Source organism: Daucus carota, chromosome 6 (genome assembly GCF_001625215.2).
Source record: "Daucus carota subsp. sativus chromosome 6, DH1 v3.0, whole genome shotgun sequence".
Classification (NCBI taxonomy): Eukaryota; Viridiplantae; Streptophyta; class Magnoliopsida; order Apiales; family Apiaceae; genus Daucus; species Daucus carota.
The window spans coordinates 12,046,360-12,117,090 of NC_030386.2; the positions used below are offsets into that span (position 1 = coordinate 12,046,360).

Below are 70,731 nucleotides of genomic sequence, written 5' to 3' on the forward strand. Positions count from 1 at the left end.
GACGGCACCTCCTTTGCCGGCACATGTTTCGTTTCCAGCAGCCGCGTTGAACCGGTATGCGAAGGCGTGGAACGCCTTCATCTGTGCTAACATCATGCCATCTTCACATAGTCATGAGGTGACGGTGGATAGAGCTATTCTGCTCTTTGGGATTGTCTCGGGCAAGTATATTGATCTGGGACATGTTATTCATCAGGGGATTCTGAGGTTCTTACAGGGAGGAACCACTGGTGCCATTCCATACGGCACAATTGTTACGAAGCTCTGTCGATCAAGCGGTGTTCGTTGGCCAACCAATGAGCAATTACAGTTGCCAGCAGCACCTATTGATCATTCGGCGATCAGTCGGATGACGGAGTGGGATGGAGGAGTTCCCCACCCTCGAGGCCTCGGGTACATATATGATGAGATGCCAGGGGGACGTCCAGAATTTATTAGGAGGGAGCGTGCTAGAGCTTCTGGAGCTGGTACTTCACAGACGGAGAGGAGCTCCGAGCCTATGGGAGATGTTCATTATCGCCGACTAGCGAGACGGATGGACACTATGCATGACATCCACCAGAGGTTTGCACATGACTTGACACAAGCTCTTGGTACGGCTTTCCAGGCACAGGGGGTCACAGTTCAGTGGCCGGTATTCGGAGCAGGGATGCAGTATCCTCCACCTGATTCACCTCCAGCAGAGGAGGGGGAGGACTCGGACTCCGAGTAGGTATGTGGGTGCTCTAGCTTTTTTATCACTTTCAATGGGGACATTGAAAATTTTAAGTTTGGGGGTGGTAATCTAAGGAAGAGCATATTATTATAATGTAGTTTATTATTGCATGTGTTAGTTAGTTCATGTAGTTCACGTTTATTTTATTTTGCTTTGATTATTTCTCACGTTTTTTTTTATTTTTCTCACGTTTTCTTGCTATTTTTCTCAATTTTTTTATTTTACATGTTTAGTGGTAATTGTCGTAGTTAGTATCACGAGCATTTGCATGAATTATGAAGTTAAGCCAAGTTAATTGCCTATGATGAGTTATGTGCGTAGTTCTTGATTAGTAGTTTCAATTGCAATGCTAGGTTAGTACTTGGAAATTGCTTGTGTTGGAAATTGTAATTCACATATGTTCTTGAGATAGGATTTAGACGAAATTCCATGAATTCTAGGATTGAATTGAGCACCCTTCAGCTTAGGTCTGTAAATCTTAAGTTTGGGGGAACTGAGGAGTAGATATACCTCTCTAAAAAAAACAAAAAAAAAAAACAAAAAAAGAAATGGTAGTAAATAAATTCACTAAAAAAAATAAGTGGTAGAATTAACTAGGTTGAGCTCATTAGTACTCGAGTAATTAAGTCTGAGGGGACTTTGTGCCTAACAACCTAAAGCCCTTCGTGGTTTGGGATTGTTGACCCAACGCTCGCTACATGGGTACTAGTGCATAAATCTTTAGGGATCTCAACCATTGCACGGTTAAATAAACCACTAGAATAGAGTGAATAATTGGTGTGTGAAGTCTTGTGGTGTTCGTAACGCATTTACACTGCGAAGCGCTCTGACCTTAGACCGAGCAATTAATCACCAATGAAAAGAAAAAAAACAGTGAATAAAATAGAAGGGTGTGGACATTCTTTGGGACCTTGGCTTTTAGTAGGACTTGAGTGACGGGGTGTTAGTTTTAAACTTTTACGATTCTTGATGGGGATTCTGTGGGAGTAGTAGTTTTTGTCTTGTCTCAATGAAAGAGCATGCTTGCACACACGGGCACTCCACACCTGTAAATAGAAGAGTAATTGACTTAGTAGCGAGAGAGATGAAATTCGAGAACATTAGCACAATCTGAGGTATTATAATTGGCAAGGCAATTACTTCATAGTTTACTCATTCATCACGTAGTTGCATTCATGCATTGCATTGTATTATTGTTAGTGTCGTTGACGCTTGAGGACAAGCATCAGTTTAAGTTTGGGGGTGTGATAAGTGGTATTTATACACACTTATAGGCCTTCATTTCCACTTAAATTGGTTGGTTGTACTTAAGTGTTTAGTGTCTTTTGATGTGTTTTTATTGTTTTTCTGTGCAGGTCACGAGTTGAGATGATGAAGTGATTTTCTATCATTTTAGGTTGTTTTTGGTGCATTATTTGCAAGAATAGAGAATTGTGGATTCATCACGACTTGGGATTTTGTGGGTACATCTTCTACAAACCCTCACGAGAACACACTCGTCCACTAGAGCTATCTAGGGGTTTAAAGGGCTTGTTGCATGTGCTAAATGCAACCCTGATCACCTACGGAAGTGGTACTAGAGCGAGGAAGGGCATGCACGCGAGAACGAGCTGAAAAACGAAGAAACGGGCTGCCAGTGGCAGACAGTACCGCGTCCGCGCTAGTTGTTAGCGCGCCCGCGCTATCTACTGTGACCACTAGCGCGCCTGCGCTAGTTTAGCGCGGCCGCGCCCAGCAGAAGTGTCCCGGGCCGATTTTTGAAGCTTTTCTGATGGATTTTAGCAGCGGTCGAGGCCCGGTTGACTTGGTCAATGTACTTTATTTTTCTCATGTGTAAAACCCTAGCCTCGAAGTAGTTTTTGGTATCATAGAATATCGGATTATAGTTTATCAGTTTTCTCTCTTGTAATCAATCACATTATCAGTTTGTATTGGATCGTTCTTAGCGAGGAAGTGACAGTTTCGAGCGAGATCGTGAACATCAAATCTGTAACGTTGTGTTCTTTATTATTAATTCAAGTACTTTTATTCCGTTTAATTCTCGTAGTTTATTTATCATGTTTTCATTAGAACCCATGATGTCGATTAGTTCGATTATGAACTAACCGCCTTCATGGGATTCTAATGGATTTATCGATGTAGTCTAGTTAAGAATATTAATTACGTGATTTTGTGACGTACGTTGATTTCTTTGCATGAGCCGTGCTTATTCTTCTTAGGAGCGTAGCTAACTTCTAAGTTGTTTGTTAATTCTTTCTGAAGCGAGAGTGGATGATTGAATTTAGAACTATGCCATGTAAACATAGGATTATGTGAATGAAACATAATTTGTGGTAGACTTGAACTATTTTTATCACCCTGTGTAATCACGATAGACGACTTGCTATTAAACCTCTCTGCTTACACTACCGCTATAGAGATATAGGGTCTGAGCTTTGTTGGTGTCCATGAGATTTCTGTCTTAATTGCGGATTTTGATTGGTATGATATGTGTGCAACGAGAGTTGGCATGTATTACTTTCGTGTTGTCTGATTAGGATCAACAGTCGCATGTTAATCAGTAATTTCAATTCTAGATGAATTCGATAATGAAGTTAGAATCCCATGTGTTTTCCTATTCTGAATTTGATTAGTAAATTTAGTTATTAGTATAAAAGAACCCATCCTTGTTAATTGTCTTGGCAGTGAAAATTGATCATACATTGTTGCATAGGTGCGTATTCTTAATTCACCAGTCTCTGTGGGAACGAACAAATATATTACTTATGATCACGTGCGCTTGCGTGTAGATTTTTGCGAACACTAGACAACGAAGGATTTGTTTTAGGAATCGACTCCTCATTTTCATTAACGTTCTCACCAACTTTGTTATCCACTTGGTTTCCCGACCTTAGATAAATAATCGCATTAACATTCTTGGGAGGTCTTTGATTGAGAGGAAACTTAGGATTGACCTCGGGTTGACTTGGCAACTTGTTTTCTCTCACTCACACAACGCGCTAGCTAATTGACTCAATTGGGCCTCTAACTTGGACACGGCTTGCACATTATAATGTAAGGTTTGCCTATCTTGGGTTAGGGTTGTCATGAAAGTTTGTTGAGATTGGGTCAAATTAGTTTGCGATTTCACTAAGGCTTCCAAACTCTTTTCTAAGGAATTAAGACGTTTATCCGAATCATTAAAACCGGGAGGATTCAAAGGTGCTAGAATTGGGTTAGGAAATGAATTTGGAACTTGATTTTGGTAAGAGTTTGCACTACTACAAATAATGCATTAGACACCGGTCAAACGCCGATGTCTTTTAAAAATCCGACCGATGTCTTCGCGTGCGATGTTATATGTATGGTATATAGACATCAGTCCTAACCCGATGTAAATATCATGTTCAGACATCAGTTTTCTAAAAAAAATTGATGTCTTTTGCTGAAATATTACCAATATATTGCTTGATTACAACATGAATAATGATTTATTACAAGATTTGGCACCCTTTGAACACATACATCACAGGGCAATATAAACCATATGCATCGTTTTTTTAAAAAAATTGATGTAAAAACTAGATTAGACATCATAAGGAAAACAGGACCGATGTCAATGATGTTTTTAACATCGATTCTTGTTTAAGGAATGATGTAAATCCTCTATTCAACATCGCCCTTTGTATATTAGACGATGTTAACGACTGTTTTAACATCGATTCTTATTTAAGGACTGATGTAGATCAGGTATTCAACACCGCACTTTGTATACTATACGATGTTAATGGTGTTTTCAATTTCGCTTTTTGTATATTAACCGGTGTAAAAGTACTTTTTAACACCGTTTTTAGTATAAAAATGGATGTAAAATGGCATCTTTAGTACTAGAAAATAGAGTTTTAACACCGTCATTAAGTTAAGGAGCTGATGTAAAAGAATTTTCTAACATCGGTTTGTTACAACTCTTTGATATTAAAGGTTTATAAGACATCGTCTTAAAGATTAAAACTGATTTAATAAAGTTTTCAGACATCGATTTTTTTAATTTTTTTAATATTAAACATTTTTTTAACATCGGTTTGTAACATACACATAATGTCTTTAGTTTAAAAAACATCGGTTTAATTTGATATTGTAATGTAAGTGTTCGTTTCAACATCAGATACAAGGAAAAATGTGATGTCTATAAACTCATTTGACATCGGTTATATGTGAACTTGCTGATGTAATTGTCATATACATTTTTGAAACAAAAATTATACCATGCATATATGCAGCTTCTACACTCTTGCCAAAAACTAAAAGCACACTCTTGCCAAAAACTAAAAGCACACTCTTGCCAAAACTGAAAGCACAATCTTTTTGCCAATACCACAACAAACAAAACTAACCAGAAGAACAATAAATCTAAAATTGCAGACACAAAAAATATAACCAATGTACGTACTGAAATTCACTTTCATTGCCAATTACTAACTTCCCAACCAACAAGTAAAATTCAGCAGTACGTACGCATCCAAAATATATACCAACTCGATCCCCAACCAACAACGTTAAAGCAATTCCCGAACTACAAAGTGCTAGAGCTGACATGCAACATCCACATAACAGCTCCTATATATACCAGTTTAATTAATTACCATTCAACAAAAGAAATTCAAACTACATCTTGTCCTCAATAAATTCGAGAGCCTCCATACGGACCTCATCCAGCTCCTCCTCTGTGTAACAGTTTCGAGACCTGACTGCCCACTGAAAAGAAATAATATAATTTTAATTAGAAGTTTAATAATATATTTTCATTTTAAATAAATCAACCTGCATGCAAGGCTATTAAAATAAATATGCACCTTGGTCATGAAAGACATTTCTTTGTCCATAACAATGTCTCTCATATATCTAGGGACCGTATACCCACATTCAGTTCCCCCTGGTTGCTTAGGCGATCCCTTAATTTGAGCAATCGTAGTGATACAAATATATTAATAAGGTCATCCATAGAAATTAAAATAAAGAAAATGAAATATTATAATGCAGATGCATGACTTACCATAAGATAGACTACTTTGGGAGTTCTCTTTGCCCTTCCACTTTGAGCATGGTAACTTGCCAATGCACTACAAAAAGATATCATGCACTGTATGAGTATCCACTTTGAGCATGATAACTTGCCAATACATATTGAATTGCTCAACTAGCAAGCAGAAAAATCTAAAATTACTCTATTAGTCCTCGTTCCAAATCTGGAAAACGGGTGTTGTGTGGCAAAGGATTCAGAATATAGAGATCGCCATCCCAAATTACAACCAAAATCCAATGGGCCCTGTTTTTATTATAAAATACAAACTAAGTCAGAATTTAAATATTTAGACTAAAAATTAAAATATAACAACAACAAATATACGTACATTTGATTATGTGGCATGAGATATAGTCGATAATAATTATCCATCAACCGTTTGACCACAGCATTTTGAAATTCTTTATTGAGGGTATATGTGGATGCAAGATCCAAAAAGCCAAACAAGAGCGCGTCATCCTTCTTCCGGTCCTTATAACATAAATGATGCAAGTACCTACATCATATCGAAAATGAAAATAATTCAGATTGGACAATATGGTTGTCGAATATGCAAAGTGCAAAGAATAAACAAATATGAAAAAATTACTTACGCCATATACGCAGCAACCACAGATTGTCCGATCATGTCAAACTCCAACAACGAGATCAAATTCTCTTGCAAAACAAATATTGTTTTCACAGCTCCAAATACATCAGCGTCACATGGAATTTGTACAGAAGCCCCGGTCGCTTTCATAAATGTGGACGCATGTTTGTACAGAACTTTATATTTGCTCGGCACTTTTTTTCTTAACTTCACTTTATGAAATGATTGTTGTAGTTTCTTCAGCTCACTATCAAGTGTCTTTGGTTTTCCCTCTTCATTTTTCTTTTTCTACAAATAATTAAGTAATTAATATGCAAAAATCAGCAAGGACACATTTCATAGGACACAAAAATGAGTAATTAAGTAGCTATGCATACCTTCGGAGAGGCTCTTCCAAAGATAATCAACTCCTCAGGCCAAGCAAGTTGAGATCCAACCGCTTCACAAACTTTCTCTATTTCACCAGGAACTGGTATAGGAACCATTGCATTTGGCTCAATGATTCCGTCAACAGACACACGCATGCATCCAGGAGGCACAGGCACTCCATGCACTGTTGCATTCATTTCTGGATCATCAAAAACGATCCCAAACGCAACCCTTCGTTGTATAGTGTCCACTGCAAGGACACATTGCCCCTAAAGATATATATGTACAAAAATATATTAAAAACTGGCAATATTATCAGCACAAAATACTAATTACAAGTACATATATGTACTAATTAAACACGAGAAAATTATGTAACAATAATAATTTATACCAATTTTTTAGCTGGGGGAGGAGGATCGATTATAGCAACAAAGTCATCATCATCATTAAGCCCCAATTCTTTTGCAGCATCTGGCTTCTTTGTAGGTTCTGCAACCTGTTTTTCTTCTTCAACAACAGGTTGGCAACTTGATTTAGATGAAATTGGGGAACCAATATTGGATGCATGTATCATTGCTTTTAGTTCAGCAATCTCCTTCCTCTGTCTCTCTAACTCATCAGACAAGTCTGCCTTCGAGACCCTATTCCTTTTCTGTCTCGGCAAATTAAAGAACAATTTTGGAGTGACAAATCCCCCAACTCCTCTTACCCTACCTGAATGCTCAGGAGTTTCGAGTGCCAAAGTCAACACATCTTTACTCCCAGAGGGTTGAAATTCACCTATTTCCTTCTTCTTTATTAAATCATCCTATCATCGAGAACACAAACTAATAACTATGACCAACAATGATATATTAATAATATACTTATAATTAAAACTATTAACATTATAACTTACAATTTTGCCAACTACTTTGGCTAGGTCTTTGTCACTTATCTCAACATCCTCCTGCACTTTACGAGCCTTCTTCCACAACACCGCGCGATCAGGTATCTCTCCCCGCTCTAAATTTCCTTCCTTTATCTGTTTAAAATTTCAAAATATATTACATAGACTGACACTGTAATATGCAGACCTGATGTATAAATATAAAAAAGATCAAAAAGGTATACCTCTTCTTCCTGCAACCCAACGTATCCCTTCCTTGAAAGACGATGATGATATTTCCGCTTCTTCACCCTCTCGCTCTGATCCGTATGTTTTTTCTGCATAGAATAGAACTACTATATAGAATCTTGTGCTCTGAACAATGTGATTTTGAAATACAGTATTAAGAAGAAAAATTAGAGCGAAATATGTAATTTACCATCCAGCTCTTATCAATCCTAGGTTTCACAAATTTTCTCCAAGCTTCTTTGCCTACAAAAGCATACTTCCTTGGAGGCTTCATCAATTTATTCTTTTGACCAATATATGGAACAACATATTTGGTTGTTAAAGTGGTTTTGAACTGTCTCCACTTACAACCTGCAGATTTTAGCACCTTATCCTCAAGTTCTGGAACAACTTCGAAGGTATCCTACATGATAACAAAACACTAAACAGGGATAGTAATTATATCTTTTAAGACTGATAAACTGAGTTATTATTTTATCCTTTTTTATAGAATCAAGTTATTATTTTATACTTAATCAAAGTACTAAAAATGGATGAAGATAAACATATATTACAAGTTATATATTAAAGAGATTAAAACTCCAGGGTATTTTCTATAATTAAATCAAAGTACTAAAATGGAATTAAAGAGATGTTTAAATTTCACCTGTACATCGAGCCATAGTTTTTCTTTTAATTCCGTATCGACTTCTGGCCAGCTAGGAATGTCGATTGGAATCATATTCCTTGCCACCATCCCTATGTAGGACTGTAAAGTGGCTCTTGTATCTCCAACAGGCTCTCCAAGTTCATTATATCTAATTTTAATCTTCTTACCCTGTGCCTTCTTCACGAGTACTTTATGTAGAGCCGAAACACCTCTTGCTGCTCCAAGTCTTTTTTTTGCTGATTCGGTGCTTGTAACTGTTGCTTCATGCTCTCCAGGCTGATCATCATGCACTGCCTCCCCTGACTTAGCAGGCTCTTTATGCACTGCCTCCCCTGACTTAGCAGGCTCTTTATGCACTAGCTCCCCTGACCCTGCAGGCTCCATAGGCTGCTTTCCTTTTTTGTTGTTTGCTTTCTTCTTAGCCATTTAAATTTTATGAGCTGTAGAATATAGCATAAAACACATGAATGTATTAGTAAGAATTCATGAATGACATACAAAAGAATAGAAATTGTACCACTAGGAATTTAAATTCCACATTCAAGTAGATATAAAGCATGAATAAAAGTTGTACAACTAGCAATTTTGGATATAAATAAGCAGCAATTACATTTAAAATGCACTCCAGCTCCAAGTATTGTATAACCAAATTACAACCAAAATTCAAATTGTGCAACTACTAAAGTAATGAACAATGACAAAAAAAAGAGCAGCATATATGCTTCAGGGTTTAACCCAGATTCCATCAATATTAGGCCTAACACTATGGCCAATATCATCATTGACAATATCACATAAAGGAATGCTAGTGCAGAATGGGGAATGTTCCATCGCCGTGTCTCCCAAATCATCTTCGTTATAGATATCATGGTAGTCTCTGGTTGTGGAGGTCAATACAACAGACCAGGCAGCATTTTCCGGATCTTGGATATAAAAAACTTGTTTGACTTGGTGAACAGAAATATATTTATCTTTCTTATGGCCATGTCGAGAGAAGTCTACAAGCGTGAACCCAAGATCATCCACTTTAATACCCTTATCGTTCTCTGCCCATTTACATAAGAACAACGGAGCTTTGAACGCGTGATAATCCAATTCCCATATTTCTAAGATGATGCCATAGAATGTCATATCACATTCAACTGGATTTAAATCTTTTGCACTGGATACTTGCACAGTCTTGGAAGCTAAAGACACACCGCTGTTTTGAACAACACGTGCATCATCTCGATCTTTTGTAAAGTATCTGACACCATCAACCATGTACCCTTCATAAGTGAAGACGGAAAATGAAGGTTTGCCAGCTAGCCACCTTAATGTTTCTGAAATATTTTCACCATTATCTTTCATTTCACTACTGACCTACATATATATATATATATAGTTCATATAGATTAATTCCTTAATAATATAGGCATCAAAGTTGAATAAAAAAGTTCAAATGACTAAGAAAACAAACTTTTTTTTCAAACCAATCCGCAAAGAGTCGATTATGCTCTCCCATAAGCCAATGCACACTTTTCTTCTTTCCATGGTATATTTGTTCTAGATGCTCCTTGTGCATTCTGATAGAATGCAAATATATATATATATACACATTAAATAAATGACACTAAATAACACAAAATATTTCATAAAAAAGACCTTACATAATATATGGATACACTTCAGGATTGTTCAAAAGGACACATAAATGAGCCTCATCTCGCTCTTTTTCTTCCAGTTGCTTTAATACTGCCGCAGATAGAGGACCTGACAGCTTTTGGTTCTTTGGAAGACCAGCAGTGCCACTTTGCTTAAAAAACTCAGCACAGAATTCAACAGATTCCTCTCTAAGGTATCCTTCCGCTATACAGCCTTCCGGATAGTAACGATTTCTTACATAACTTTTTATCACTTTGTTAAAGCGTTCAAACGCATACATCCATCTATAAAAAACCGGGCCACATAAACGTAACTCACGAACTAAGTGGACTACAAGATGTATCATTACATCAAAAAACGACGCATGGAATATTTTTTCAAGCTCACACAAGGTCAGTATCACATCAGATTGTAATTTATCTAATTTTGATATATCTACAACTTTGCTACACAGAGAGTTAAAAAAGAAACACAATCTTATGATTGTGACCCGAACATTTTTGGGAAGAACCGCACGAATTGCAACCGGGAGTAATTGTTGGAGGAGAATATGGCAGTCATGGGACTTCAACCCATACATTTTTAAATCAGCCATGGATACACAGTTTTTGATGTTGGATGCATGTCCATACGGAAGTTTCATAAACAAGAAAGACGATAGCATTTTCTTCTTTTATGCCTTGGACAGGGTAAAAGCAGATGGGGGTAGGTAAGTTTTCTTTTCTCCAACTTGTGGAGCTAGATCAGTCCTAACACCCATGTCAATCATATCAAGACGGGACGCGACGCTGTCTTTTGACTTAAATCGCATATTTAGTAATGTCCCAATCAGATTGTCACATACATTTTTCTCAATGTGCATAACATCGAGACAGTGACGAACATGGTGAAATTTCCAATATTCCAACTCGAAAAAAATCGACTTCTTTTTCCATGGACAGTCCACCTTTTTAAACTTCTTCAATTCTTTTCCGAAAGAAAATGTAATTTGTTCTTGTCGAGCCAACACTTCTTCCCCAGAAAGCGGTTGACGTGCTGTCCCAAGCTCCTGTTCTCCATTGAAAGCAGCCTTTTGCCTTCGATAAGGATGATACAAACCCAAATACCTTCGATGACCTTGGTAGCACATTTTCCTACTATGAGGCAAATATTTAGCCACAGTATCATCAGCACATACAGGACAAGCCAAATAACCCTTGTTGACGCACCCAGACAAGTTCCCGTATGCAGGAAAGTCGTTTATCGTCCACATTAAAATTGCTTTTAAAGTAAAATAAGATTTGGTGGCAGCGTCATATACATTTGGTTCACCTTCTTCCCAAAGCTTCTTCAAATCTTCAATCATTGGTTGTAAATATACATCAAGGTTGTTACCAGGCTCATGCGAACCAGAAACCAAAGTTGTTAACATCAAAAATTTCCTCTTCATGCATAACCAAGGAGGTAAATTGTAAGTTACTAACACTACGGGCCAACAAGTATACCTATTGGTGAGGCCATTGTTATGAGGGTTTATACCATCAGCCGCCAAAGCCAAACGAATGTTTCTTGCTTCGGTACCGAATTCTGGCCACCTATAATCGATATTTGTCCATGAAGGAGAATCTGCCGGATGACGCATCTTGCCATCCTTTGTTCGTTGGTTCGCATGCCAAGTCATCTGCTCAGCAGTTGACTGAGATTTAAACATCCGTTTAAATCTAGGTATTATTGGGAAATACCACATAACTTTGGCCGGAATATTAACCCTACATTTACCATCTTTCCCCACCTTCCAACGAGATAGTTTACATTTTGGGCATCTAGAGGCATCTGCATTTATACCCCTGTATAGCACACAATCATTCGGACAAGAATGAATTTTGATGTACTCGAGCCCTAAATCAGATAAGGATTTTTTTGCTTCATATGTATTGACTGGCAATACATGATCTTGAGGAAGAAATGACCCTATTGAAGATAACAGATCAGTGAAGGCACTATCACTAATACCAAACCTAGATTTCCAATTTTGTAACTTCAAAATTGTTTCTAATTTGGTTGATTCGCTGCCCTCGAATAATGGTTTCTCAGCATCAGCCACAAACATCCTGAAATCCTCGGAATCATTATCATAATCCCCTGACTTATATGCGGCTTCACAAACACCTAAGGTTTCACATGTAGCTTTGAACTCGGGGTCAGTACTAGGGCATTTACTAGATGGCCTGCTAGTCCTAGAAGAATTCTCTCCATGCCAAATCCATTCAACATATCCATGACTAAAACCATTTTCATAGATATGACCCCTAACTATTTTCACAGAGAATTTTTTAAAATTCACGCAACGTGCACATGGGCAAGGTATACTCTTTGGGTTTTCACAATGTTCCTCTGCATACATTAAAAACTTTTCGACCCCGATTTCATAATCCAATGTATCCCTGTCTTTCAAAATCCAGTTTTTATCTATATGTTGTTCCATGTATTCAATGGACCAAGTACAACCTACCTAATTGTCATTTCAAGCATCAGCATATACATAAGTAACATAACAGCATAAATATACATAAGTAACATAACAGATAATTAGTATATATAGTAACATAGATTATTACACATATATTACTTAATTATAAGATTCACATATATTACATAATTAAAAGATAATTAAACATCAGTTCATTAATAAAATATAGCAATTATCAAATCTCAAAAACAATAACAGAGCACACTAAACAATAGCAGAGCACACTAAACATTATAAAATCCCCAAATTTCAAAAACAATAACAGAGCACAATATACTTTATAAACTCTGTATAAGCTTGCAAATAACAGAGCATATTATCACACTTGTAACACCAATGAGACTATATTATACAACAAATTCGAATTCAAATCAAAAATAAACAAAAAATGCATGTAATACGAATTGAAAAAAATTATAATAACCTACAATCCCAATTTGTACCACAATAAAAGTGAGAAAAGAGGATATATACCTTAGAGCAACTGAGAAATGAGGTTGTAGATGAAATCCCCAAATTTGATTCAAAACCCTAAACTCCAAAATGCAAACTGAGCTACGAACCAAGCTGCAAACCCTAATTTCTTCAGCAAGAGTCTTCAAGATGTGCTCCTCCAAGATGGTAACAACCAGGTCTTCAAGATGTGCTCAAAATTTGAATCTACAAGTTCGACAGCGAAGTGAATGGCGAGAGATGATGATGAGAGAGCTAGGTGAAATGTGAGAGTTGGTGAGATGGTGAGAGAGCTGAGGTCGTGAGGTTGTGAGAGTGAGAGATGGCGAGAGAGATGGTGACCGAGAGAGGGAGAGGCTGTCTGAAGAGAGGGAGAGCGGGGAGAGAGGGAATAAAAGAAATATGTATTATTTGGGTTTTTTTTGTTAAGTACAAAAGAAGTGTTTTGTTGTCTGATAAAAGGGGGGAACAAGGCGCGCGTATTTTTTTCGTTTTTAAACTGCATATAAGATATCGGTTATTTTAATTACCGATGTCTAAAGTACTCTTTTACATCGGTTTTTTCATAATTGATGTTAGAAAAGCTTTTAACATCGGTGGTTTTTACAACCGATGTTAAAGCCGCGATGTTATATCCACTTTTTCTAGTAGTGAATTGGGTTGGGCCTTTGTTGAAAATTTTGCTGAGGAGTTTGAAAGAAAGTTGGCCCTTGATTCATTTGAAAATTGGGTTGAGGAATTTGACAATTTTGACCTTAGGTCCATGAAAAAATTGGGTGATTTCTCCAACCCGGATTGTACGTGGATGCAAATGGGTCATTCCTAGGATTTTGAAACATCGCATTTACTTGTTCAAGTTCGTGCGAAGGTTGGGTTCCGGGATTTGGAAAATTGTAATTGGGGGACATGGACATTTGTGGGGGAGATTTACTAGTTTCTAAAGCTTCAAGTCTCCTAGTTAGGGTGGCCAGTTTGGCATCGGTTGCCACATTATTTCCTATCGAATGCCAGCCCCTAGCGCTAGATGACTGAATTGACTTTTTGGGCTCCCTAGTTGACTCCCACATCATAGTCTTTTCCGCTAAATCCTCGAAAAATTCCCACCCTTGGTCTTCATCTTTCTCCATGAATTTACCTTGGCACATAGACTCTAATAACGCAGTGGTTTGACTATCTAAGGCCTCGTAAACTATTTTGCAAAGTCTCCATTTTTCTATTCCGTGGTGGGGGCATTGTGATAAAAGATTTTTAAAACGATCGAAGAATTTCCAAAAAGACTCATTTTCCCTTTGATGAAATTGATTTATTTCATTTGTAATTCGAGTAGTCTTATGATTTGGAAAATACTTTTTAAGAAAAACCACAACGAACCCCTCCCACGTGGAAATAGAATTAACGGGAAGACTATATAACCATTTTTTCGCATTCTCTTTAAGTGCAAAATTAATGAGCCTAAGTCTAATCGAATCTTCCGTTAATTGGTGGAGCTTTTGGAGGGAACAAACTTCCTCGAATTCTTGGATGAAAAGATAAGGATCCTCACCCTCACTCCCGGTAAATTTAGGTAACATGCTAATATGATGAGCTTTGCTTTCAAAATTGTTCTCATTTACCGGAGGAAGGGTGATGCACGAAGGTTGACTTGAACGAGATGGGTAACAACGATCTTTGAGTGAAAGGGCCATGTTAACTATCGGTTCTTGAACTTCTAGGGTTTCGGAATCCGAAGAGGACGAGGGAATCTCGATTATAGGTCTTACTAATCTAGATGACTCGTTCCTAACCCAAGTAGTTCGCATAAACGAGATAGTAAACACGTAGCAAATAAGTGCGAAAAAAATAAATCAAACAAAAGAAAGGGTGTAAAAGCGAAAGAAAAACCTAATTCTGGGGTTCCCTAATAAAAAGAACTAGACCTTGCTCCTAACCGTAAGGACCACCAAAAAATCGATAAATCAATTATTATTCGGACCGGTTTGGCCAGTTTGGAGCAGGCATTGCCAAGAGGCCAATCTCCGCGCTTAGACACCAACCCTAATCGGCCAGGTAAGCTTTCGCTTGTCCTTAGACACCGAAGAGTTGGAATAATTAAAGATTATCTCGTTCCTTAGGTACCTTCCTAATTGAGCGCGAAATCCTAGGGGCTAACGTCTAATTCAATTTTATTAAAAGGCTAGGGAAATGCAAAATGTGGAAATTAGTTGTTGTGGGCCAAGGAAAGAGTGATGAAATCCCTCCCCTTATCTTATGAATGGGTTTTGCCCTTAAGATTTATTTAAATGATGCTCTACACAACGATATAATTAAAGCTATACACTACACTACGTGTTTTAATCTAAAGAAAAGAAAGAAATTAACGTACCTTGGGGTCCTCCAGCGATCACCACAAATATAGGTACGAAAATTTAAAAACAAAAATTAAAATCTAGATGATGTGCCCTAAGTGATTAAATGCATGATGCAACACATATGTATTTCTAACTAATATTTTTGGATTTTAAAATTTTTAATTTGTTTGTGATTTTCAATTTTCAAATTTGTTTGTGATTTTCTAAATAAAGACGAAAGATAAAAGTGGGGAGATACGGTTACCAAAGCAAGCTTCCAAATCCGAGCAAAATTTGTCCACTTTACTTCATGATTCCCGAATATTCCTCCTCGAAATAAAAACAAAAAGTGAGAAACAAACTAATCCGAAAGATTAAAAATAAAGGTGCAAAAAATTAATTATAATCCCCGGCAGCGGCGCCAAAAACTTGATGTGCTATAAATAATACATTTAAATCGCAAGCGCACGATCACCGTTTTAATATTTGAGATTCGTCCACAGAGATTATTAATAATTTATTTGCAATCCTTAAATTTAATCTAGGCGAATTAGAACAAAAGATTTTGAAAGGAGGGAACTTTTTAATATTAGAAATTCTGAGAATAGACTAATAATTACCTAATTCATTCAAATTAGTAACTTAATCTAATTACATACTTAAAAAAAAAAGAACAAATAACCTCTTGAAAATTGACACGGACTTAAACAAAAATAGGTGACACACTCGGGAAAAAAAACTCTTCGATAACAAACTTCCAAACTCAACGACTAACAAAATCCTAAACCCACAAATCGGCAACTCAAGATCACATAATTTTGTAAACAAACAAACCCATTACAGTAAACTAATCAGCGATTTGACTTAGAAAAAAGAAAACTAAACAAAACCAAATTCATACTCTAAAAAAAAGGAAACACAGCCGCAAAACTCAAATAACAACTGGACCAACAAAACTATGCTACTGCAGAGCTTGACTCGCTGACTCAGATGCAAAACAAATTGGCGACTCGAAAACTGACTCGGAAGGAAAATAACTCAGCAAAGGAACAAAGCGGACTCAGTTAAAACCCTGCTAGCAACTCAGCTCAAAAACACTAACTCGGTAAAATTCAAGCCATCAAAACAAACGAAAACCCAGAAAACGCAGCTGGAGGTGACTCATAAACACGAAACAACAAACTCGAAGCTGACTAAATGACTCTGAATTCGAAAAAAAAAAAGCACGAACTCAGCAAAAACGAACTGACACTCTACTTGATTCTCGACTCTGCGACTTAAGACAGAAACAGACTCGAAGACTCATCTTAAATTGCAAATACAAACTTGACAAAGCAGCAAAATTAAACCACAAACTGCGAAACTTCAAGCAAAACGAAGGTCAAAACTCGACTAAACGGAGCCAGACACACAAACCCAGCTACTGAAACTAGCACAACAGACTCGCACAAAACTCGGAACTAGCGACTAACTCGACACAGCAAAACGAAAAAGACTCGGACAGAACTCGATGACTCAACTCGCGAAAAGAAAGGAAACAGAACCATGGATGCGACTCGAACACAGAACTCAGAAATCAGAAGCAAATTAAAGCAACTCTGAATCAACATTAAATCGGCGAAAACAAACTCATCAGCGGACTACAAATGCAGCGCAACTTGACTCAGAGAAGTGACTCGGCGCGTAAATACAAAAGAACAGGGGAGGTGGGTCTTTAAAAACAAAGGACAAGGAACTGGGTTTTGGTTTTAAACTAAAAGCAGGGTTTGAAAAGAATGAAAACAGAGTAGGTGATAATTGTTTAATAAACTAATGGTACTACCGAATTAATACTATGTTGTAACACTTTGTAATCTGAAAATTTTAAAACCCTAACACAAATTTAATTTTGTGCTAGGACTTGAAAGAGCTTTAACGACTAATTTAAACAATTATAAGATCTACACTAATTATAATTATAAGATCTTCTTTTCCCAAAAGCCCTTAAGCATATGCGGCGGTACTAAGAATCATTTCACTTGTAGAAAGAGAGTAGAGACAATACAAGATTAAGCTAAAAGAAGATTTGCATTAAAATAAAAGTGTTTACAAATATGGTATGAAATTGAGAGAACAAAAGAAGATCTAGCACTATACTACCTACCAACTAGGAAAAGACTAGGTTAAAAAGATTGTCCTTACAAGTAAAAAGATGGGGGAATTTATAGCTAAAGATTTAGGGTTTAGGGGTAGGGTGGCTAAATCTTGTCCATCCATGGGCCTTGTGTGTTGGGTAGATCATAGCCCTCCATGTGCCCCCTTACTTGCCAACTCTCTTTGATTTTCTTCTTTTCTTTTCTTTTTCTTCCCCTTTTTTGCACTTTCTCTTCTTTCTTTATTTATCTACAATTTTCTGAAATAAAATAAATAAGCGATTAATACTACGAAAATAAACAAAAGATAGGCACTTAAATATGCAAAAATATGGACTAATCAATATATATATATTTTTTTTTTTGACAAAATGCAAATTCATTCCATTAAATTAAAACAAGTCTAGTCGGGACAACTCCCCAACTAACAATGCAATCAGGTTGATAAACAATAAAACGAGCTAAACAAATAGCCGCATTGTTTCCAGACTGCTTAACAAACTGAATCCAAGGATTCTTGAAATTGAAAATGAATACAAAGGCTTCTCGAGTAATCCAGCCTACATCAATCCCGAAAATGGTAGCTTCACAATTGACCTTCACAATAGTTCCATGGCTGTTGCGGTGTTCAGACGACTCAGTTGTAAAAACTAAGCAATGAGGAACAAAGGTCCTCGAATAATGAACAACTATAATTTGTGAAAGGTGAGCACATGCGATCGCCACCGTTCCAAGCATACCCCAGCTATCTACATGCCGAAAGCCAGCTATAGACATGCCAAAAGTATTAATGATGCGATAAGCCAGATCTCCCAAAACTCCATCACAGTCATTCTCATTGATAACACAGAACGACATATCAACGCAGAATCACCCAAGAATGGGGTACTAAATCAACACACGCCAAAAGGCGAGACGGGAAAAACACAATCGGATCTTTGATTTCAAAAAATCTGATTTATTCAGAAAACAATCAAGCCCAAACTCAAATCCGAAACAGATCCGAGAATAAAACTCGATTGGAATCTTCGAGGTTTAAGCAACACTCGATTTTATTAATAAATAAAAAACTAGTAAATAGTGGAGAAGATGGGAGAGCGAAAATGATTTGGTGGATGAAGAGGATGAAGGTGAAGAATGGAGAAGTGACGGCTATTTTTGGGAGTCGACTCTCAAAACCCTAATTTGAGAGAGAATAATCAAATATATATATTGAATATATTATTTGAAATTTATATTAGTGTATATATTAACCCGTGCTTTATTAGCATGGTATAATATGATATCATTTGTTTTGAAAATAATAGTGCCGCTGCAAGAGGTGCGACTTATTAACTAGTATATTTTTTTTGGTGTTGGTCGAAACATTAATATTTCAAATATCACGATCATAAAAAAAATGCCCCACAATATCACTTATTAACGAGATAGCGGGTTGCGTTAGATTACAAAAACAGAACACTATTTCGTATAACATTCTGCTGAGATTAAAAGAACAAAACACTACATGCGTTTTGTTGGGTTTAACATAACAGAACGCTAATTCATGTAGCGTTTTGCTGGGGTTAACTGAGCAAAACGCTACACGATTTTACATTTCCTTCCAAAATTAGAAACACTAAATTTTCTAGTAAGGTATATTTTTCCAACTCTGTTGTTTAGGACAATCCTTGTTTGTCTTGTGACACTAGCCTTTTTTTTCCTTTTTTTTGTAAATATTATTTTTAATACGTTTTGAAAACCAATTTTAATATCTTTTGCAAGGGAAATCATAAATATTAGATCACATATTTTTCATTCGTGCAACACCTGGAAACATCCTTCTTTGACAATCTGGATTCGGACCAGATGATTACGTATACAAGTGCTTCTCTGTTTGTCAGATATGAAAAAAAATAAGCAAGCGATCATATTTCATTTCTGTGGAAGACAATGCCTGAAGGGTTGTTATTCGTGAATCCAGAGGCCTTTCATCAAGGACACTCCACAGCAGTACTGTTAATTGCAAATTTTAGGCAAGAGCAAAGCATGTACTCCCTTTGTACCGGCAAGTCTACGTTAATTTTTGGCAAGTATTTTGAGACTCCTATAATATATAGTTTTATAATATTTTTTTTCCTAAATTGACTTTTAAATTTTTATTAAAAAATTATTATAAAACCATATTTTATAGAGAAAAAGCCTAAAATAACTAATATTGAAGTGGTGTGTGTTAAAAACATATACCGTGTTGTGTGCCTTTTTTAACCAACCGAACTCGTATTTCTTGAATGCGTGTCGATAAGAACTCCATTCATCGTCTTTTTCACCCTTTCTGCATGAATTCTCACATTTAAATACAGAACAGAAGGTACAAGCTCAAGTCTTGCACATATACTCCAGCTGGGTTGGGTCCGTCTTTTTTATTCATGAGGTACTCATCTTAGGAAGTGCGTTTTTTTAAAGACATACGCACATCTAAAATGCGTATCCGATTAGTGTGCATACTCAACACGCATTACTAGAATGCGTAGTCACAATCTTGCTACTATATAATGCAAATTCAAAATGCGTGTTCTTTGTTAAAAATATAAAACTTGACCACGCATGTTGGCATGCTTATTTGATTGGTTATTCTGGACAGTCCCTTCCGCCTATAGACATTTTGGACTTTTTTTTCTAAAATATGGATATTTTGGTCCTTCACCCTATTTTATAAGAGTGTCAAAATACGTGCAAACTAAACAACCGGCACAAAGAGCGACTATAAGAAGATCTTGAGTCAAACAATAAAATATGCTATATTCTGTCATCAATTGGATTGAGTTTGATGATCATTGTTTCGATATTCATAAGCTGATAGGCAGAGTCACTGTTAAGTTTGTAAAGATGAGTAAAGATGCATGTGACAGCAACCAGATTACAATTGTTTCGATGAAACTACTAGATATCTTGTCTTTAGAAATTCAGTCTGTATAGTACAATATAAGCTTGTCTTTATATAGAATTATCCCTGAAGTTTCTTCATGCCCTTAAAGATATAAACATATATGTTGCTTCCAAGATCAGAATGTGCACAAACAATGACGAGCTTAGCATATCGGTATAAGTTTCTTCAGAATCATCCGCAGTATTGTTCACAGGTATCACATATCTCACAACAGCAGCTGAGGCACTGAAAACAGGCGAGGGCAGTGCATAGTTGCGTAAATATAATGGTGCATCGCTCGTTTACTTGTGAACAAGCCTGAATGAAGCACTTGCAGCAGCAGCGATCCACTAGCCTCTCCTGAATATTTGATGCCACCTTCATCAGTTTCGACTCGTGTAACTTTATTTCTTCGCTTCCAGGAGGAAGGCTCTTGTATGTGGCAGTTAAATTGCCAAAACCAAAACCCGTGGTTTGGAGACAGATTACTTTCCTGCCATTTAATCCCATAATCTGTGACAGAATATTTTCAGCAACTAGCAATCGACAAGAAAAGCATGACAAACAATATTTATAAATGTAGATTCTTACATAAGCATCAGCTAAAAGAATGCAATTTCCTTTTAACTCCTCGAGGAAATAATTACTAGCCAGAAGCATACCTCTTTGACAAGAACTGGGCTAGAGGATTGCTTTTCTTGATCGGTCTGAACTAAAATCATGCTGGCATACTCTGATGGCATCCCTGTTTGAATACTAATCTTCGTGACCTAGAGAATGAATGACCCAAGATATGTGAAGTTGAACATACACATGAGAATTTTCCAGAAGGCAAATCGTTAAAAGTTTCACAGAGGAAAAAAAAAACTACTTTGAGGCAAAACTACATCCGCCTACATTACACTTCAGCAATCCTTCCCAGGCACGACGTAAAATCAAGACAGTTAATCAATTTCTTTAAGAAAGTAAAGACTGACCTTCTCTTCTAATTCTGTGCTTTCTGATAACCAAGCAAGACATGTGAGTGTATTAATTTGCCTTCTTGCTAGCACCTGCATCAAGTAACGCAAGCTATTTATCTGAAATGCAAAACAAGTATATAAATGACAAAGTTCTAATATTTGTTGTTGGCATTTGTCAACTGGGCTACTTCAGTCTGACAAACCTTTGCATATAATTAGGTTCAGAACTTGAGGAATTACCCTGTCCAGAGGAATGTCAATTGCTTTGTGTGCTTTCACATCTATCACGAAGGTACTCGAATCTGCCAAGATGCCACTAACTTGAACTGATTCAGGGAAGTACCCAGAATATCTGCCTGATACAATCACGGGAGAACTAGTCGAAAGGTCTGGAATCCGAAATGGACACAGCTGCCAATGAGGACAAAGGTAAACAGAGTTGAAGTGAATATGATGAGAACAAATCAAGATAACATAAAACACCTTATGGAGTTGTGATAATAATTTCATCTTCATACTGTAAGCTAGGTGATAAAACATATACATGTAAAGAAAAAAAGCTAGGGTGCAAGTCTTATACAATTATAGAGTAGCAAATACATTGTATCAATTGTAGCCTACTCTCAAAAATAACAGCCATGGTGAGTCCGATAGCATCAGTGTTTAGGTGATGAACCTTGAAAATCCACAACCAGTGTAAGACTTATTCAGAAGTAAAAAGGTGAGTACATCAGTATACCTCTAACTTATCGATCTTTTCCAGAGCATCAATTTTAATATTTGTAAGAATGAGGGACGAAGCTTTGTGAATAAGCCTTTTCAATTTGAAGATGATAGAATCTGGAAAAAAGATCATTGTGATAGTTAGTTTAAAGTTTAACAAGCACCATGCAAGGAAACTAGCAGATGGATACTATAATGAGGATCTTCTGGAAAGAAAAGCATGTTGCAGAACAGTAATGACAACTGTCATAACTAAGCTCTAAATAGATAGATCATAGATGTTTGATCAGTAGTGCAAGTTAGCATTATGTAATACATTCTGCCATTCTGTGAAGACAGACTTAAAGCTCGCATTAAATATGAATTTATAAGGCAAATACAAGAAACTCACCGATATCGTATGCTGCATCATGATAGCCTCTCCCAATTTGTGAAAGCATGTTCAGGAAGTAATGGTTACAGTATGAACCTGAAAAGGTCTATTAGCACAATAAAACTTCGGAAAACAAATACAAATAGGAACCAAGTGGTCAGCAACTGTTTTTATTTTCTATAAATATATAATATTAGTGATTAGTAATTCGTATGGTTAATGAACCTGAGACTGAACATGAGGAAGCAGTAATCATTAAGCTAACCTATGCCAAATGTGCTCATATGAGGACAAGTCAGACCCTCATCTAAAAGGCGTTTCTTCACGTCGTTACAAATGTCTCTTTCATTTACAACAGCCCCGTCTGTGATGAGGATAATTGATGGGACTGTATCACCAGTTTTTGTAGCCATCTCTACTGCCTGAAGTAAGCAGATGAATGTAGTCGTCAGTTATACAGAAGTAGTCCACAGTTATATGTTTGAGTAAGTACTACTAGTAGATTAATATATTATCATCTCATTATAGATCCTAGGATTTTGCTAAAGAATGTTTGTTAAGCAAACAAAATAGTATTATCATCTCATTTAGCAGCGATATAAAAGGGAATGGGAGTCCAACAGAACATGACACAACCTTCAATTTTTAGTGTTTAAAATTTCCGTCTTGTATGCAATATTTTAAAGAATGATGAGTATAGCCTTACATATCTAGCATCAATTGAAAATAAAATCTCAGAATAGTTTTTGTCAGATTTCACCAGCAGTTCGAAAAATCATGTTTGAGTTTCATACCTGATTTAGGGGTATCATAATGTTTGTGCCGCCATTTGGAATCAAATTTGTGCTGATCCATTCAGCAGCTTTTTCGATTATTTCATGCGTTGCTTGTTCCATGGATGGTGAGAATAACACACTACTCTCATTAAAGGCAATAATGTTAAAAGTATCCATTGGTTCAAGATCCGAAATGGCTTCTAGTACTGCAGTTTTTACTGACTCGATGGGACCTCCATGCATGCTTGCACTTGTATCTACTACAATGATCATTACCTTTCTGAAAACCTATAGCATTCTCTAAAACTTGTAAGTGTACAGATGTAACATGAAAGGGTAAACAAAATGAAAAAGAAAAAAAAAGGCCACTAACCTGCTTAAGACCGTCACTGCCCGGGAATAGGGTGAAGCAGAACATCTCTCTTTGGTCAAAATCATGAGGAGATGGTGCTTGCAAAAGGAGGCTGCCAGATATATCATCCGAACAAACCTGATGATGTGGTAGAGAATCAAGACCTACTATAATTAGTCAAACAGATTCAGACTTGCTTAAACCTTGCTGTTTTAATGATCATCAACAACGAAAAATTCAATTGCAGACAAAGCAGATCAAAAACTGGTACATTATGCAAACAAAACAATCATAAGGTCTTACAGAATAAGAAAATAAGAAGTCACAATTCGAGAAGGACATAACTTCTGCATCATATGAGAATACTAACTCCTGATCCCCGTGCTGAAGTTCCTGCATAGAAAGACAAGAGATTTATAAGACCGTGTCCAATGGTGGTGCTAAAATACGTATAGCTCCAAAAAAAGACTTGTGATATCAAAATAAAACCACCTGAGAACTTAAATAATTAATACATTCACTTGCCTTGAGAGAATGACTAGTACTTCTGCATTGAACCGGTGCTGGTATACCAGCCTTTAAATTCACCAGTATTTTTTCGCTTTTTGTGGTGTTACTCTCTACAGGTGTAACATAAGTCGGAAAACTAAAAGGAATGCAGAGGCAGAACTGACCATCTTCATATACCAATTTCTGGGACCATCTTACTTTAACATGGAGACTAGACCCGCCGTCAACCTTTTAAATTAAACAAAAAGCATCAATCAATCGCGCTCGTTCTTTTTCAAATTTATTAATATTCAACTCTCTGGATCAAAAATAACCTCTGGAACTTTTAGTGTATATATCTGATGTTTCAGTAAGCAACTATCCTTTGCAATGTCCATGTTCTCAGTATCGTACATTTCTCTGGTAGTAATCAACTGGGTATAAAATGATCTTCTACTAGTACTGACCTCAACACCAAGAACTGAACCCTGTCAAGCAAGTCAAAGAGAACTAAGCATCGACAACTTAAAGTCTTGAACGATATCAATGCTAATAGCAGAATTGTGATATCAGATATATTGCATATGAATTATGAACAATACCTCTTCACCCATTGGTATAGCAACGCGACAATCACAAGTTTTATTAGCAATAACACAATGAAGACGCCATGTTCCACTAAGTGTTACAAATGCAGTGTCCAAGTAACAATCCACTTCCATGTCAATTCCATGCATGTGTAACGGAATTAAAGCTGGTGGCTCACAAACTCCATACACATGAGGCTGATAACTGGGAATATCAGGATTATCCACCATTGCAGGCTTCAATATCTCCGCGTAAACCATTGGAGCCTTGGGCAAGCATGCCTCCACTGACCTATCCATCGACATTGAAGCCTTTGGCGCAGATGACAAGACCGTCTCCTTCCCATAATACACACGTCTCGAAAGCTTCAGACCAAGTGCCACTGAACTTGATAACTGATCAGCCATTTCAACAACTTTTCAAGCTAGCCTATATTATATCAAACTCGATCAAGCGGTGGTTTTACGTTAGGTGAAGTAAAATGACATACTCATTAAAGAAAGGTGAGCTTGATTAATGCTTATTTATTGATGCGCCTTAAACTTTTTATAAAGGTATGCTGCATTTATCTTTTTGTGAAGGACTGTTGTGGCCAAATAATTCAACTTCTGTTTCCTATCGTTTATTGCAATATATCTATTTATAATTTTGTAAGCAGGTGAGGATCATGGGCCAGTTTATCCAGAGTATTCACCCGAATGATGAAAAGGTGATCAGGGTGAACTTTAGAAATAACCATTCCATCAGAAATTGTTTCTCAGTCAAGTACTGCATTGGCGGCCGGGGTGGCAATATCATACACGACCTGAAACCCGACCCAAGCTTCAACCCGATTTAGTGAGAGAAAAGTCGAAAGTGACCCGAAAATCACCCGATTGACCCGAAATGGACCCGAAATTAGAATTTCATTTCTCGGACCTTCATTTTTCAGTTTTATTCAAATTTAAGTGATTTTAGCTTGACCTGAAAATCGACCCCATTGCTGTTTGCTGACACGAACACGACCTATTACCTGAAATTACAACCCCTCCGCGGCCGAACCAGAAATCAAAAAGAAATACAGGACCACTAAATTATAATGTAATGTATTACGGGGCTCAAATGTGAAATTTTCAATACATGACTGAAAAAAAAAAAAAAAAAAAAAACCAGTCGACGGGGCTTCAGCCTGGAATAGCCTTCCCCTAATTCCGCCTCCTGCATTTGAGTATTTGCAAAGTGTACCATAGCTAGTAAATTGTATAGCCTGACATTTTCTCAGAGTTTGAATGTATCAGAAATCCATACATCATCGAGTGGCTGATTCAAGTCGAAAAATCGAGAAAATATACGAATAATGACGAACAAATCTGAAATATCAATGTCTTCAGGTAGTTACTTAGTCCTAGTAGGATGGCAGATAGAAAATCTTGTGAATCACCCTATACCCCTCAACCATTCTGTTCAGAGCAAGGCAAAGGCTCATTCATGTATAATTCTACTAAAGGGAAGTGTTGAACACTACAAGGGATCAGAATTATTGTGTCTGCCACAGCCATATCTTTATCAAGGACGACAGAAAGCAACAAGATTGAAATGGACCGACCACGTTACCAGACAATTTGGGACCGATCATTTTAATAACAATGTTCAAGCTTCGTCTCTATGCTCATGCATTGTCACTTCGTAGCTAGTGCAGTTATAGTCGGAGTCCCATCATCTCCCGCTCTCTCAACTCCATTTCTGCAGGCTGTCTGATATGCGTTGCATTTCCCCTCTTCCTGCTTTTTGCAAATTATACCCGTCTTGTTGTGTTCGAAAAAAGCAAAAAATCGAAACTGTTGTGTTAAAACCAGCGTCGCATGGATTAATCCGAACTTGGAGATTAGAAAATCAGATATATTTTAATATTAAAATATCATTTAACATTTAGTTATTATAATATCAATTAACTATTTAGTAATTAATATATTTACTATATTCATAAATTCTATAGTTATTCATGTTTAAAGAATATGGTATTTTAATTTCAATAATTTATCGTATATATTTCGATTAAAAAAATATATTTAAAGATTAATTGGATTTCAAAAATCGAATCGAAAGCCGACCTTGCAGGAGATTAATCGGTTAAATCGGGGATTTTTAGAACACTTGTTAAAACTATATTTCTAATACCATATTACCCATTTTTCAAAAAATTAGTTTTAAAAGTTTAATTGGTTATTCTAGTATGGTTTTATAGGTCAAACTGATCGATTTTTAGGGATTCATTTAGAAATACATAAGCTGTAAAAAAAAAATTCAAAATTTTTTAGAATAAAAATAATTTTAAAATATCAATTTTTAAAATATATTTTCAAAAATATGATCTACAACTGTTGCAATTATATATGCAACTAATCAACGAGAATCAACTACAAATGCAACTTCAAAAAAATTTAATACTTGATATCATATTTAATTACATAACAAGTTGTGGTTGCGCTTCTTGGAGATCTATGTATATGTATCTATACATCTAAATGATAAATCTAACCATCACAGAAATGTAATCTCGACTCAACTTACTGGCACAAATCTTGAAATCACAACCGAATTTGTCATCTCTTTATCTCTTTACATCCGCATCATCTCACTCGCGCTCCCCGTCTCCTTTAATTGAATCATCCAAATCGCGATGCCAAACCCTAGAATATCTCTGCCTCCGACTCACTGCGGAATCGCCGAAGTTGATCGATTTCATCAAGCTCAATTTTGATAAGCTCAATTTTGATAAGGACTACTCGACAAAGGTCGGGATAAAGAAGAACCATTACTAAAGCCGAAATCAATGAAGAAATCGATCCTGAGATATGAGAAATATACGCAAATTAAAGAGATGAGGGAATTGAAGTTGCATCAGTTTGCGAGGAGGTGAAATGCCCGAATTCCGAGGAGATGAGGGAATTGAAGTTGCATCAATTTGCGAGGAGGCGAAATGCCCGAATTTCGAGGAGGGGTTGGTATGGTGGCGAAACTACTGCTACCTGTTGTAGTGACTAAAATCAAACTATAAATTAACTTCTTTGAGAATTAAATCAAAATTACATATATAGTTGTGAAACTTACGAACCGTATTTTTGAAAATAAAATCTAAAAGATCGTAATCTTGAAAATAAATTTTAAAGTAGCAATTTTTTGATTATACTCTTAAAAAGGTAGTATTTAGGTAATTTCTCATAAAATTACAAATTTTCTCCAACTTTTAAATTTATTATTCCGTTGAATGATAAATAGTTAAAGCAAAAGTAGAGATTGGAAAAATGTGTTTTATAAATTGAAAAGAAATCTTAAAGTTCAAGATTATAAATAGAAACTAACTAAAACTATTATTTAGAATGAAGGTATGTACTAGCCTCGGGTTTCCTGTAATTATATTTCGGTGTTTGCTAATTCTTATAATAATAATCTACTTGAATATTCTAATATAATTACTAGATATAAATAGATAAGTCATCTTTATCAAAAGTATAACAGGTAAAAATGAATTTATCCGATTAGTTTTTTATAACATACACAAATTTTTACAAAATGTCAAGCTATAAAAAGTCACAAATTTCTTGTCATGAAAAAAAGTTATATTTCATTTATCAATCAATTATCATACATAAAAGATAATTAACCCCAATTTTAGCCAAAGAAGAAGTAGTGTTGAAGAACGAAATGAAACAATAAACAGTGAAAGCAAACACATCCTGGTGCAAGTCCGTTGACTAGAAAAGAAAAGAGGCTGTTTCATCACAACTCCGCTCTTTCTCACCTCCACGTGTCCATCCAAACAACACATATGTTCGCAAGTGTCAGGTTCGCACGAGAACCGGAACAATCCAACATCTTACAACATCGTCTAATCTATCAACAATTCAAATCTTTCTCAACTCTTTAAACCCAAACACACACACAAACCTCAATTCGTCATTTCTTTAGGAACTCAGTTTTGTCTTAACATCGACCCTTTTCGGACAGGTTTGTATCGTTAACTTTTACTTCATCATTCTTGTACATCTGTTATTTATTTTTTGATTGCAGCGAATTTGATAATTGCTGTTGTTGTCTTATTTGTGGCTGGCTAGATACAAAGTTTAGATATATCTTACTTGGTTTTGTGATCTAGTTTTTAAGTTATTTGATTTAGTTTTTAAGTTGGATGATGATGATGATATGATTGTATTCCTTTCACTTGATGTTTGATAATTTGAGTGTTGATTTTGTTGTCCTGATCATATTTAGGTTATTTTGAAATTGCTGAGAATTTGGGATGAGTTAGGGTTCTGTTTTCAGCATATTTGGCGTGCTTGGGAAGACTTGGAGAAGAAATTTTCTGAAGGGTTTGGTTTTATTTGAGATAAAATTTAATAAATACGGGTGTGGAGATTTTTATAATTGTATTTATATTATGGCTTATGCTTTGTTTGAGGGGAATAAATAAAATGAAGTATGGATTGAAGGGGAAATTATGAACAAAGTTAAAGGTAAGGATGTAGAGGAAGTAAGAGTGCGGAATTTGGGAGTGTTAATTTTCTGTGATGAGGTTCCTGAAGTAGATGAGGAAGTATTATTGAGCATTCATCCCTATATCTGTCGGAATGAAGTCTATTGAATTTGTTAATATGGAAGTTCTGAATATTTACACACTGAGCCGCACACGTTCCATTCCATTCTTACCCAGTTGGATCTTATTTTAGATTGAACAGAGCATTATTTGTGTCTTCAAAGAGATTGAGTTTGATTGCTCCTTTGATGCTATATAATTTGAATTCATTTCATTACTCACTTTTATGTTTTATGAAGTTATTTTCATATTCTGTGAATTTGAATGCTTCCTTTCTTTACTTTGGCTATCCTGATATTGTTAGTCTCTTACAGATACCAATATTTAGCATAATTTGGCATTAGATTGTATCAATCAGATGTTTTTTGTTATATCAATTAGATGTAATTTGTTAATATACAGGGCTAAGGAGCACAAACTCATGGCAACTGCAACTATGGCAACTGCGGCTGGTGCAGCTGCTCTCTTATATTATACTTTAAACAAGAAAGTTGAGACGATTATTGAAACTGAAGATGATGATGCCAGTAGTATCCAAAGACGAAGAAATGTACGTTTAGGGATTGATAGAGTTTCCAATAGACTTATTCAAGCCCCTGCGACATGGTTGGAGACTATTTCTACGTTGTCAGAAACACTTAGATTTACTTACTCTGAGACTTTGGGGAAGTGGCCCATTGCCGATTTAGCTTTTGGCATCAACTTTCTTTTAAAAAGACAGGCAAGGATTGTTTGTATGCTAATTTAGTATATGATGGTTTCTGCTTATTAGAAGAAAACATGTTTATCCATTTTACTCGGAGACCTTAAAACTTGCGCTTTATTGCAATTATTTTTGCTTAATTGCTACTATTGTTTGCTTAATTCTACTATGCATAAAATTGAATCAAATCAGATATTATTCTAAATAATGTCTTTCGCAAGATGAAGTAAATATCATTTCAAAAAAAAATATTGCGAACTTCATAAATTTAGTAATACTTTCGCTTCTCCTACAAGATCAATGTATTAGTTACTTTGTATAGATCTTATATGAGCAACTTCCATAATTAGTGATTAGGTTATCCGCATAAATTTTGAATTAGCAGATCTAGGCCTCTCCCAAGATTAATATTTGTGAAGGTTTACTTGTTCAAATTCGTTTCATAACTTCAATTAATAAGAGCAAGTCCAGTGTTATACTATACTTGGTTCCATTGCATAATTTGAAATTTAATGAAAAAATAACCACTCCAAATATATTGCGTACTAAAATGTAAATATGTGTTCACTTGGTTCCAAAATTGCAACTAAGGATGGATATCTGATTTCTTGCCACATAATCAATCAACTAGAAATGAAGTGCAAGTTGGCCCCTTCATGTGAAAGTTTAAAGAGTCGGATAAAATTTTCTCTAAGTTTGGAACTAAGGTTGCAATGTGCATCTAGCAATGGAGCACAAGTTCCATTTTAGCACCTAAAAATACCTTTTGATGCCATATTATAGCGAAGCTCTGGTCTTTTTGCACGTCTTACAACCGTAACTGTTGTGAGTATTTATTTTAGATATATTTTATATTGTAAATTAGTTTGCATATATTGAAGTGAAAATGATAATTTTGCAGGGGAACCTTAGAGTTTCCAGCGTCTTTGGTGGCAAGGATAGTACACAGCTTACTGGAGCTAATGTAAGTTCTGAACTTAGGCATCTCCTACAGTTGCTGACTCTTTGCTGGCATTTCTCGAAAAAGCCATTTCCATTATTTCTGCAAGAAATTGGCTATTCACAAGACGATGTCCTCCTTCAGGAACCTAAAGCTGGGGTAAGTAATTTAAACATTCAAACTTGCAAACATATCTCTTTGGTCTGGATTTATGACTGTCATCTATCTTTCTTGCGCAATTTAACTTTCATTTCGTTTACCATTGAGCAAGAGAATGTGTAAAAGGGAACGTAGTGTCTCTGACTTTCTCATAGGAGCTAGCAATTCCACTAGGTAGTAACCTGAAAATAAAATATAATTTAATATTATAATTGTGATGTGCTGTTGCATTTCTTTTAGTTTTTGCCAGTTTATTGACCTCAATTGTTATTATATTATTATTGCAGATTTTGAAGCCAGCTTTTACCATATTGGTAGACCATAAAACAAAATCTTTTCTGTTATTGATTCGTGGAACTCACAGTATTAAAGATACACTAACAGCCGCAACTGGAGCAGTAGTACCATTTCATCACTCAGTTGTGCACGACGGAGGGTTAAGTAATTTAGTATTAGGTTATGCCCATGGTGGAATGGTAGCAGCAGCTCGATGGATTGCAAAACTTTCAATTCCATCTCTTACCAAAGGGCTTGATAAGTATCCCGATTATAAACTTAAGGTAATAACAATTGGACTTTCTCTTTTACAGGAAATGAAATATATGCTTGAGACTAGAACCTGAGTAGAGTTGTCCTATCTACTTATGGAAACTAAGAGAATATAATCTTTTACCATGATGATTACTGTTCAAAGTTTGGAAATAAGCATATAGTTAACCTGGGTAGAATAGTGCTATCTACTTATGGAAAATAAGAGAATATAATCTTTTACCATGACAATTACTGTTCAGAGTTTGGAAATAAGCATATAGTTTGAATAAAATGATCTGCTCTGAATTGTTATTACAAACTGTTGAACTCTCCCAATCAAAATAATATATAGATTTATATGTCACCTCTACAATGTTGCTGGTTCTTATTATATTGACTGACCAAATCTGATACATATATTATCTGAAATTGAAAGTTTCTTAGTCTTCAGTAAATTGTGAGGAAATTTTTTAAAAGTTTATTTAGAAGTTTAGTGGTCTTGTTAGGATAGGGTTTTATTGATTACAATTTTTTGTTATCCGATAATTGTGGGGGATTTAGGCTTTTATTACAGTTTGAAGCGTGAACCTTTAAAACTCCTCTCTCTTTTTTTTTTTAACAATTTACAATTAGAAACAAAATAATAGATAGAAAGATTGCAATCATTGCGACACCCATTAATTTTTTTTTTATTTTGAATATCTTTTTCCTGTCAGAATAAAGATAAAATCCAATCAATAGGATTATTAACCCCACTCTACCTTACGTCCTTGACAGCCCATCTTTGTCTCTGTAGAGTTTTTTAGTATTGGTCAAGAAATTTGCTTCCAAACCTTATTTTTGTACCTGTGTTCGGAGTCTCTCTGGTTTCCGGTGAATATTGAAGTCTAAATACTGATCATTGGAAACTTTTTAGCGGTTGGCTATGTTACCTGGACTTGAGTATGGGTGTCGGATATAGGTGCTTATCCTAGAGTCAGATTCGTTGTTTTAGGATAATTAGAATTCTTGGATATGGATCCGAAATTAGACTCGGTGTGGGGACTTGGCGCTTAAGCTCTACGCACGTAAAACTTTATATAGATTTATGGTACAATCTTAAAATAGTGTCTATTGCACATTAATCACATCCACTTAATTATGTTAGTTTAATTGTAGCATAAAATCAATAGAATTACATAAAAGCAAGTCATTCATGGACCTTGTTCTCTATAAACAAGTTCTAATAAAACATATATTTTTATTTTGAACTGGGATGCTGCAAGGGGAAGTGCCCGGTTATAATAAGAAGGATCCGACTGAGATCTCATATCCACACCCATGTCATGTCTGGGGGACACTAGTATAAGCACAGACATGGAGAGTCCGGGTAACATAGGCGGTTGGACTTGACAGCTCTACTGGAACATTTGTGGAGCGCCTGGTGCAGGCCACCATGGGTTTTGTGGGGAAGGTAGGGAAATGATACACTATGAGATTGGATGCAGTAGGCAGTTAATCTTGGCTGGAAAGGGGATAAATGGCAGAGAGAAGTTTTACCAAGAATGATGAGTTCACAACTAGCCCACCATAGCTTTTCACTGCCTAATTGTAAATTCACCGGAAAACTGTCATGGCTTATTGAAATGGTTAAATTGTGTCAACAATAAGGTCTGGTTGCTGATTTCTTGAATTAAGGTTTGAAATGTTATAGTGGTAAAGCTGAAGGTTTTAAAATGTCTGAAAGGCTTTATGTAACTATCTATGCTAAGTAGTTGTATAGTGTATATTAATAATTGTATTGCACTGCTTGGGTGTCAGATTGTTGGACACTCGTTAGGTGGTGGTACAGCAGCACTTCTAACTTTTGTATTGCGGGAGCGTAAAGAATGGTCTACAGCTTGTTGTGTTGCCTTCGCTCCAGGTTTGCTTTCTTGCATACTAGTCTCCAGGTTTACTTTGTTGCATACTCGTAGAATCTGCTCTTCTATAAACCTATGGACTTGTATACTTAAAAGTAAAATTCCATCCCGTGTATTCTGGTTAGTTTGTTTAGGTGCACTAATATCTGCCTTTTCATTTTTAATCAAAGTTCGATTCTGACTAACTATTTGATACAGCTGCTTGTATGACTTGGGAATTGGCTGACTCGTGCAATGAATTCATTACATCTGTCATAAATGGTGCTGATTTGGTCCCTACGTTTTCAGCTGCTTCCATGGACGACTTGCGTACAGAGGTTGAAATCTTGTCCCTTGCTAACTATTATAATCTTGGATTTCTTCTTCTTTGCTTATTTCTTACACTGATGATATGATCTTCTGACATTTCTCAATAGAGCCCTCAGATGCCTACTTCCACCTGCATTAACTTTAGTTTTGTTGATGTTAAGTCATGTCATATTCTTGCATACTTCTCTTAGATGGACATGTCCTCCATTAACCTGTCTTGGTTGGAACATTAATCATATTTGTTTCATGTGTGTATATACTTATTTGTGTATATACTTCTTTCTATAGGTGACAGCATCTGCTTGGATAAATGATCTGAGGAACCAAATTGAGCAAACTAGAATTCTTAGTACCGTTTATCGTTCTGCATCAGCATTGGGTTCTCGACTTCCATCCATTGCTACTGCTAGAGCGAAAGTCGCCGGTGCTGGTGCAATGCTGCGCCCGGTTTCAAGTGGCACCCAGGTAGTTACACTTGCTTGAGATATGAATTCAGTTTTTAATTACATAATACCAAAGCCTCTTGCATCATATTTGACTCAGCAATGATTTAATTGTAGTAACATGATTATTATTACTGGATTTACTTTGTTCCCGTTCACCATACATATGTTATAGATCTGTACTCATGCTATCTTCAACTAAACAATTTACTCATTTTGAAAATCATAATCTAGTCCAAATCAATTAGTAAATTTGTATCACATTTAGACTGCAGATTCAACTCAGATGTTTAAATTAGGGAATTCAGATGAGCATGAGCCACCTCATCCTGATCATTTGTAGATTGTCATCAAATGACAATCTTTTGTTGTGTTTCTATTGGCTGTAGGTTGTAATGAAGAGAGCACAAAGCATGGCTCAGTCAGCACTGTCACGCCCTTCTCTTCAGATATCATCATGGTCGTGTATGGGTCCTCGCCAGAGGCCTAAACCGAATGGAGGAGATTCCAAAGAGTCTTCCTCAAGCAGAACAGAAACTTCTCAGCCTCTTGTTAGGTCTCCTAAGAAGAACATATCTACTGCTGAAGCCTTAGAACTTCCTGTATCATCTGAGGGGTTGGTTTGGGATTCTGAAATGGATGTTTCTTGTTCAGAAAAATCAGGTTTTAATGATGAAGTGGATGTCGATGGCCACTATGATCTTGTTGGACAGAACACAAATGAAGATGGTGGTGTTAATGAAGTTGAGTTATGGAGGCAACTCGAGGATGAGCTTTATGATTCTGTGGAAGGTGATGAAGCTGATACCACAAAGGAAATTAGGGAGGAAGAGGCAGAAGCTATTGCAGAGATAAGTGAAACCGAGCCTGAGAGCTCGGTACCAGATACAAAAGAGGTGCACAGATTTTTCCCTCCAGGAAGAATTATGCATATCGTTTCTCTCCACTTAAATGAGCCAGGAGATGAAACTGATAGCAGGATTTCCGCTGACACTGATAATAGCCAGCTGGCGGATACAAAGGTTGGCATATTTCTGACTTCTAGATCTGTATACAGTAAACTGAGGCTGTCACGAACTATGATTGCAGACCACTTTATGCCTGTTTATAGAAAACAGATTGAAAGATTGATCGATGAACTTGAGGAGGATACACTTGATAACATTAACATAGAGGCTGAAGCAGAGATAAAAATATAGGATATTGGCTTTGAACATACTTTTATTGTAAAGAAGTGTACGGAAGAGGAACTTAGTCTCTTCATTTTTGGGAGTCGATGAATGCACTTGAGTTGTGATTAGTTACTCCTGCTGTTGACATTTGTTTTCTTTCTTCGTTTACTTTCTTCCAACACTATATATTTAATTATGACCAAAGGAATTTGATCTTGTTTTACATATGATTGTTGGCAACTGTTTTGTTAATGAATTGGTTTGTACTCGTTTGCCCTCGATCGTTCAGGGGGCTCTAGGGCTGTGTATAATATTGGGATGCACATCCGTCTGGGCACGGAACCGGCACTGTTAAGCAGGTGTGCTGTGCCGGGCTCGTGCCTAAGAAAACTATTACGCGGTCAGGGAGTGCCTAAGAAAACTGGCCCTGCAGTTTATGCGGTTAGGGACGTGAGTTAGGCAGGCAGGTTGGGGTTTGGTTTGGGTTTGACTGTGTAGGGACGTGAGTTAGGCATGCAGGTTGGGTTTTGGTTTGGGTTTGATTGTGGCTGGCTTTAGTGGAAGAACTTGAGTTTTGGTTTGGGTTTGACTGTGGCTGGCTTTAGTGGAAGGACAAAGGCGGAGCTAGGAAATTTATTTCACGCAGGTTAAAATATTGGTTTGGGTTTAAGTGTGACCGGCTTTAGTGGAAGAACAAGGGTGGAGTTAGGAAATTTATTTCATCTAGGCTAAGTTCTGTGATAGTACTACGATATCACCTATATCATATCACCTGTACACAAAACACATTAAAGTAAGAAAATTTGATATCATTATTACCACTGTAAGATAATCACTGTAAGAGTATGAAAATTTGATATCACCTGTACGACTATAAGAGTATGATATTATCTCGCTTACGACATGTGCAAGTTAATGTTCTCTGAAAAATTAATTACCAAATTTGAAAAATTCTTATTCGTTATTTGTGTTGCAGCCTTCGATTCTTAATAGTTAATAGGATAAAATTCATTTATTATCGATATGTTCAACATTAGTATTAGATGAGCAATGTACCTCACTCAAAAGTGCGGATGTACTTAGTTTCGAATATACTTTTCAATTTCAAAATTTATGTTAAGTCTTCATTATTTAAATAAATAATATTAATGTTATATTTTTTAATTTTTTTAATCTTATTAGGAAATCGAACAATGATAAGATTTTAACCTAACTCAAACCATCCCGACTCAACCCAAATATATGAAGGGGCTGGCTAACCTGTGCCCTCAGGGTACAGGTTAAAATGTATTTAATGCATCTTGGTGGTAGTTGGCAGCTAATGTGATTCTAGTTTTTTTTGTAACAATACATTAATGACTAATTACATTCAAATCATATTTGATATTTTATTTAATCATATATTATATTATAATTTGAATTATTATATTTTTTAAGAATATTAAAATAATAAAGACTCATAAATTTATTATTAAATATTAGATTGGCCGATTTTAATTAGAAGGCTGATTTTAATTTGAAAATTAGTGTGCATGCAGGGGGGCCTCGTTATTATTTGTGCGATGAAATCAATTAAAAATTATCATATAAAATGTGATAAAAGAACTATTCTATGTTCCCCCATTTTTTTGAAATTTAATAATATTTTATTATAAATATATAATTTAGAAGACAAATCAAAAATAGATTTATAATTAGTACTTAATAAATTTTTGAATGATTCTATACAAATACACCGCAAACAGAAGAGTAGTTGACTGTATTAATTACCCTCCGTCCCTTCCATTTCTTTACACTTTCCTTTTTGAGGTGTCTCATCCAATTCTTTACATTTCAAAACTTACTAAATATGGTTAATGGGTCCCACCACTTCTTCACTTTTCTTTCCTTTTCACACCACTTTTACTCCACTATCTCCTTTTTATACATTAAAAATTAGTGGGTCCCACCACTTCACCCACTTTTCTTTCTCTTTTCAACTACTTTATTCATATTTTTTAACCTCCGTGCAGGGTGTTCCAAGTGTTCAACGGAACAGGGCCCAAAAATTTGAGGCCCTTTTTTTAACTTATACACATAATATACACTGTTGGAAAAAAAGTAATTATAATTTAATTTTAAAAAAGAAAATTGCAGATAGAATAAAGTTTAAAAAATAATACATGCTAACGAATTATCAATTATAATTATAAGTAAACTTAAAACATGTTATATTGATCTTAAATATTAAAATTAATCATAATAATTTAATATAAACTACTAGTCTTACTTATTTCATTAAAATATAATACAACCGTGAGCACTAGGGTTTTGTAGACAACTTCTACATTTTATCATTTTTTTAGTAATTCAATTCTAGGTGATTAATTTATTTTATTTTATAACTACATGCAACGTTTACATATTAAATGAAAAATATTAACTTATAAAATTAAATTAATTAAATTATATATTTATATAAAATTTAAATAGTCTTACATATATAAATTAGGTTTATGTCATTGTTTTTTCGTTTATAATGATTACATCTTATTAATTATGTACTTGTAATTTATCTCTTGATTTTCGATGTATTTAAATTATATTATAAAAGAAAATATTTAGTTAATTAATGTATTTTATTTACTTTATTATTTTATTTTATTTTAATTGTAGGGCACTATTCTAAAATTTTGTATAGGGCACGTAAAATCTCAGGCACGACCCTGCCTCCGTGCCCAACCCATTCGATAAGAAATGGGAGGGACGGAGGGAGTACTACTTGTCCTGTGCCTGAGTAGGGCACAGGTTAGCCACTCCCATATATGAATAATATGGCTGGGTCAAAGACCCAAAAATACTACTTTTAGACTAATGGATTAGAACATTTAGAAACCAAATAAGTTTTAGACTATTCCAATAATAATTTGCTTACAAATTTTAAACACAAAAATAATTTAGTCATTTAAAATGAACAAAATGTCTCATGATACCCGTCTCTTGTATTCGAATATTACTATAGAAAGATATATTCTCTCCGTCCAGACATGTTTTTTATATTAATTTTTTGCACGTATTTCAAAGTTTTTATAAAGTATAGTTTCATAATATTTTTTGAATTTTTTTTGTTGATATCTAAACTTTTTCCCAAATATGTATCGCAAATGAGGGAGTTCAATAAAGATAAAAATTAAAAAATTATAATAAAATTATATTTTATATAGGAGTTTCAAAATACGTTCATACCGTGAATGTAAAGAGGACGGCATAAAATTAAGATCTTAAAAAAAGTGCAGGCTAACGGTTAAAGTTTTTTTCTGCTTTAACAATAGGGAAAATAAATTCTTTTACCACTCAATTTATTGTGTTTTTAGAAATTTACCACCCAACTAAATTTTTTTTCCTTTTACTCACTAATGTTAGGTTTGGATTTTTTTTAGCCACCAACTTAGGTTCGGATTTGATTACAAGCATTATGATAATTTTATTTGTCACTAAACTTATTGAGTTTTAAGAAATTTTAAATACTCAACTATAATTTTTTTTTATTTTACTCACTAATGTTATTTTCATTATTTTTGTCACTGAAGTTAGGTTCAGATTTGATTATTAGCATTACATTAATTCTGTGTAGCATTATTAAAAAATAATGGTAGTCTGTAATATTTTGATTATTTGGTATATGTCGGTATCTTTATGTATTGTACTTTTTATGTCTCCAATGTCGTTTACCTTGGGTGATAAGAATTTTAAACGCATTTTATGGCTTTTAAAAGATGTAGTTTTATAAATAATTTTACTTTTTTTTCCGAATAAAAATTCAGCATTTGAATTTTTAACCAAAAAAAAATCCCAAAAAAAAGTTATGAAACTATGTTTTATAGGAGTCTTAAAATACGTGCTAAGCAGTAGAAAAAACTGTAAATTAATGAGAGGGACGGATGGAGTATTAATAATAAAATGATGCATTATAATGGACAATCATCGAAAATTAAGTTAACCTCTCTATATATTTATCTTGAAAATTGTAATAAGATAAAGTTATTAAAATTGATGAAGATAAATTTGATAGAGATCTTATACTGAACTAGTCGATTGAAACTTTAATAGCGAAAATGATGCATCATATCACTCAATTACATTTTATCTTATCAAGGAGGATGAATTGTTTGAAGTCATTGATTTCATATTCATGATTTATTGAATTTTTTGAATTCTAATTACGATTTTTCTTGGTTTTAATATTTCATCGGCTCATTTTTATATTATTATTGCTATATATAAAGATATAAACAGACGACACATCATCAAAATATTACATATTATCATAATATATAAATGATGTTACAAAAATTATCATAATGCTAGTAATCAAATCCGAACCTAAGTTGATGGCTAAAAAAATATTCAAACCTAACCTTAGTGAGTAAAAGGAAAAAAAAATAATTAGATGACAAATTTCTAAAAACACTATAAGTTGAGTGGTAAAAAAATCTATTTTCTCCCGAAAAAGACGACAATTTTGTAATTGAAAAAGGGCAGGCTGTATGGGACTCTGGGGAGTATTATTTTACCTGAAAAGATTTTTCAGTTTTCGACAAGTCTGAAAAAAGTATTTGCTGCAAGAAAAAAAATAAGATTCTCTAGATGTCAACCAATAAACATGTGTTGCCATCATCTACTCAGGGTTTCCATTACAACCTCGGCAGCAAACATCAAGTAATCTCAAGTTCAAACTCCCAGTAACCTACTGTCAGTGAATCATTGAAATCTACTCTTTTGTTGTGTTTAGTTCTCAGCAGCCTCCACTTGACTTGGTCAACCTATTCTCCAGCTTCATTTCCTATGCTTCCATGGTGAAGATTGATCAGCAAATCCCTATGGGAGTAGAATCATTGCGTACCGAGTTTCGGAACATACTGAACAAACAAGTCGAAACTGTCAAGGCCAATCACTTCACCGATCGGAGCTCCACTGCTTTTTCCAGCACAATCACTGATAGTTTCAGCTTTGTGGAGTCTCTGGACTCTCAAAACAATGATCAGTTCAATGAGCTCCGGAGAATTGTCCAGGATTTGGATTCTCACGGCTATAATATCGGAGAATATGTCGAATTCTACAAGAGTTCCAGGAGGTTTATACTTGATGAGAAGTTCAGGGGCTTTGGAATTGGAAAATGTAGCATTGATGATGTCAGAACTATGGACTGGGAGATGCTTGATCCGAAGATTAAGTCGTGGAATAGAGCGGCTCGGTTGTGTTTTAAGCAATTGTTTGTTAGGGAGAAGGTGTTGTATGAGCAGATTTTTGGGGGTTTGAGGTGTTTTGAGTATGATGAGGGCTTTTTAGGTATTGTTTGTGAATTTGCTTTGCATTTGATTCATTTTGCACAGGGTATTAGTTTTACTCAACCGTCGATTATGAAGTTGTTTGAGGTTTTAGATGTGTATGAATCGTTGTCCAATAGGGTATTGCCCACTCTGAATGCTGTTTTTGTTTCTAATTTATCTGAATCTGTTTCTGTTTGTAATAAGGCTGATCAGACAATTGATTTGCTTGCTAAATATATTAGGAAAGTGCTTCAGTTATTTGAGTCTTCTGTGCTTCAGGAGAAGTCGAATATTAGTGGTTCTGGAGGAATAATTAAGTTAACTGAGTTTGCTATGAGTTATGTTACAAGCCTTGTGCAGCACAAGGAAGTGTTGGTCAAACTTATTGTATCTCAGCCGACAACAAGTATGGAGATTGATGATGATTTGGTGTATTTGGAGGTTGCTGGAAAAACTCCGTTTGAGCTCCATGTGATTTGGATTATCAGAATTTTGAAGTATAACTTGAAGGGCAAATCTGAGTTCTACAAAGAAGTGCCTTTGCGTTTTTTGTTCATGATGAACAATGTAAACTATATTGTTCAGAAAATTAGAGGGCATCCAGAGCTGCAAGAAATTGTAGGAAGAGAATATATCGACAGACTAAGCAGATATGTATCAGAAGCTGCAGATAGCTATAAAACTGTATCCTGGGGTGGAGTTCTGCATTGTTTAAGAGATGAAAGTCTACAGAAAAGGTCTCTTTGTACCTTCTGGTTGTCAAAATCTACATTAAAAAACAGGCTCAAAAGTTTTAATGCTGCATTTAATGGAGTTTGTCAAGATCAATCCACTTGGGTAGTCCAGGATGCAGAGCTTCGAGGGGAAGTCCATAGGTCAATACTTGATGAGCTGACTCCTGCCTACAATTCCTTTTTAGGGCAAAACAGGAGCCTTTCTGGCAACCCAGTGAGACACATCAGATACACGGTCAATGACCTGGAAGGTACAGTTCATAATCTTTTCGTGCAACGATAGCTCTCTAAACGTTTTTGAGGTAAACCTTATAGTTAAGGAGTCACGGTTTCAGCAAATTCTTTGGTTTATTGATCAGTGTTACATATCATTATATAATTGTAAACAAATTGTTGTAGAAAATTGACATTATGTAGTTCCACAATCATCCAAGTTTTGTTGTTTCAACTTCCATACATATTTTATCAGAACTATTCAGTGGATCTGAATACTTTGGTTGGAAAGAATGAGATTTGAACTATATATTGGTTAGATGTTCATACTGTTCCTGCATCCTTCATTGCATATTTAACTACCTAAACTAGAGTTTAACTCCATCTTTTGAAATTGAATGATACATTCTCCCTCATACTCATTTTCTTCCTAAACCCTATCATAGAAAATTTGCACTAATTGCTTAGCAATAAAAAGGTTTGCACTATATATTTTCAATGTATTCCCTCCCACCTCCATTGTTCATTCTAATTTCACTCCGTTCCATTATCCCCACCAAACAGAACATTAGAATTTTAACGTAATGACCTTTAGTTTGAAAGTGGCCCTTCGAGGTATCGAAGTACCAGCTTAGCGCGTCAACAGACTAATGTCACAAAACGCAGAACTAAGAGCTATATATAATGGTTTGTTGGTCTAGCCAACTAGCCTCAATCTGGGGTTGGTTACTGTAAATGTAAATGTAGATGGTTCAACTCGGGGTTCAATTAGCCAAGCTGGTATTGGCTTTTTAATTCATGATAACTTGGGCCAATGGATTGCGTATTTGCAGGGTGTATAAGCTCTGCAAAGACGGTTTCTACAGAACTTTGGCTTCTGGATTTGCAGATTTACAGGTTGTATAGGCTCTGCCAATATGCTTTCTACAGAAACTTGGGCTATCTGGGGGGGGGGGGGGGGGGGGGGGGGGATAGATTTAGCATGGAAAGAAATTAGGCCAAATAGTATTTGCTGAATCCGATTCTTATGGTTGCACTGTTGCAGTGACACTTATTTATGAAGGTGTTCGCTGACCACTCTACAATATTGGTTCTGAAAAATTCGGGAGTATATTAGATAATTATGACAAGTGTGAGTAAATCCATATGGCAACCAACAAGCTGATTGCTTAGCAAGGGTTGAGCCAATGCTTGTCGTTGCACTGCAACTCTATATGAGCCTCCAAATGAATTGTAATCTTTCTTCACCAATAGGTAGAACCTGGCCCGGACTGATGATTGTTTAGTTTCAGGTTTAACCCTCCGGTGGAGGCGGTTTTGTTTAGGAAGGACTTGACCTTCCCTATAATGGTAATATAGCCAAGATAAGTTCATCCTTTCCTTGGGATTTTGTACACTTCAGGATCCTACAACTAACACAGAGAGTCAGTTAGGGATTAAAGTAAACAGTGTTACTTCAGCAGCTTATCTTCTAAGAAGAAACTTATTATCCAGTAGCATCTCTGTCGAGGTTAATTAAAGACAACACAGATGCAAAATGATGTTTTGTTTTCTAAAAAATACAAACTAATATTTAATTAGAAAAATAATTTTTTTTTATCACAATTATCTTATTCAATAAAATATTATTACTAACGTTAATGTTAGAAAGGTTTGTGATTTTTGTATTTCATTAAATTTTATGATGTCTTAAAAGGACCTACATGAAATATACTCCCTCCATCCGAAATTAGATGAGCTCGTTGACTTTGGGCATGCACTTTAAAGTTCATTGACCGCATAACTACATTACTAATTTTTAAAATTTTATTTTTACGAATAAAAATTTAAATATGAAATTTTTATTTACAAGAAAAAAATTAAAAAAATAAATTTCAGAACTAGACGCACCTTAAGTTACGTGCCCAAAATCAACTAGCTCATCTAATTTGGGATGGAGGGAGTAATAATTTTACTGATGTGTACATGATGCGGTGTGTATATATACACATATCTGTGTGTATTATCTGGTCATGTATATGTGACGAGGTCACTATAATTTGGAGAAAAATTAAATTAAGATCTCACATGCCTCCATATATCAGTGACTTATAACATGTCTGCTTCTTTAATCCATTTCGATACTTACGATTTTTTATTTTTTGAAAGAAATACTTCCGATTTTTCTTTCGATGAATCATGACTGCACGGAGAAACGCTTTATTTGTGTTGGAATCTGATTCCAAACTGAGCTTAAGAGATGTTCTAAACTCTACATGTACATTTCGAAATTTCGCAAGAGTAAATATACTTATCGTACCAGATTCGATGATTACGAGGGAAGTGATAGCTGTGCTTGATTCCGTGTAGTTTACATGCCACGAGTATATTAACACAGTCGTGGGAAAATTAACGGGCAATTCATACAGCAACAACCCTGCACCATATCTCAACCAAGTCAAAATATTGTACATCTCAATCATCAGAAAATAATAGAGGTATATAATAAATAAAAAACGTGTTTAAAAACTAATTAGGTATAGTGTGAAATCTTTGCTCATAAATATAAAAGTACCACCATATATCTAGCAATTAATATTCTCACACCCAATCCAATAATTAATACTCAAATTTTACATAGGTTTACTTTTACTTTTTGGCATTTAGTTTAAAATATATTGATATCATACCCATAAAATTTATTTTTTTTTAATAAAATAAAATACTAGATTTTTATAGAAAATAATTTGTAAATTATCTGATCAATATACTACAAGATAATGAATGCGTATAAATTAAACCCGAATATAATTTTAAAACGGAGAGAACGCTATAAAGGTTGGATTTTACACACTTGGTCTTTCTTTTTTGCACACATTATTTGCTCACGACGTTCTTATATAGTATTATTTACACCTGTAGATTCTATTTTCACTCTCATATGACAGAATCAAATCTGTTAAATAATCCTATATATCTTCATATGTTTATTGAAAATCCAATTGCCGTCCTGTTGAACCTGCTGAGCTCAGGAAAAAATGATTAAATTATGTTAATCGATTGATTATATTTTTTCGAAAATATACAGTTATGCCAATGTCTTTTTAATTTTAATAAATCGATTGCACAAACAATACATGTTTTTATTAGATATAATTTTCATATTCCATATTTATTCGTTTCCAAGAAAAAAATTATTATTCATCTTGAATTTACTTTATCACTTTTATTAAATGATTAAGAACCAAATGATTTATGAAGCCCGCAAGGGTTGGTTCAGCTGGTTAAAAAAGAGGACTTGTAGTTCGACTGCCGAAGGCAGAGCGACTGCGGATTCCAACGTAAAAAATAAAGAATGAAATAATTTGTGCATGTGTAATAATAAAATCACGATATAAGTAAAAATATACTTCCTCTGTCTCATTCATTTGTATACAGTTTCTTTTTTGGGACGTCTCATCAAATGTATACATTCCAAAAATACTAGTTTTATTATCTCAAATCTATTATTAAATATAAATGGATCCCATCACTGTACCCATTTTTCATCTAATTTTACTCATTTTTTATATTTTTTCTTGGTCTATGTGTCCCAACCATTTGTATACAGGTGAGGACGGAGGGAGTAGTATTTATCGATTTGGAAGGAATTTCAATTTCGAATCAAAATTTGGACACATATAAAATCCAAATCAAATCAGATAGGGGTGGCAGTTTCGGATAACGGATCGTGTTCGTGTCAGCAATCGGGTCGATTTCGAGTCGATTTCGGGTCAAGTTAATATCACTTAAATTGAATAAAACTGAAAATGGAAGTTATTAGAAGCGAAATTCTAATTTCGGGTCATGTCGGATCTATTTCGTGTCAAACGGGTGATTTTCGGGTCATTTTCGAGTTTCGTCTCAATAAATCGGGTTGCGGGTTCAGGTCGTGTCTGATATTGCCAGCCCTACCACCAGAAATGTTCACCATTCTTAATTCTAATAATATTACTACTAACTCAATTAAACAATAGATTATGTAAAAATTATCAAATTTGGTAGCATTACGTGGCAGAAGCGTTGGAGCACGCCATAGTTTAAACACAACTTTACACTTTGTTGTGTGTACATCGCTAGGACAAGTCATCTCCACAATAAACAACTGGCAGTGGCAGCCATTGCCCATAAAACCAAGTCAAATGACAGCGTAGCGTAATTTATAACACTAAACCACCAATCATTCCACATCTCTTGTGCCTTTCTTTCCTCTCTACAAAACACTCATCTCTCCCATTCTTTCCCTGTCAAAACTCCAAACCATCTGCTACAAACCATTTTAACTCGGATAAAAATTCCCTAAAATTTCAGAACTCTATGTCTGCAGTTCTAGCCCAAGCAATGACGGAATCAACTTCGAAAATCGCGGCCCAAACGGACGTAGAGCTCATAAAATGCGAGTGCTGTGGACTAACAGAGGAGTGCACCGCAGCGTACATAAGCACGATTCGCGAGCGGTACGAGGGGAAATGGATTTGCGGATTGTGCGCAGAAGCTGTAAATTACGAGACTAGATTTTTGAGCATCGAAGAGGCGTTGGTTCGACACATGAGCTTCTGCAATCAGTTTAAATCCGCGGCTCCTCCTCTGAATCCTGCCGTGCATTTGATATCTGCGATGACACATATTTTGAGACGGAGTATGTCGCCGAAGAAACACGGGAGATTGAATCGGGGGACGAGTGAGCCTGTTCTGTCTTCGCTGTCTTTGCTTGATCAGAGCCGTGAAATGGATCTGTCGGAACAAGCGAGAACAGAGCTGTGATTTGTATGTGTAGCTTTTGTTTTTGTTATCGGAACATGCATGCGTTCCGCATGTTTTCTTAATAAATTATCAAATTTAGCGTTTATATATCATCTTACAAATACGTTTCTCCGGTCGTGTATACAAGTGAGTTCACCGACGTCCTCTTAATTTAACGTAAAATGTGATGTTTCGTAATCTTTCCCCAGCATGCTCTTTACGAATATTTTTTTAAAATTTTTTCTGAATAAGAAACTTGATGTTAAAACTTTTATTCAAAAATATTTAAAAAAATATTACGAAACTATACTATATTTTACGAGAGTCTCAAAATACATACAAATAGTGAACAGAAACAACATGGTAAAACGGGAGACTATAAATTAGTTGCTTTAGGGTAACAAGTACAAGATGGAAACAGGGGTCGCAGTATCAGACACGACCCAAAACCCGACACGAAATCGACCCAACCTGAAACCCGATTTACTGAGATAGAAACCCGAAAATGACCCCAAAATCACCCGATTGACCCGAAATTAGAATTTCATTTCTAATAACTCCAATTTTCAGTTGTATTCAATTTTAAGTGATTTTAACTTGACCCAAAATTGACCCAATTACTGACACGAACACAACTCATTACCCGAAATTGTCAGATGAAAATATCGGTGCCAATGTACCGTGCTAATAATAAATGGCGGAGGGGAGACTCATGGCGGCAAGTATAAATTCTCTGGAGCCTATAACTAATACTGTACAAAATATGTCCGAATACTAATTCTTTTTATTGTCGTGACTTGGTGAAAGAAGTTTCTTTAGAAACGAACCTTTTTTATCCTCAGAATCACATCTAGATATATGCCTGTCTCGCTATCTTTGATTGCGATTGTAATGCCTAGTCATTATCCCTATCCATGATTTGTTGTTATTCATTATGTGCACATGCATATTAGGTAGCCATCGTGAATACTCTTGTTCCCCGATTTTTTTTATTTTGACATTTTACATATAAACGTTGGAAAGTATAATTTAACCAATATGTTTTAAAGTTTCAGAAAAGAGACAAATATCCTGGAACTAATAAAATACCTATAATTACAAGTTATATTTGTTGTTTAAAATTTAACACAAGATATAAAAACGATTGTAATTCGGGAACCATAATTTGGACCGAGCTTAAAATATTTATGTGTGTATGTAACATCAACATTTTTTTTCCATTTATTAACTGGCTCTTCGTATGACATTGTTATTTTAGTCATTTTTATATTTAGAAGACACGATTATATTTTTGAAATTTGATATGAACTAAAATTATCAATTTATAAATTATAAATGGAATCATTATCTTTAAACTCAACAAAAAATTTAGTCACCAACTTGTGAATTTTAAACTATAACCATCATTTTGGAAGTGAATACTGTAATTCTACACGTTTTATTTTACTCCATATCGCGTAATTGACATACACAAGTACACACGTTTCTATCCCTCCGTGAGAACACCACATATCACCAGCTGCAAAAGCTGGGTCTCTCAATAAACAATAGATTAGGGGTTCAAGTAGTGTTACGACTTATGTGTGCGTGAGAACTTAATTTTCGACAATGTATAAAATGAGTTTGTTGTTAACAATTTTATTTTAATGGTCATTTCATATTGCTGGAAAATTAAGTTCTCATAAAGAAACCTTCAAGTAGAGCTGTTCACGAACCGAGCCGAGCCGAGTTTTGACCGAACCGAGCCGAGCTTTAATTTTTTTTCTGACGAGCCGAGCCGAGCCGAGCTTTTTAATCGAACAAAAATTGTGTTCAAGCTCGGCTCGTTAACTAACGAGCCGAACACGAGCTTGTTCGCGAACAAATACGAGCCGAGCCGAGTCGAGTCGAGTCGAGCCGAGCCAGAAAAAAAATAAGGACAAACCGCTAGTTGACTCTTAAAATAGCTAACCTAATAATTTCAATTTTTTTGAAACTTTGTTTATATCACTAAAATGTATATATGTTAACATCCATACAGTTGGATCGGTAAAAAATATTTTTTAAAATATTGAAACACTAAATTAGGATTAAACACTAGTTAGCGGTACTAGTCAAACTTCTACTAGCCTGTTAAAAACCAAATAAAATTATTATTTTCTAAAATTTTGTTTACATCACTAAAATATATATATATATATTATGTTGAATTCTGAGTCCAATAACATATATAAATTATAAAAAAACCCCGAAAATATTACATTTTTTCGAGCTTTAACGAGCCGAACTCGAGCCGAACGAGCTCGAGCCGAGCTCGAGCCGAGCTCGAGCCGAACATACTAAAAGCTCGGCTCGAGCTCGTTTACTTAACGAACAATTTTTTGTGTTCGAGCTCGAGCTCGTTAACTTAACGAGCCGAGCCGAACGAGCTCTTAACGAGCCGAGCTCGAGCTTGTTCGCGAACAGCTCGGTTCGTTAAACAGCCCTACCTTCAAGTGCCAACAACAAGAGGAAAACAATTCCTATCAATGTGCAACCAAGCACAAGAACGGTGGAAAGCCTTGCATTACTTAAGCCTATTGCGTAGTTTCATAATGAACAGAAGAGAAAAGAAAAGACAATATCATTTTTTTTATTTAATGGGAAACCTTCGATGTATCCAGCAGCGGATAAAATCATAGCAAGTATACAAGACTGAATACAGATTATGCTTCAAAGGAGGGAACTAGTCTCGTCTTTGTGAGAACATCCATCACGAGGAAGCTAGCAACCAACTCCGATGTAGGCAAATCAGCTTCAGCATACTGTATCCACCCCTGCATAACGAAGAGCAAATAAATCAGCTCAATGGATAATGCAACTCGTGTTCCTGCAGTCACAAAACATACCTTGAGAAAAGATAATATACTAGCCAAAGTTAATCCCTTGAGCCAGTGGCAACTCCTGTCCATAATTGATAGTACTGCCGGAAAAACAAGACGTAATTCAACAAGTCAGCAGACATCAAATATATTTCATATTCCACTACTAATTCCAAGGAGCCAATTGAGTTACCAAGTCGAACGCCTCATGTACTGTTTCCATGAATCACTTCCAGCTTCACGTCCTCCCCCTGTAGCCTTTTCACCACCAAAAGCACCACCGATTTCAGCACCATTTGTTGGTATGTTTACGTTGACAATTCCACAGTCACTTCCACGAGGCCTGCATCAGATTAGAACATCTTAGCACTTGGTACTTGGTAGTGGTGACCTGACATACTTCTTAACTTCAAGCCACATTTTGTGCAGGAACATAATTATAAAGCAGTTCTACTTATGAGGCAGAAATGTGAGATATGTTTTTACAGTGCCGGATATCATTTGTAAGTTTCTGTCCCAGCTCATATCTTGTGAGATTACATGGTAGAAAAGACTGTGATGCTGATCATAAACAAAACAGAACAGGAAAGAGATTGACATTTTAACTAAATGATATACAATATACTCACCCAAGCCATTTGAATATAATTTCAGGTTTGTTGGTGAATATTGAACTACTCAGCCCCTGTGGTACTGAGTTGTTTATCTCAATAGCTTCACTTAGAGTCTGTTCGATGAGGCATTTCAAAGAAAGAGAAAAAGATGATTTAGCCAACTTGTCATGAAGATACCAAATGTGCACATATATAATACATTTAGGAAATACCTTAAACTTCATAACATATAGGACAGGGCCAAATAATTCTTCCTTTACAACATCAGCATCTGAGGATATCTCCACTATTGTAGGTTGCACGAAGTTCCCTTCAGACTCTATAACTGAACCACCAGTGAGAATCTTCCCTCCCTGCAAATTTATACGTTTGAAGCTTAACCTTAGGAAGACAAGTTCAAGAAGCAAGCAGCAGCAAAACAGGTACAAACTGTTTGGCATGACTATTTAGATGTCTTAAAAAATGCTTCAGACGAGTCCAGAGTAACTTCTGAGCTTTACATAATACAAATTCTATGAACAATGGTGAACAATGTAATAAGCTGGTACAATTTTAGTTGGCAAGTCGCAAGAACAAAATACTTCAAGAACTTTACTAGAAACTTGTTTATGGGTGTTAAGAAACAATCTGATATCAATCCCATAAGAAGCACACATACATATACATGTGTGTGTGTGTGTGTGGACACACACACACACACATTGATTCAAGTGAGAACAATTGTTCAGCAATATTTCACATGTCCACACACACACACATTGATTCTAGTGAGAACAATTGTTCAGCAATATTTCACATTTTCAATGGTTTGTATTGGAGTAGTACCTATATTTGTACACACACACACACACACACACACACACTGATTCAGGTGAAAACAATTTATACGTGGAAATAGTAAGAACAATTGTTCTGCATATATTTCACATTTTGAATGTTGTCTTGTTTAGCAACAGAACAATAGTGTTCTTGGTGTTCTCACACTAAAACGTGTTCTCCATAGAGCGTGACCCTATGGGATATATTATAAGAAACTCTTGCGCATTAATTTAAGATATAATTGCAAATTAATAATGGTCTAGAATGTAAAAGACAAACTTTAGAGTAAAAGTCACGTGCCTGTGACTTGATGATATCGATTCCCTTCTTGAAACTTTCCCTCGAAGTAGTAGTATGCAGTGGCCCGAGCAATGTCCCTTTTTCTAAAGGATCACCAATTTTAACTTGTTTGTACACTTCCAGTAGTTGTTCGAGAAAACTCTGATATATACTTTCGTGAAGAATCTACATTCCAATTGATGAAAAAAAATCATAATTACATACTGGTAAATTCTATTTTTAATTAATCCTCTGACATCTATGTGATTGTTTCCACATTCATGTAGCAATAATGTGAAATCACAAATATAAAATTCAGGAAAGAATATGAGAGTAAAACTTTATTTGATAAAGTGTACCAATCTACGGCATGTTGTGCAGCGCTGACCAGCTGTACCAACAGCAGCAAACAGAACAGAACGTACAGCAAGTTTGATATCGGCATCATCCATGACTATGATGGCATTATTGCCACTTAATTCAAGCAGGCATTTGCCATACCTCTGATTCACTGTTTGTTGAACCATTAGACCCACCTACAATTGAACATGTGGGATGATATAAATCTCTATAAAACTAATACTTCAGACATTTTCCGTAAAGTACGATCTCTTCTAAAGGCATAAATACAAGACATATATCAGTAACACGTTGCCTGTTTTGACAGGATATTACTCCCAAATACCACTGCCAAGGGCCACAGACCTAGTACAAATAGGCTAATTGTTCTATTGGGACAAACTTAAATCAAGATATTTAATATGTGCCTACAAGAAAGGACAACAAGAAGGGAGAAAATCAGAGATGAATTCTTATTGACAAGTGCTATTAACTACAAGGAGAAAAATACATGCTGGTGGAAATAAAGGAGCCAAAAGAGACATAAAAGCTATACAGAACTCAAACGTGAAGGACATAACTCCCTCCATTAGTAGGAAAAGAACTGAAAACGAATTATTTGAGAGGAAAATAAGTAGAAATTTGATTAATTGAAAACTTGATAATTGTTCATGTATTAAAAGCAATAATGATAGTGAAACCCTTTCTTTTCCGAGGCGATGTTTGAGATGACTCAAACCTGAGCCCAAACTATTGTTGATGGTGAAACAGTTCAAAAAGACTTAAGAGTTGAACTCATATATCAAAAATTGCTTACACCATTACACAAAACTATAACAAGTCGAAATATAATATTAGATCAGAAAACACAAAAAAAATTATTTTAAGATATCATATAAATATATAATCATGTATCCCATAATAAGAGAACCAAATATAATGCGGGAAATAGTGTATACCTTTGAACTCCCTGTGAATGAAACCAGAGGTATGCGTGTGTCTTTTGATATAGCTTGACCAATCTCAGCACCACCGCAAAAAACTGTAAAAATTGCAGTTGGTAGATTATTCTTCTCCAGAACCTCTGCAACTAGCTTGGTCATAGCAATAGTGATCAATGGTGTCGTGGGAGCACCTTTCCTGCAGACGCAATGAAGTGAATATCCTTAGTAGCCAGCTCATTATTTAATGAACAAGAACACATTATATTCTCCAGTAGATATGAGTAGAAATATTCATATCTACTTCGAAGGTAGTTGTAGGCGTAGTTCACTTGAAAGTATTCATTGTCTTCAAGATTGTCATATACCTGGTATAAAACTTACAGATACCAGTAGCATCCAATCTATAGGAATTGATGAGCAATCAAATAATGACAACTGCTAACTATCAGAATCATACAAATACACATTTACTAAGCACAGATGCAATATGGTAATATATTGGAAAAACCGATAAAGTATTCCTAAGGTTCAATAAAACTGAAATTAAAAGAAAAAACACCATATCTGTTCTGATAATGACACAAGGGAAAATTACACATCTTGCCACTTGTATAGATGAACAACTATTTTAAGCAACATCCACACATGTTTTTACTGCACTAGACAAATCCATAGCTGGAGGGTAATGTATAGTTACACATGCACAGTCCATTTGGGATAACCAAAATTATTTGTTGCAGCAGCAGAGACTTGAGGTGATGGACTTACCACACAACACAATTGCCACAGACTAGTGCAAGGCATGCATTCCATCCTGAAGAACCAAATTATAGAACCAGTCATGAAAAGGAAACATATACAAATATTAACCTCCTTAAAAACTAATGTGTTAATGTGTTATAATACAGCATTTATGACAAAGTACATTCAGTAATTTGTTACAAAATTCAGGGAAAAATAACTCCGTGGCTTCCAATGTGAAACAGAAAACAAACAAAGAAGCTTCTTGGTTTAATTAGATTCACACTGTAAACTATAGTAAAGTGCTTACCAAGAACAGCACAAGGGAAGTTGAATGCTGTAATTACACCAACTATTCCAAGGGGATTCCACATCTGGCACCGAATAATGTTAGAAAACCAACCATAAAGAATGGCCAAAAGCATTTTATTTTCATAGTTCAAAGCAAAAGGTTCTGCGCACCTCTAGCATCATATGGTTTGGACCTGTCAACAAAATAACCATACTTGTAAGGTGAAGCTTGAGAAAAGAAGTTAAGACTAGAGAAGAGATATTGGATTTCATCTTTTTAATTGGCAGGGGTATTTAACTATGCCAATATACTTCGATTCAGTAACAAATATATATGACGTCTAGTCGTCTAGGGGGTGGGGGAGAATAATTGCTTCTCAGTTCAAATAACATTTCACTCTGGCTTAATGATTAAAACTGTACAGTGCAAAGAATAACATGTATAATCACACAATTATATATTACATTTTTAACAATATAAACAGAATAGCCAAGTGACTTACGTTCTGATGGAATAATTGATCCATTTAATTGTCGGCTCAAACCCACAGCAAAGTCACACATATCAATGACTTCCTGCAGTATGGCTCTTATTTTGTTATGAATGTTAATGGAAGCAGTGGCCAATTAAATGATCAAAATATTAAGAAAATTAAGAATTGCATTGAAGCAGGTTAACCTACTTGAACCTCCCCTATTCCCTCGGGAAGAATCTTTCCCATCTCAAGTGATACAAGTCGACCAAGTTGCTGAAGCTTGCCTCTCAATGCGTCGCCAATCTGCCTAACAATCTCACCTCTTTTTGGTGCAGGAATCTAAGGGGGAAATATAGCATTTCCAGGGAGGGAGACATGATATAAAGTTAAAAGAGGTCCTAAATTAAATCATTTTTATCTATAATACCCAAATAAATAGTTGTACATGTAGAGGATGTTCAGTTTACAATATATTCCCCTCTTAACATAATGTATTAAAAAACCCTATATGACACATATTGGCAGCGGTAGAATTCATATAATTAACTCTGTAAATGATTCGTGCAAGTGGTCACTTACTTGCATCCATATCTTTGTCGCTTCAGAGCAAGCTTGCATGCCTTCCTCATAATCCTCAAGAGAACCTTCTGAAACTTGAGCAATTGTCTGATCCAATAAGCAAAAGATGAACGTTTATAATCTTAAAATTCAGTCTAATTTGATAGCCATATGTTTAAATTCACATTTAGTCTAATTCGGTAGTCACACAATACAAGTTCCTCTGTTTCATACACCTAAATGCTACTATGCTATCAAATGGATCCAAATCAGAGCTGACTTTTAGTTTCGTAAATTAGACACAATATATTAACGTGAGACCTAGTCACTCTCTCAAAGAACTCCAAGACGAAGTTTCCCAGCCATTAAAGTTTTGTAATTGAACTTGGCTGACAAAATAACCAGTATTACAATCTTACACAACTGAAACATTCGAGGTCTGACTACTCAATTCCGATTCCTTTTCTACTTTAACCGCAACAACTCCCTCCATTCTAATATAGTTCTGAAGCAAATTGATGATCAGTATTTGAAAACAAAAATTGCAATCAATCAATCAACTACTCCGCCCTACTAAACAAATGATTTTTAACAAGACCCCATAAACTGATCTTGACTAATTTGACTAAGAGCCAGTGAAGTTTAGGACGGACCCTGATCTCTATCAAGTTAAAAATCAAGCAGATTAATAAATTAAAGCATGAAACAGAGGATGAGCAAGTAAGAACCTGATTGGTAGAAGGATTAAGAGAGGAAACAAGAGGGCCATTTCCTTTCCAGACACCATTAACAAAGCAACCAGGATTGCGAGCCTCAATCCCTATCTCACCCAGAAACTCATACTCTTTCTTAGCAAACCCCATTTCTGCACACACAACACAAACACACTATTACATAACTATGCAAACACAGATACATACATGGAGTTCATTACCAGCACAAGCACACGAGGGGCCGATGAACAAACCTTAACAACAATTGTAATAGTACTTTTTTGTGTGCAAGTGAAAGTGCTTATATAGAGTTAAGTTTGGTAATAAATCGGTACTATGTTTTATTATTTATTAATTTCTGTATTTTAATTCCTTACTTTTTCTTTTTTCTAGTACGATCAAAATTGCAGAGACGTGCTAGAAGAGAAGTGAGAAAGTGAGTTGTTCGAGTGACAGCTATATTGTCTTCTACCGGTGACTCAATAATTTAGATGATTTGCTAAATTTGGAGATATGGATCAACCAAATTTATGTATGCACATTTATTTTAATACTAAAAAAGTTTCTGTCATGTATACATATAATTTAATTTATGTATACACATTTTGTAACAATATATCAAAAAAATTATTTTTTCTTCAAATGTGTTACAACTTTTTATTTTGCAAAGTTCGATAATTATATGGATAATTTTAGTTAGGAAATTTCTAAATTCACAGCTTTTTTTTCATTTTCAGAGTAAAGAAAGATTGAAAAGACAAAACTGACACCCTTGATGCACATTAATAACCTTAGGAAAGAATTAATACGAGGATAATTTTGTATTTTCATACACTTTAGTTCTGGAAATAAGAAAAAAGTTATGAAAATAATATTTCCTTTTTTAGTTATTTTGAACTAATTGCCGAATAGTTAGTTAATTGCTTATTAGAAATTACACACCGTATAAAAGTATATGAATTTTATATATGAAAAAAATAAAAACAAATTATTTTAAAATAAGTATCGTTGAACGATGATAAAATGAATGGTAAAGATTATAAACTTCAATACTCTAACAAAAATGTGGATTATATATACTTGATCAAGAATTATACAAATAAATTTTTTATATGTCTACAAAAGATGACCCCAGTACTCTGGCATGTGAAACGATAAGATAGATATTCAACTTTGAAAATATTAAAAGTACTATATTTAGCTATATAATTATAAAATTGTTTTATAATTATAATATTGTTATATATATATATAATAAGAAAAATATTTCAGGATAAAGAGAATATAAATTATGATTTAGGTAAAAGGTTAGTCGTAATTCCATTAGATATTCAGAGGGAACAAATATGAAGAAGGCCGTGAGGCCCGTGACATGTGACGACAGCCGGACTGGCATGGGCTCCCATCTGCTTTGAGTACAGATCCAGTTGTTTACTTGTAAATTATACGTGATGTTGGGATTGTGGGATAATGCAGATGATCATTATACTTTGATAATATAATTTACATGATCTTGTGCATGATAAAAGGGAAGGATAATGTTAATTTAAGGTTGTAACATTATTTTCTACGCCTATATCTTAATATATTTAGTATATATAGATTATAGTCATAGCGCCTATAGGTATGAAATATACGTAAATCTTATATTTATTATTAATAGAAAATATATTTATACAAATTTTCAAGTTTCAGCTCTAATGATACCACAATATTTGTAAGATAGAAAGAGTAATTTAACAAAACACAAAGATAGGGTGAAAGCTCTGAATATCACTTTGTGTGTTGTCCAAAATACCAGATGATCGGATAAAATTGTCGATCTGGTTTACATGGTGGAAATTGGAATATTAGTTTATAATTTTATATGCGCATGACTTAAACAGAGCCAGAACTGATATTCAGGGGGCACAGTACGTGTTGCATGGTTCATGGGTCATTCCGGTACGATGATTCGCGAATCTGGTTCGCGGTTCGATATCTTATCTCTTTTAATGATTTTTTACTTATCGATGATTTTCATGATTAAAATATTTTACTCGAAAATAAAGAAGTAAGTTAATCAGAAAATAAATTTTAAGATTATTTAACAAATGGTAGGAACATTACATACGTATTTATAAGAGGATCTAAATCTATTTTGGGGTGTTTGGAAATTAGAGGTTTGGGGTAAAATTAGAGGTTTTGGGTGTTTTAGAGGTTTAACCATTTCAATCCGCTAATGTTAGTATTTGGTAGTTAGCGGATTGAAGCAGAGGTTTGGGCTCAAAAAGCTAATTTTCAAAAAGCTAGTTTGAGGAGTTTTTTGGGTTAGCGGTTTGGGTATGTGTCACAAAAAACTCACCAAACAGCTATTTACCAAACAGTTTTACAAGAAACCGTTAATTCAATCCGCTAGTCAAAACATCTATTTAAATCAGCTAGTCAAAACATCTAATTCAATCCGCTAACAGCTAACCGCTAACCGCTAATTCCCAAACAGGGCCTTTGTTAAAAGACATGTCTAGTGTGTCAGTTTCGTTCATTTGTATCATCTTCTCAACTCTTTTTTTTCTTATTTCTTTTACTAAAGTATGTTTGTAAAAACAATTTCAATTAAGATAGTGTCAAGTTATTTTTCTTTCTCATATCGCTTTAAGTTAAAGGTGGATCGCCAAAATCAGCAAACTTGAACGTGATCCCTGGTGATCCAGGTAGGGGTGGCAATTTCAGGTAACGGGTCGTGAGCGTGTCAGCAATTGGGTCGATTTCGGGTCAACCTAAAATCACTTAAAATTAAATAAAACTGAAAATTGAAGTTATTAGAAACGAGATTCTAATTTAGGGTCATTTCGGGTCCATTTCGTGTCAATCGAGTGATTTTCGGGTCACTTTCGGGTTTTGTCTCAATAAATTGGGTTGCGGGTTCAAGTCGGGTTCGGGTCGTGTCTGATATTGCCGCCCCTAGATCCTGGTCGAAGGGAAATCGTGTTCCGGAACATTCAGATTGATGCTTTTTATCTAGAGTGCAAGAGCATTTCTTAAGATTATACAAGCTGTAAAAATATGATACATGCACATTTTAATATATCAGAAGAGTAATGTAATTATGTGCAAAATTTTTTGAAAACAAGTAAGTGACCATCACAATTCACAAAAACAAATATAAAATTTTCAACAGCAATACATCATTCGTTTTTCTTCCAGAAAAATGAACTAATGTGCGGCGCTTAACCATCACAAATCCTAACATCAAGCGGAACCCCCACATTATGTTCATCAAATAATCGTTCATCAAATTATGTACCACTCAATTGTTCAAAGTTCAAACTGTAATTCTTGAGAATTCCGGAACCCCGAATTAACAATCTTTTTATATAAAATCACAGCAGATACAAAAAGATCAAAAATTAACAATTTATCCAAGAATCAATCAGAATATCATACCTCGAAATTTGGAAAGCAAGTCCCTTTCTATGATTCTTATAATTCAGTGGGGCTAAAAAAATTATATTGACAAAAATAATTCAGTGGGGGTTAAAACAAATATACACTGTTTTTTCGAGTTCAGGGAACTCTATCATCCCGTGGCCTCCTCTGGTTCCGCCACTGGACTTAAATGCGCAAGTTTATTTACGCATCTGGCAGATGCATGGTTAATGAAAAATATCTATTTTCAAAATATTTTTTGTCCCTCTATTTTCATGTCCATTTACACTTTCAAACAAATTTAATGATAGTTTTTCAAATCTATCCCCATAATTTCTATTTTCAAGATTTGACTTATTTAAAATTTAGTTGAATTCACGTTTTCAAAACATAAATTAGGGGTATACCACCATTTTCAAGACATTAATTAAAGATATTGAAGGAAAAAGTTTATTGATGTGTTATTTTATAACTAACCGCAAGCGCACGGTGTCTGTTGTAGTGCAGACTAGCAAATGCGGGTCGTATCCTCAAGGAGACAGATGCTATCAATTTTTATTCAGCTATATTTAATTGTTTCCAGATCAAAACGATTTTAAAAGAAATATTTTAACTAACTAATATAACTACATTAACACTAACTAATAAGACACGAAAATAAGATATTAAAAGTCCAGGGCAATCAGGTCCACCATGCTTACACAATGACCGGCTCTAAGCTAAAGCAATTAAAGTGGTCAAATAACAAGAGTATGTTAATCTCTCTCAAGCATTAACACTCTCGAAACATGCTCACACAAATAATCACTTTTAGTAATTCGATTAATCGGGTAATTAAAGCGAAGTTAATCTCTCTCGAGTATTAACACTCTCAGAAATCCAATGATGCTCTCGCACTCAAATTCAATTCTGCTAATCGTATGTGTGCCTCTAGTAGTATATCTCTCGGTAATACTCCTATTCGCAAAGAATCAATTCATGATATCGGCCGATTACACAAATCAATATTAAAACATATCAATCAGAATTACCACAACAAATCAAATCATTGTAAAATCATGCCAATATCATAGTGCAAACATGGCTTCCCCCTTAAGCCCTAGAACACACTACTCAATACTAATTAAACAAGCAAAACAACTAAGACAATCAAAAGACATAATAAAGCTAACAAGAAAAGAGAAGAAACTAAAGAAGAAAACCTTTAAGCTTTAAAGTTGTCGCATCCATAAAAGCCATAGTTTCTCCATAAGTCTCTAACCCTAATTCTAATCTAATATTGTACAATGATAAAAACTAATCCTATCTCTAATAATATATATCTTTTGATATTTAAAACTAATATACAAATAAAACTCCAAAACCAGATAGGATTTAGTCTCAAAATTCGTAGCTTTCTGTTCTGTCCAGTTTTCGGGCTTTTCCAGTTGGACTTTTCTTTCTGGGCCAATTCTAAATTAAAGAAAATTCCAAGAGCTTCGCGTGGGCTGTAAGATCGTCCAAATCCGACATCCGGAACTCAAGATATGGGCCAAACAGTGCAGAAATCGGGTAGAACCCAATAAATCCGAATTTTAATAGAAATTAGCTCCAAAATAGCTAATTTATCTCCAAATCCTTCTCAACTTGGAATTCTTTATTCCCTACAATAAAACACGAAAATATATTAAATAAATATCCAAATCAGTGCAAAATATAATTAAATATGAGTATAAAATCATATAGAATATATATAAAAATATATTCTATCAAATATCCCCACACTAAGCTTTTGCACGTCCTCGGGCAAATAAGCGAAATAAAACTAAGCCCTAACTAACTAACACCACTTTCGTAGATGACACGATTGCATTGAGCATATGCAACAAGCCGTTAAACCCCTAGGTAGCCCTAGTAGGACGAGTTTTGTCTCGTGAGGGTTTATAGTGAATCTACCCACAAAATTCATTATTTTCTACCAAGTCTCAAACATGCAACTAATATGGATGCAAACTAGATGAATATGCCTAAAAACAAATAATGAAAGCATCAACCTCGTCAATATATAATCCTCAGGATTTACAACAATCAAGGCATTCATCTATCTCACACATTAGTCATGCTACTCTTCCACTGCAAGTACGGTGTGCATCGTGTGTGCTCAACATGCTCTCTAATGAAATAAAACAGAGACCAACAAACTTCAACAGAGTCTTAACCATGAGTCGTTTATCAGAATAATGCTTAAACACTTCGTTGCATTAGAGTCAACTACAGGTCAGGGTCGCAAGGGAATTTCTATGCCTCTCTTATATTTTCTACTCGTTTTTTTTTGATTTTTTTCATGCTCAGTCTAAGGTCGGGACGCTTCTCAGGGTAAGTGAGTTACGACCACCATAAGACTTTGCAATCTCGTCTTTTTTCTATTTTTTTGTTAAGTCAAGTAATTCTCCAGTAACCACGGGTTATGAAAAGTCACCAAGAAATTTTATTTCTAGTACAATTGCACTTAATACCAGCACAAGTACATGGATCGTCCTTTTCAAAATTTATCACCCGTTGATCTCAAAGGAGTACTCGATACTTTATTTGCAATATTTATTTTTTTTTCAATATTTTTTTAAGAAAGGCATATACATCCTAAAGCTCCCCTAAACTTAAGATTTACATACTCTAAGCTTAAAAGGGAATAGTCAAAATTCTACACTCGACTCATAGATAAAACTCAAGAATTAAGTTAGTTTAAGTCTTGTCTCTAGAGCATTTTATAGTGTATTTAAAATTTCCGCACAAACAATTTCTAAGCATGCACGACATCACATATGATCAAGACTACTAGCCAAGAAATTATGCAAATAAAATCATCACGAGAAATTAACTTGGTATTATTTACTTTCATGAATTATGCAAGCTAAATGAAATAATAAAAAAAAACTACTAAAAAATGCATACAAAATTAAATAACTACATGCTCTAATTTAAATGCAACTAACATGAATTTCCTAATTTAAAACATGGCAATATACAATTTTTTTTCTAATGTTTCTATTTTTTTTTGAATTTTATAATTTTTTTTTGATTTTTTAATCATTGAGAAACCATCCCCACACTAAAGTGGTTCATTGTCCTCAATGAACAAATATAATAAATATAATTATATAATATTAGTTAAAAAAGAATACTCCCCTGAAATGTCGAGCTGGAAATGCGGTTGTGGCTATGCTCGGCTTGAAATGACATATAAAACAGGTGCACAATGTTTAACATGTACACAGTTGACCCAATGGTTTCCAAGTGATACTTAAAGCTCTGAACTAGCAGGATGGTGGTTCGACTCCACACTTCATCAATATTTTTGTTAAAAGCTGCAAATTGGCTGCCTCAGGATGGTGGTTCGACTCCACACTTCATCAATATTTTTGTTAAAAGCTGCAAATTGGCTGCCTCAGATGAAAGTTGCAGGCTCGTGAAAGTACAGCTTTCAAGGCTAGTGTGGAATTGTGCAAATGGGCTGGGCTCTAAATTGGATCAAGCAAAAGACCTGCCACCTTGCATTGGGCTTGAGAAAATGAGCTTGGAGAGGCAAATGGGCTTGAGGCCCAGTTGAGCTAGGATTAAGCGCGTTGAAGGCAGGAGAATGTGGGCGCTCAATCAGAATGAATTGCACCGCCAGCGGAGAGTATGCACGCTCGTGCGAAATCGGCTGCGCGAGAATTTGAGAAGTCAGTAGCCAATGCACGCCCAGCAGAACAATGCACGGCCGTGCCAATAACATGCGCACCACAGAATAAATTATGTGTTGGCAGAAGCTCTCGCACCACCAGCAGTAAATTAAGTTGCCCGTGCGAAATCCTGTTTCTTTCTGTGTTTTTTTTCCCCAACAAACAGCGTGCACCCAGCGCAGTAGCTATATTTTTTTTTTCTTTCTTTCCGAACCCATTTCTTCTTAATTTTTACAAATCACTGCCATGTCTGCAAGCTCAATATTTTACTTTTCCATATCTGAAACACTTCACACGAATTCATCAAGGCATCTTATGGGAGTAAAAAAAAAATAAAAATTTTAAGCTCCTAAAAAAATACAAAAATATATTATATAAATAAACTAATAGAGACCTTGGGTTGCCTCCCAAGAAGCGCTCTTTTAAAGTCATTAGCTTGACTTCTTACCTCCAATCAAGCTTTCAAGGAGGGGTTATCGAGACAAAATGTCTCAATTTTTCCAACGAATGCACCATCCACGTATAATTTCAAGCGCTGTCCGTTTACTTTAAACTTGGTCCCGTCCTGTCCCATAATCTCAATAGCTCCATGAAATTTAACATCAGTTACAATGAAAGGTCCGGACCATCTAGACTTGAGCTTCCCAGGGAAGAGTCGAAGTCTCGAATTAAATAATAACACCTTATCACCAACTTGAAAATCTCTTCGTTGAATCAATTTGTCATGCATTTTCTTCGTTCTCTCCTTGTAAAGTCTAGAATTATCATAAGCATCAAAGCGAAGCTCATCCAATTCATTCATTTGAAGAAGCCTAACTTCACCTGCGGCCTCTAAATCCATATTTAGCTCTTTTATCGCCCAAAAAGCACGATGTTCGAGCTCAACTGGCAAATGGCACGCCTTACCATAGATTAAGCGATACGGAGTAGTGCCAATGGGAGTCTTGTAGGCTGTTCGATAAGCCCATAAAGCATCATCCAATTTCAAAGACCAATCCTTTCGAGATTTTGCAACTACTTTTTCCAAGATGCTTTTGATTTGACGATTTGAAACTTCAACTTGGCCACTTGTTTGAGGATGATAAGCTAGGCCAACCTTGTGAGTCACACCATATTTCTTGAGCAAAGTTTCAAATTGTTTGTGGCAAAAATGAGACCCACCATCACTAATTACAGTCCTTGGAACACCAAAGCGTGGAAATATAATCTTTTTAAACAGCTTCATAACAACCTTAGAATCATTGGTTGTCGATGCAATAGCTTCCACCCACTTGGACACGTAGTCAACTGCAACTAAGATGTATCTATTTCCGTAAGAAGCTGGGAAAGGTCCCATGAAATCAACACCCCATACATCAAAAATCTCAACCTCTAGAATCCCGGTTTGTGGCATCTCTTGGCGTTTAGAAATATTCCCCGTCCTTTGACAAGCATCACAAGAAAGACAAAAAGCACGGGCATCTTTGAATAGAGAAGGCCAGTAGAAACCAGATTGAAGTACCTTTGCAGCAGTCTTAGAAGGACCATGATGACCTCCACATGGAAGAGAATGACAATGTCGGAGAATGTCATTTACTTCACCCTCAGGGACACATTTACGAAAGATTCCATCAGCACACTTCCGATACAAGAAAGGGTCATCCCAAAAGTACTGTTTAACATCATAATAAAACCTCTTTCGTTGTTGATAAGTCAAATCTGGAGGATGGGAGCCACTCACACAAAAATTTGCAAAGTCTGCATACCATGGGGTGTTTGCGGCAACAGCAAATAAGTGGTCATCAGGGAAGGAGTCATCAATAGGAATGTCAGGGGCAACATCAGATTTGAACCGCAATCGTGAAAGATGATCTGCAACCACATTCTCAGCACCCTTCTTATCTATGATTTCCAAGTCAAATTCCTGGAGTAACAGAATCCAACGAATAAGTCTTGGTTTTGCTTCCTTCTTGGCCAATAGGTATTTCAGCGCCGAATGATCAGTGTGAACAATGACTTTGGAACCGATGAGATAAGTTCGGAACTTATCGAGAGCATAAACAACAGCTAAGAGTTCCTTCTCAGTAGTGGCATAATTCACCTGAGCTCCATCCAATGTTTTACTTGCATAGTAAATTGCGTGCAAAACCTTATCTTTCCGTTGACCGAGAACAGCTCCAATAGCATAATCACTGGCATCGCACATGATTTCAAATGGAAGATTCCAATCTGGAGGTTGTATGATTGGTGCACTTATCAAAGCCTGCTTAATCCTGTAAAAAGACTCCAAACAAGCATCAGTAAACTCAAATGTGGCATCCTTAAGCAATAATTGAGTAAGGGGTTTTGCAATTTTTGAAAAATCTTTAATAAAACGTCGATAAAACCCCGCATGACCTAAGAAACTCCTAACTCCCTTAACATTAACAGGAGGAGGAAGTTTCTCGATCACCTCAATTTTTGCTTTGTCAACCTGGATGCCATGTTCAGAAATAAGATGACCAAGTACCACTCCTTCATTGACCATGAAGTGGCACTTTTCCCAATTTAGAACCAAATTGACCTCTTCACATCTTTTTAGCACTTTTGAAAGATTATGCAAACACACATCAAAATCAGAACCATAAACACTGAAATCATCCATAAATACTTCCATAATAGACTCAATGAAATCAGAAAATATGGATGTCATGCAACGCTGAAAAGTAGCAGGTGCATTACACAGTCCAAAAGGCACCCTTCGGTATGCGAAAGTACCATATGGACATGTGAATGTAGTCTTTTCCTGATCATCAGGGTGTATAGGGATCTGGAAGAACCCTGAATACCCATCTAGATAGCAAAAGAACTTATGTTTAGCAAGTCTTTCAAGCATTTGATCAATGAATGGGAGAGGGTAATGGTCCTTTTTAGTTGCAGTGTTTAACCTACGATAGTCAATACACATTCGCCAGTCTGTGATAACTCTAGTGGGAATCAATTCATTTTTATCATTCTTGATTACAGTGGTCCCTCCTTTTTTAGGAACTACTTGAACCGGGCTCACCCATTTAGAATCAGAAATTGGGTAGATGATGCCCGCATCAAGTAGTTTAATCACCTCCTTTTTAACTACCTCTTGCATGTTAGGGTTCAAGCGACGTTGTCCCTGTATGCAAGGCTTATGATCATCATCAAGATTAATTCTATGCATGCAAAAGTCTGGGCTAATTCCCTTAAGATCATCAATACTATACCCAATAGCTTTCCTATGCATACGCAACACAACAAGAAGTTGAGAAATTTGACTATCATCAAGTTTAGAACTAACAATCGCAGGACAAGACTCATCATCATCAAGAAACACATACTTAAGAGTAGATGGCAAAGGCTTTAACTCTAACTTTTTCACTTGAGGTTTATCATAAGGAGTGATAGCATTTGTTACCTCATAGTTCCTCAAATTTGCCTTACCATCAAGCTCAAGAATAAGTGAATCAATTTCAGCATGTCCTTCTCCTCCGTAAGCTTCAAGCATAAGGACTGCTTCCAATGGATCATCTAGTAAAACCTGTGGTAGATCATCTTGGACAATTGCATCAATGACATCTATCCTGCAACAAGTATTCTCAAGCATAGGGGACTTAAGTGCAGATGTTAGTGTAAAAGTACTTTTATTATCCCCTACACACAAAGTTAATGTCCCATTTTTGACATCAATAACAGCACCAGCAGTACAGAGAAATGGTCTACCCAAAATAATGGGAATTTGACTATCCTCTTCCATGTCCAAAACCACAAAGTCTACAGGAATGTAAAATTTTCCAACTCTAACAGGTACATCCTCTAAAATACCCAAAGGATATTTTATAGAACGGTCTGCCATTTGCAATGTCATTTGTGTGCATTTAAGATCTCCCATGTTTAATTTTTGAAAAATGGAGAGAGGCATAACAGAGACGCTAGCGCCTAAGTCACATAAAGCTTTGTCAATAAATAATGCACCCAAGTGACAAGGAATTGAAAAACTTCCAGGATCTTTAAGTTTAGGTGGAGACTTATTTTGTAAAACAGCACTACACTCTTCAGTAAAAGCAACTGTCTCCACCTCACCAAAAGATCGTTTCTTTGTAAGAATATCCTTAAAAAACTTTGCGTATGATGGAACTTGAGAAATTAAATCAGTGAAAGGAACTGTTACCTCAAGATTTTTGACAAGTTTCATAAACTTACCAAATTGTTGATCTACCTTTGTCTTGTTCATCCTACTAGGGAATGGCAGATTAGGCACAAAAGGTGGGGGAGCATTAACAGTCTTCTCGGTATCATCATTCTTGCTTCCTTCAGTTCCACCCTTGTTTGTCAAATCAACAGCTTCATTCACCTTATCATCATTAGAGCTTTCCTTTTCTTTCTCATCAATCACATCATCCACAGGCATTGGAGGACCATCATATGTGAGACCACTCCTCAAAGCAATAGCATTTATATTCTCCTTTGAATGAGTTGGTTGAGATGGTAAAGAACCAGGTTGCCTTGTAGTTGAAGAGCTGGCTAATTGTGCAATCTGAGTCTCCATCATCTTATTGTGAACTTTTATGTCTTTAATTTCTTGCATCAACAACTTTAACATCTCTTGCGTCTGATCAGGTTGTGCAGCTGGGCTAGATGGATGAGCATGTTGTTGAGCAGGTTTCTGAAATCCAGGAGGGTTCATAGGCCCTTGAGAAGGCCTATATTGTTGTTGTTGAGGATGCTGCTGATATTGTTGCTGCTGATTGGGAGGAGGATTTTGACCATTATTATTCCTGTAGGAGAAATTAGGATGATCTCTCCACCCCGGGTTGTAAGTGTTGGAGTACGGATTATATTGCTGCCTCTGCTGAAAAGCATTTGCCTGCTCCATCTGAAAATTCTGTGCATTCTGAACATTGTACAAACAATCATTACCAAGGTGTCCTTGAATACCACATACTTCACAAATCTGATTATTCATAGGAGCCATAGAAGATAGTGCATTAATACTCATAGGTTGAGTATTAGAGGCTTGTGAAGTTTTCAACGAGTGAATCTCTTGTGTCAATGTTGCGAGTTGAGATGATAAAAGAGAATAAGCATCAACTTCAAGTTTACCCCCTTTCTTAGGTGCTCTCGGGTTATTGAAGTGATTTGCAGCGAGATTTGCAAGAAAAGCATAACCATCATCAACTCCTTTGTCTAGAAAAACACCACCTGCAGCATTATCTACCGTGCTCTTCGTTTCAGAGTCAAGACCATAATAGAAGCGCTTGAGAAGAAACCACTTCTCAAGACCATGATGAGGACACGAGCGTTGAATATCTTTGAATCTGTCCCATGCATCCTTAAGAGTTTCATCATATTCTTGTTTGAAAGTGGTCAACTTGTCAACCAAATCATTAGTTTTGTTGGGAGGGAAATACTCAGTGAGAAAGGCTTGAGCAATTGCATCCCACTCGGTCACATTGATATCATTCAACCACTTCTGAGCTTTATCACGAAGAGAAAACCCGAACAACATAACTTTCACTTGATCTGCAGTGACTCCCTGAAACTTGATGGTAGAGCAGAGCTGTTGAAACCTTTGCAAGTGAAGTGTAGGATCTTCAGTCGGAAGACCAGCAAACTGATTCTGTTGGATCATAGTGAGCAACGCCGGTTTGATCTCAAAGTTTGCTGCTTGAATATTTGGCATAGCAATGCCAGTAGGCACACCACTCGGAGAGGGCTGCGAATAATTCTTCAAAGATTTAATTGGAAGATCACCCATTTTAATCTTTGACCCTTGTTTCCCTTTCTTTCGTTGATCAAGATATTGCTGTAGAGTAGTGTCAAAATCAGGATCAGGAGTAGTTGATTCCACGTCTCCTGTAGACCTGGGCATGAACAACTAAACAAGGAAAACAGTGAAAACAGTCTCGATTGGAACTAAAGCTCCAATGAGACAAAGGAAACAATCTAAATAATCAAACTAAAATATATAGAAAACTAGCGCCTCCCCGGCAGCGGCGCCAAAAACTTGATGTGTTATTTTATAACTAACCGCAAGCGCACGGTGTCTGTTGTAGTGCAGACTAGCAAATGCGGGTCGTATCCTCAAGGAGACAGATGCTATCAATTTTTATTCAGCTATATTTAATTGTTTCCAGATCAAAACGATTTTAAAAGAAATATTTTAACTAACTAATATAACTACATTAACACTAACTAATAAGACACGAAAATAAGATATTAAAAGTCCAGGGCAATCAGGTCCACCATGCTTACACAATGACCGGCTCTAAGCTAAAGCAATTAAAGTGGTCAAATAACAAGAGTATGTTAATCTCTCTCAAGCATTAACACTCTCGAAACATGCTCACACAAATAATCACTTTTAGTAATTCGATTAATCGGGTAATTAAAGCGAAGTTAATCTCTCTCGAGTATTAACACTCTCAGAAATCCAATGATGCTCTCGCACTCAAATTCAATTCTGCTAATCGTATGTGTGCCTCTAGTAGTATATCTCTCGGTAATACTCCTATTCGCAAAGAATCAATTCATGATATCGGCCGATTACACAAATCAATATTAAAACATATCAATCAGAATTACCACAACAAATCAAATCATTGTAAAATCATGCCAATATCATAGTGCAAACATGGCTTCCCCCTTAAGCCCTAGAACACACTACTCAATACTAATTAAACAAGCAAAACAACTAAGACAATCAAAAGACATAATAAAGCTAACAAGAAAAGAGAAGAAACTAAAGAAGAAAACCTTTAAGCTTTAAAGTTGTCGCATCCATAAAAGCCATAGTTTCTCCATAAGTCTCTAACCCTAATTCTAATCTAATATTGTACAATGATAAAAACTAATCCTATCTCTAATAATATATATCTTTTGATATTTAAAACTAATATACAAATAAAACTCCAAAACCAGATAGGATTTAGTCTCAAAATTCGTAGCTTTCTGTTCTGTCCAGTTTTCGGGCTTTTCCAGTTGGACTTTTCTTTCTGGGCCAATTCTAAATTAAAGAAAATTCCAAGAGCTTCGCGTGGGCTGTAAGATCGTCCAAATCCGACATCCGGAACTCAAGATATGGGCCAAACAGTGCAGAAATCGGGTAGAACCCAATAAATCCGAATTTTAATAGAAATTAGCTCCAAAATAGCTAATTTATCTCCAAATCCTTCTCAACTTGGAATTCTTTATTCCCTACAATAAAACACGAAAATATATTAAATAAATATCCAAATCAGTGCAAAATATAATTAAATATGAGTATAAAATCATATAGAATATATATAAAAATATATTCTATCATTTATAAAATCTATTATTTCCTGATATGTGTTTTTTTTCAGTGGACAGGTAAAGGAGACGGAGGGAGTAAAAGCAGGTGCGGCGCAGGCCAAACTCCACTTAGGTGGACAAAAGTGGTATGCCCTTTTTTTCATTTGCACCACTGCAGGATTGTGACTTAGTTGGCCAGGCCCGGGAAGGTGAGCTGGCCAACTCTGCTCCTTTTAGATTACTTTTTAATTTTATATGTTTTGGTTATCAGCTCACCTACTTGAACCTGCTTAAATGTAACGTTAATATTAACGTTATAAAATCAAACTGAAATGGTAACATTGTAAATGTAACGTTTCAATTTTTTATACTACAAATACAATGATTTGCATTTTCTTTTACACCTCTTATCTTCTTGGAAAAATCTAGAGAGCAAAAAAATGAATCCCCGTCAATATTCATCTTCAAATCCTCAAAATACAAACCCGAATTCTCAATCCTCGAATACCCAATTTCTGTATTCATTTCCAAATTATTACCATCCATTTGTTCAAAATGCAAATGTCGATAATTCTTAGTTTTCGAACTGAAAGGATATCTTCGATATTGATTTATTTTGGTATTTATAAATAAACGTAAAATTTAAATTACCTAGTAATCCTCCCAATAGGACATTAATCTGCATGATTGTCCTTAAGTGGAAAAGTTATTTCTAGCAAGTTATTTCAAAAATCATTTTATATTTCTTCGTTTCAAAATACCTAATTTTAAGAAATATATTTTCACGCAATATTCATGCTGAGGGATATCGCCACTCTACGATATTTTCCCATCTTCATATTGCAAAATTAAACTCGCATGAAGATCGAAAAAGGATTATCAAGATTTGATATTCTTTAGAACCCTCATGTAACATTATTTTTAAATCTCTTAATTAAAGTAATTTATTCCCTGATTTACAAATTCCTATTTTACGGGATAAATTATCTTTAATTATCCAAAAATAAATCTTTCATTCCAAATATTGTTTTCTATCCAAACGAAAGATTTACTCTATCAAAACATTAATATTTGGATGGTCAAATATTAATATTCATTTTTCTTGGTTTATTAAACATTTTCTCAAAGGTCTCTCAAATTATTCATCTTTCGGAGAAAAATATTTTAATACTTAGAATGCACTTTAAAATTGTTAAAACCATGATTTATCATGAATCATATTATTCTAAGTATTTTGGTGTCAAAAATTAGTCAAGG

At 35.4% G+C, this 70,731-nt stretch overlaps 8 protein-coding genes across 13 annotated transcripts; 3 read left to right on the forward strand and 5 right to left on the reverse strand.

The window, feature by feature from the left end:
- Nucleotides 1-5,119: 5,119 nt before the first annotated feature.
- LOC135146963 (uncharacterized) lies at nt 5,120-6,999 on the reverse strand. The gene is made up of 7 exons (XM_064078950.1): nt 6,744-6,999; nt 6,371-6,654; nt 6,106-6,273; nt 5,919-6,020; nt 5,748-5,814; nt 5,548-5,646; nt 5,120-5,449 (listed from the first exon to the last, which is right to left on the reverse strand). Exons 1-7 carry the CDS (start codon nt 6,930-6,932, stop codon nt 5,360-5,362), a joined length of 999 nt encoding a protein of 332 aa, XP_063935020.1. The 5' UTR covers nt 6,933-6,999; the 3' UTR covers nt 5,120-5,359.
- Nucleotides 7,000-7,123: 124 nt separating this feature from the next.
- LOC135147199 (uncharacterized) lies at nt 7,124-17,078 on the reverse strand. Its single transcript, XM_064080057.1, has 6 exons — nt 13,132-17,078; nt 8,502-8,944; nt 8,046-8,258; nt 7,852-7,944; nt 7,637-7,762; nt 7,124-7,546 (listed from the first exon to the last, which is right to left on the reverse strand). Exons 2-6 carry the CDS (start codon nt 8,928-8,930, stop codon nt 7,124-7,126), a joined length of 1,284 nt encoding a protein of 427 aa, XP_063936127.1. The 5' UTR covers nt 8,931-8,944; nt 13,132-17,078.
- On the reverse strand, nt 10,822-12,612 carry LOC108225868 (uncharacterized). The gene has a single exon (XM_064080058.1). The coding sequence runs from the start codon at nt 12,610-12,612 to the stop codon at nt 10,822-10,824; it is 1,791 nt and encodes a 596-aa protein (XP_063936128.1).
- Nucleotides 17,079-20,325: 3,247 nt separating the features above from the next.
- Nucleotides 20,326-25,328, reverse strand: LOC108225246 (uncharacterized). Of its 2 annotated transcripts, none has more exons than XM_017400076.2 (13): nt 24,755-25,328; nt 24,488-24,640; nt 24,189-24,401; nt 23,967-24,056; nt 23,685-23,801; nt 23,330-23,599; nt 22,801-22,957; nt 22,554-22,631; nt 22,179-22,279; nt 21,680-21,850; nt 21,455-21,529; nt 21,140-21,247; nt 20,326-20,970 (listed from the first exon to the last, which is right to left on the reverse strand). In XM_017400076.2, the coding sequence occupies exons 1-13, from the start codon at nt 25,145-25,147 to the stop codon at nt 20,704-20,706; spliced, it is 2,193 nt and encodes a 730-aa protein (XP_017255565.1). In that variant the 5' UTR covers nt 25,148-25,328; the 3' UTR covers nt 20,326-20,703. The 2 variants fall into 2 exon arrangements, with proteins under 2 accessions (XP_017255565.1, XP_017255564.1); XM_017400075.2 differs by having other exon boundaries at nt 20,326-20,990; nt 24,755-25,326.
- A 3,119-nt stretch (nt 25,329-28,447) lies between these two features.
- On the forward strand, nt 28,448-35,698 carry LOC108228192 (uncharacterized). 2 transcript variants are annotated; one of them, XM_017403715.2, is made up of 9 exons: nt 28,448-28,727; nt 28,992-29,089; nt 29,716-30,034; nt 30,918-31,115; nt 31,403-31,675; nt 33,447-33,549; nt 33,746-33,864; nt 34,145-34,321; nt 34,689-35,698. In XM_017403715.2, exons 3-9 carry the CDS (start codon nt 29,735-29,737, stop codon nt 35,496-35,498), a joined length of 1,980 nt encoding a protein of 659 aa, XP_017259204.1. In that variant the 5' UTR covers nt 28,448-28,727; nt 28,992-29,089; nt 29,716-29,734; the 3' UTR covers nt 35,499-35,698. The 2 variants fall into 2 exon arrangements, with proteins under 2 accessions (XP_017259204.1, XP_017259202.1); XM_017403713.2 differs by lacking the exon at nt 28,992-29,089 and having other exon boundaries at nt 28,449-28,727.
- Nucleotides 35,699-40,303: 4,605 nt separating this feature from the next.
- On the forward strand, nt 40,304-41,797 carry LOC108225211 (exocyst complex component EXO70C2). Its single transcript, XM_017400035.2, has one exon. It carries the CDS (start codon nt 40,304-40,306, stop codon nt 41,795-41,797), a length of 1,494 nt encoding a protein of 497 aa, XP_017255524.1.
- A 4,265-nt stretch (nt 41,798-46,062) lies between these two features.
- On the forward strand, nt 46,063-46,509 carry LOC108226706 (uncharacterized). Its single transcript, XM_017401702.2, has one exon. It carries the CDS (start codon nt 46,063-46,065, stop codon nt 46,507-46,509), a length of 447 nt encoding a protein of 148 aa, XP_017257191.1.
- A 2,564-nt stretch (nt 46,510-49,073) lies between these two features.
- LOC108228021 (aldehyde dehydrogenase family 7 member B4) lies at nt 49,074-55,540 on the reverse strand. Of its 4 annotated transcripts, none has more exons than XM_017403478.2 (16): nt 55,357-55,540; nt 55,118-55,254; nt 54,411-54,497; nt 54,039-54,170; nt 53,859-53,931; nt 53,527-53,549; nt 53,375-53,438; nt 53,092-53,137; nt 52,339-52,519; nt 51,400-51,576; nt 51,062-51,226; nt 50,155-50,295; nt 49,958-50,055; nt 49,522-49,671; nt 49,356-49,429; nt 49,074-49,283 (listed from the first exon to the last, which is right to left on the reverse strand). In XM_017403478.2, exons 2-15 carry the CDS (start codon nt 55,250-55,252, stop codon nt 49,375-49,377), a joined length of 1,527 nt encoding a protein of 508 aa, XP_017258967.1. In that variant the 5' UTR covers nt 55,253-55,254; nt 55,357-55,540; the 3' UTR covers nt 49,074-49,283; nt 49,356-49,374. The 4 variants fall into 4 exon arrangements, with proteins under 4 accessions (XP_017258967.1, XP_017258969.1, XP_063935578.1 ...); XM_017403480.2 differs by having other exon boundaries at nt 55,480-55,499; XM_064079508.1 differs by having other exon boundaries at nt 50,155-50,291; nt 51,058-51,226; nt 55,357-55,498.
- Nucleotides 55,541-70,731: the final 15,191 nt, after the last annotated feature.

Excerpts from the sequence above, each read along its gene's own strand:
- LOC135146963 (XM_064078950.1), bottom strand. The coding sequence starts at position 6,932 with ATGAATGCAACAGTGCATGGAGTGCCTGTGCCTCCTGGATGCATGCGT. Across the intron at positions 6,274-6,370 it reads GTGGTTGCTGCGTATATGGC|GTACTTGCATCATTTATGTT; the intron begins GTAAGTAATTTT and ends GATATGATGTAG. Across the intron at positions 5,450-5,547 it reads AAATGTCTTTCATGACCAAG|TGGGCAGTCAGGTCTCGAAA; the intron begins GTGCATATTTAT and ends ATTTCTTTTCAG.
- LOC135147199 (XM_064080057.1), bottom strand. The coding sequence starts at position 8,930 with ATGGCTAAGAAGAAAGCAAACAACAAAAAAGGAAAGCAGCCTATGGAG. Across the intron at positions 8,259-8,501 it reads AACTATGGCTCGATGTACAG|GATACCTTCGAAGTTGTTCC; the intron begins GTGAAATTTAAA and ends GTTATCATGTAG. Across the intron at positions 7,763-7,851 it reads TTGGGTTGCAGGAAGAAGAG|ATAAAGGAAGGAAATTTAGA; the intron begins GTATACCTTTTT and ends AATTTTAAACAG.
- LOC108225868 (XM_064080058.1), bottom strand. The coding sequence starts at position 12,612 with ATGGAACAACATATAGATAAAAACTGGATTTTGAAAGACAGGGATACA.
- LOC108225246 (XM_017400075.2), bottom strand. The coding sequence starts at position 25,147 with ATGGCTGATCAGTTATCAAGTTCAGTGGCACTTGGTCTGAAGCTTTCG. Across the intron at positions 22,958-23,329 it reads TTATGATACCCCTAAATCAG|GCAGTAGAGATGGCTACAAA; the intron begins GTATGAAACTCA and ends TGCTTACTTCAG. Across the intron at positions 21,248-21,454 it reads GCACAGAATTAGAAGAGAAG|GTCACGAAGATTAGTATTCA; the intron begins GTCAGTCTTTAC and ends TTCATTCTCTAG.
- LOC108228192 (XM_017403715.2), top strand. The coding sequence starts at position 29,735 with ATGGCAACTGCAACTATGGCAACTGCGGCTGGTGCAGCTGCTCTCTTA. Across the intron at positions 30,035-30,917 it reads ACTTTCTTTTAAAAAGACAG|GGGAACCTTAGAGTTTCCAG; the intron begins GCAAGGATTGTT and ends ATAATTTTGCAG. Across the intron at positions 33,550-33,745 it reads TTGTGTTGCCTTCGCTCCAG|CTGCTTGTATGACTTGGGAA; the intron begins GTTTGCTTTCTT and ends TATTTGATACAG.
- LOC108225211 (XM_017400035.2), top strand. The coding sequence starts at position 40,304 with ATGGTGAAGATTGATCAGCAAATCCCTATGGGAGTAGAATCATTGCGT.
- LOC108226706 (XM_017401702.2), top strand. The coding sequence starts at position 46,063 with ATGTCTGCAGTTCTAGCCCAAGCAATGACGGAATCAACTTCGAAAATC.
- LOC108228021 (XM_017403478.2), bottom strand. The coding sequence starts at position 55,252 with ATGGGGTTTGCTAAGAAAGAGTATGAGTTTCTGGGTGAGATAGGGATT. Across the intron at positions 54,498-55,117 it reads TTAATCCTTCTACCAATCAG|ACAATTGCTCAAGTTTCAGA; the intron begins GTTCTTACTTGC and ends TTATTGGATCAG. Across the intron at positions 54,171-54,410 it reads CGACAAAGATATGGATGCAA|ATTCCTGCACCAAAAAGAGG; the intron begins GTAAGTGACCAC and ends TTTCCCCCTTAG.